This window comes from Sinohyriopsis cumingii, chromosome 3 (assembly GCF_028554795.1).
Source record: "Sinohyriopsis cumingii isolate HCF-2022 chromosome 3, ASM2855479v2, whole genome shotgun sequence".
Lineage (NCBI taxonomy): Eukaryota > Metazoa > Mollusca > Bivalvia > Unionida > Unionidae > Sinohyriopsis > Sinohyriopsis cumingii.
Window position 1 is genome coordinate 2,117,060 of NC_142963.1, and position 72,089 is coordinate 2,189,148.

Consider the following 72,089-nt stretch of genomic DNA (forward strand, 5'->3'; position numbering starts at 1 on the left):
TCTAACGTTTCTGGTCACTCCTTTCATATGTGGCGAGTAGCTATTTGGTGATTTCAACCCGAGTCTATTTTTTTTATCACCGTCCTGAAATGCGGGACCCATCTTGCACAAACCTTTTTGAGCTTCCATTGATTTTACGCTATATTACAAACAGCTGACGAGTTAATATCCGACATCTTCATCAATGGCTCCTTTCAGATCAGTCACTTCCTGCTCACCAAGTGCAGACAACTTGCTTTCCAGAACATGGGTAATTTTCCATGGGTTCGAGACCATCTTTAAAACGATGAAACTGCCTCAGAATTGTAGGATATGACAGGTAATTACATCCGTATACTTTATCCAAGTCGGCCTTGATACCACGGCGAAGAGCATACTCAGTGTACCCGGATTTTACCTTAAGATCTTTGCCCAGGTGCATAATTGTCCGGCATTTTTGTATTCATTGTCATTTACATATTTTACGTCCGTGAATTTAGTTAATTTAACTATTTTAGCAGCTACGTCTGTGTCCGAATATATTTATGAATCATTATCTGCTTTCTCAGAATCAACCACGCATCAACTAATAATGACGAACGTGTATGCTTGTTCAAGTACTCATGCCATTAAAGTTGATTTTTTTTTTGTTCATATTTGATGACAAATATCACGAAAAGTTCGTGGCATTTAGCTAAAAATTGATACTTTTATGTATGAAATCACTTTATTGTAGTAAACATATGTTTCAAACTTAAGTCAAAACCACTGTCTGACAATGCAGTATTCAGCTAGAATTTTTTTAAAACTCTTAAGTTTTTGCACTACTTGGAAATACACAGGCGGTTAATTTATTAGGCAAACACAAAGCGCGCCCTGCCATACTGTTTATTTTTCCTTGATATTTTTATTGTCCCCAGCTCCTGATGACTGTCTTATCTTGAATCATACATTTTATGTTGCAGTACTAAATTTATCATCGTCCTAGATTCGCCTTATGATCCTTTTTGTGTATCTTTGCCGTCTAATGTTGTTAACGATTGTGTTTATACTGTTATCTCGTTTCCTGGAGAGAAAAAAAGGTGTTTTTTTATTACCTTGATCAAAACGTGTAACTTATAGCCCCGACTTGTTATTTATTAGTGACATTATCCAAAATGTTTGAAGCCAGTGTCAACTACTAGAGCTTTAGAGACACAGTGCAAAACCAGTGTAAACAGATAAAGCTTTCGGGATGTAATTGTCCATATTTCAAATTTGAGGAATCACGAAAGTTGCGAACACAAAACATAATAATTAACAAAGGGAAATAAACCTTGTGAAAGTACGAAATTCAACACAAAACGAAAGCATCCCTGTATTGCCTGATACTCTTTCCATATAAAATGTCATCATCTGTAAGAAATTACCCAAATTAAAAGTAAAACACACCGAGCACACGACGGGCCATGGAATGTTGATGTTGTAGTTCCTCATCGTCTGATTCTTTCAATCAGCCCAACTACATTTTTTAACCAAGTATATCATAGATAGTACAAGAGTAACTATAACACTAAAAAATGTATGGTTTGTGCAACCACCAAGCGACATCACGCGTATGGTTTGTGCAACAGGCGTTACTACACGAAGTGACATCACGTGCATGGTTTGTGCAACATGCGTTACACCACGAAGTGACGTGACGAGTATGATTTGTACAATAGATGTCGACTCTAATGTAACTCAACAAAACGATGACACGCATGATTCCACCAAAATGATAGAACAAAAATAAACTTTATTGAAACAAAATTTTCTCAGACCACACACACACACACACACACACACACATGTGTATATAACATGCCAGTAAAAATTATTTCTGTTTCTATATATATTATAATTAAGAGCGATAAAAGAAAAAGAAAATGAGAGAGAAGACGTGGATTATTAGAACATAACAAGTCCAAGAAATATATACAAAGTAAACTTCACTTTCAAATGTCTGTACAAAACTAATATAAATAATTAAAATAAAAATCATTTAGACATATTTCAGCTACTATATACAAATCAAATATGAAATCAGCAGTTGTAGCCATCGAGAACTATATTCATTTTCTAATTTTCTCATAATTTTACCAACAATAATGCTTAAGTTCTTCATTGTTATTTCATATCTTGTATTTGTAATTAAAAGTTTATATTCAAAATATTGGGACACATGTAATATTCCCGAATCAAATTCAGTCTAGCGTCCCTAAACAATTCAGACCCACAGATGTAATGTTGTTCGTCATGGAAACCAGTATGCTGACGTTTGGTTTGGTTTTGTGGGGTTTAACGCCGTTTTGGAACACATCATAGGCTATACCTGGCGGCCAGTATATTTGGCGAAGGAAAAACCTGGGACGGCACTGGAAAGAATCACTGACGGACAGATGTGTGAATGATCTGCAAAGGTAACTGAACCTTCCGGAGTCCCTGACATTTGGTACATTTTTTTTTCAGTATGAAATTTTATCCCATCTACAAGTTTCAACCGGTAATTTATGGTTTTACGGCTTGAATTTCAAGATATTCACTAAATATTCTTTCAGCTGGACTCCTGTTTATAAATCTTTATATTGTTTTCGAATTTTCTCAACACGATAACGATATTGTTTATAATGATCTAAGCTAACGGTTTTCATATAATCCCTTATATCAATACTTTAATAATTTATGTTATTTAAACATAAATCATAGCTTTCTTCTTTTAGAATTGTCTGTATGTGCGTTTTTCATTTGTAGTAAGAACGCGGCAGTATTAACACCTGAGTATGAACATATAAGTGCAACATTCAATAAATCATGCCTGAAAATTTAGTTGTGTTCTTCTTTTAAATTGATGAGTGCGGCTCAAGAGTTATTCAATCAAGCAAATGCTTTTTGATTACTATTTAGCACAACGCCTGTACTAACCGCTCCGGTGGCCTACTGGTTAGAGCGCCGCCACGGATGCGGGAGGTCGTGTATCCGATCCCCGACAGAGTCATACCAAAGACTTACAAAAATGGTACTAACCGTTACCTCGCTTTGCGCTCAGCATTAAGAGGTTAGTGTTAGGACTGGACTGCCTGGTGTCAGAATAATGTGATTGGGTGGGACATCATGCTACATGTCTGCGGCATGGTGCCCGAGTGCTAGATATCGCAATAAACTGCTACATTGCAGACATCGTAGCGATATGACTGAAATTTTTTTAAAGCTACGTTAAAAATCCAAATCACATCACATCACGCCTGTACTATCCAGCGCCCGCTTTTTGATTACCATGCAAACACACACCTTAAAATCCCGCATATGCTTTTTGATTACTATTCAAAACACCACATGTACTATCCAGTAAGTGCTTTTGATTACAATCCAAACGCACATCCCTACTACTCAATTCGAAGAGTATGAGTGTCCCTAGACACACGCTATACTTGCATCATATAGCAGTACTTCAATGAATCTATAGGAAATGGTGACTAGTTGCACATCGTGAAGGATATCATTCTATATACATATACCCCATTACAATTAATATTGATATGCTAATCTTTTTCTTCTTTGTTCTTCCTAGATAATCATAATCCATTACAATCATTATTGATATGCTAATCTTTTTCTTTGTTGTTCTTACACGGTAATCCTAATCCACTGCAAATAAAATTACAGCAGTGGTTATGATAAACCTCAGAAATACCGGCTGTCCCATAATCTTTGGATCCAAACTGTCCTATAGAAGAATGTATCGTTGGATTTGTCAATCTGTAACATCCATTAACGAAAATACCCTTTAAATTGCAAACAACAAGTTGTCCGTGGGTTTTGTGAAGTGTGAAATGAGTAAATGCTTCCAACAACTCGCAATTCGAGCACAAGGCTTCACCCCATTCGGAGGAGAAGTGAACAAAATCTCCATTTAGATATTCCTCCACTAGAACGTTCTCGTGTTCGTGGAGATTCCTCGTGGACAGTCTTAAAAAATTTGTAATTTTCATAATGTCTGACACGTCACACATTTGTGAGATTACTGCGTCAGCAAATTTTAATTTGACGCCGGATAAATGAGCTGCAGATTTGTTGAAACGAGTTGCAAGAGTAGTTGTCTCTTTATGACAATCTATATAAGCTGTCCAGTCATTGTGTAAGTGTGATTTGGTTTTCACCACTATTTTACGTCTAGTTTCCGTATATTTGTCGTCGTTAGCATACGAAAGCCCCTCGTACACATCGTGTCTTTTTCCGCTCCACGAGGGATAGAGTTCAAAAGTACTCCAGCGTTGTGCTCCATCATGCGGCCACGGCATTCCAGACAGATAAGTTGTATTGTTTACCGACAACGAATTCCCCATCTTGCTGAAAAAAGATTAGATTTCTGTTTTTATATTATGAAAGTTTTGCCTCTGTAGAGTTCCTAGTTACACAATTGGTTCTAAAGACGGAATATTTTATAAATTGCCGAACATATTTGTGATGCTAGAAATTACAAAAATAGATTGTGCCATTAATTACTCAGCTGGTTATGTGCGTGTCCTCATCAGATTTATAATGGTACAGTACTCCACCTCATCAGATGTGCAGCTTGTTATATTTTAGACGGATTATACAGTTATAATCGTACAGTACTCCACCTCATAGATGTGCAGTTTGTTTTGATTTTAGACGGATTATACAGATTTATAATGGTATAGTACTCCACCTCATCAGATGTGCAGTTTGTTTTTATTTTAGACGAATTTTACAGTTTTATAATTGTACAGTACTTCACTGTCTACTTGGCATTTTTGGTTGTATGAATTCTGTAGAAATAGATCAGTATCTAAAATGAAGTATGTCAGCCTGCGTTATTTTTTCATCAACACGTAAATCGCCCAAACATTTACTAATGTATCGGTCGTTATTTATTTCAAGCTGTAATGGATAAATGAAAAGTGCTTCCATTTTTTGACCATCTAAATTACCTCCTATATTTCTATCAAAAATTGCATGACTAGGCACAACAATTAAAACTCTTTTGGTAGTATGAATTACCTGTGTCATTGAAACGCTAATATAATCGTGTCTCCCTCTTGCATTTTATAAATATTCTGGAGATATGAATTTACATTCTAAGTCTGATCAAAGATGGATAAGAAATATGGCCTCCAGACTGGCAACAAGCACGTGCTGCCTGGCTCGTGAAAAACACAGGAATAGACGGCCAGAAGAGCTAATATAAAAACCCATATCGGAAGCATCTGCAGAACGTATAAGCAATATGCGAACATCATAGTGATTCATTTTTATTGTTTTTTTTTTCCTTTTTGCATTCACTTTGCAAACGCTTAAAATTTTGCAACTTGTACGCGTGTATACCTGAGTCTATTAATGAATAAAATCTTATACAAATTTAAAACGACAGATTTTCCCATGATGCATTATTTTCCACATGATGATCGGATATATGCTGATCACATTGTTACTTTACGACCTGCAATGTTTAATACTAGGAAGCTGAAGAAAGACCATATCGGTAAAACAATCTGAATGTGAAGTAGTAACTAACAAATAACGTAAAATTAAGTTAGCCGCAAATCAAAATTCAAAGAAAAATTATAAGCAAACTAAATTTGAAGATAAAAGTATCACAGAAAAAGTAATATTACCTTACCAAAGAAAAGCAAATGTCTATAACACCTGCTGCGGTTGTCCGGGAGAAATGGATTATGCAGGTAAGCACACAATACTTCATGATTGCATTTACATAATAAAGACCAGATAAGGTAAATTATAAAAATAGAACAGACTGTTCTGGTTATTTCAGCTAGTGTATTTCCAGGTATACTGGTCAGCTATGATATAATTGATTTAAACCAATACTTAAATTTTCTTTTCCTCGTAGTGAGACATGGCACGTGATGTATGTGTGAAAACTATAAAACTACGATATTTGGTTTACATACTATACACTTACAGAGAAATAAATTCATGAAAACCAAAACAACTATATATTTTCATACCATTCCGTTTGTTTGTACCCCCGACCGATTTTAAAAACAGAAGCTATCGAGAATACAAAACAATGTGCAGAACTTAGTCATTTCATTCATTGATTTACAATTTCTAACCTAATTATCGCCAGGGGGTTCCAAACACTGTCAAACTTGTTGACGTTTCGGATCAAAGGGGAATTTCTTTTGCAATACGGTCACCATACTTGCTTGAGTGTGCCTGTGTTTTCAAGCAACAAATGTGATCTAGTTTACAGTCGTTGAAAATCTCAATAATTACGTAAATTTTGGATTTGATAAATTTACAAACGAGTTCCTCCCATTTATTTGTTAGATTACTTTTATAAATATTAAAACTAGACTTTGAAAATAGTGGACGCAGACGACAACAATTTATTCTAGAAACCAGAAATGGACGGCGACCAGTCAAATTGATTGTTTACATCGGGTGCTTCCAATAATTCGACAGTATTAGGGACCCCTTGGCGACAATCAGGTTAGCAATGATAAATCAATGAATAAAATGGCTAATTTTGGTGCACTTTTATATCCTTGAATCATTCGTGTTTAAAATCCTTAGGAGTGTACAAACAAACGGGAGGGTGAGCAATTACTATACAACAAAACAAGGTCACTTGATATTTTCTGCTGCAAAAAAACATAGATCTGCTAAATTTCTTGTTTGTGGTTTATAGCCTTTGAGTTTATTGTTATTTTGTGTCGCTGAGTCAGCTGAAATGTTCAGAGTATAATTTGGGTACTTCAATAAGGTAAAGAAGTTAGTGTGAGATCTGGGAAACGTTTATGCATCGACGAGAATCGCCTTGAAATGTACATGTGGACTATGGTACTGTCTACGTTTAACACGAGAACAAAGCATGAAGAAGGTTGGTTTGTCCAGTTTGTTGATTTATCTCGGTTTTTAGCTATATCATGCATAGGAAGTGGAGCTTGGTGCCTTTCCCAAAGACACATCTAGGCAGTCAACTCATGCTAGCTTGGGCGGGAATCGAACCCGCGACTGGATTACGAGATCAACCACTCATCCAAATGAGATTCCGCGGCTTCGGCATTAAGAGGAGTAAACTGCCATAGATATGTACTTTATGTCAGATGGATAAAACCTACCTTTCTTGGTGAATATTTGTCTCTCGGGAGACCCGTATAAGTTTACTATGTAGCAAACATTTGATGGCAATTTTGGGAGGAAAGTTGGTGAGGTATGTCATATTCATGTAAGACAACGAGGAAAGTTGCACTTAATGCACATTAATGTTAAAGTCACAATTGAAGGTCAATTGTCAGACAAAATTTAAATCGTTATTTTACTCGTCTATGGGAAGACCATGGGGCTATGGCTGAATCCGCCAGGCCATGCTGTAGCATTTAGTTTTTCTTAGTCATTTCTTTTCTGTGTATCTACATATATAACTCTGATCAGTGTGTAGAGAATTTGTTTGAGAAGTCTAAAATTCGTCACAAGTCAAAAATGTTGACAGCCTTCGAATCATTTCTTGAGTCCCAATGCATGCCTATACCGTGAGTAGAATGTACGAGTAATTTTCCTACAGGAACAAAAGGTTTGAAAGACCGAGGCCACTTTGACTTGAAAATGTGAAATATCTTATGGCATTGCTTCACATTCACAAATCAATCCATCATTATATTCTCAACGGCATTTTCATTGGAAGCTGCAAGAGACTTTCTGCATTTCAAGCTGAAAAGTAAAAGGTAGGCAAAAGTTTAGCACACATTTCAATTTCAATGTTTCCCCTATGTTTCTAGTTTACATTGAGTTGACCATATATATATATGGTGGGTGAATATTGCATGTTTGTGAACCTGTTTGGTTAACATTAGATATGATTTATTTGTATGTGTATAAGTGTTCCATGGCTTAATTGGTGAGAGCACTGCATACGAATGTTGAACACGATATTTTAGTTTTAAACTCCAGTAATTGTCATAAATTGAATTGATGTAAGATTTATTTTCAGGATTTTGAAATAAGGTTTTAACGCGTAGTGCTACACGTTGTTAACGTTTCAATGTTTACCGATAACTCAACGTGCATGCGTTCATTACTCAACAAGCATGCCTCAGCTACCAAGTGCAGAGTATCAATTTAAAAGTGTTCTCCATGGAACAGCAGTGTTAGGGACCAGCTTCGCACTGCTAAAAGAGACCGCAGTAGTATATAGGGACACCCTAGCGTCAATGGACTTACCATGCAAAAAACGGTCCATGCACTCTGGCGTCAAGGGGAATTTAACATGGGGAATTTTAACATGGATGGAACTGTAGAGCGTCAAGGGAATTGAACATGGAAATTGAACAGGACCGGTGCTTCAGCGTCAATGGGACTTTAACGTTAAAATATGGGGTTTGCACTTTGGCGTCAATGGGAATTGAACATGGGAATGTCACCTGCGGATCAATGGGAATTAAACATTGGTGACGTCATAGGTTTATAGGGTCAAAACCTTTTATAGGGTGAAATGTATTTGTAGGGACAAAGGGTTGATAGGGACAAACATAGACATACAGAAACAAATAAATACACATCCAAACACACAGAAAAGAGGGCAGAAATATTCTAAAGAAAGACTCACAGATAGAATAGAGACTCTAAAATGAAAAGTCTGTTGTATGGGTTCAAAACATTTATTCAAGTATATACATGGGCACCCTGGCCTGTGCTTTGGTCTAAGCACTATCCATTTAATACATAAACATTTGGACATAAAACAAAGCTATGTACGAGTTGTTTAGTTATTGACTCTAGTAAACCAATGTCTAAAATTAACGTTCACTCCTTTCTAAAATCACTTCATATGCAAAAAATTTACATTAAATGTTCGTTTATAAGAAAAAGCTAAAATAAAACAAGTAACAAACAATCAAATAAGAGAAAGTTCATATTTGTCTCTCTATCCGTCACACACGTTGTTTAAAATCTGGTCAGCTACCACTTGTGTCCCAGCATAGATGTTTCCCATCACGTACTCCCTTTCAGTCGTAAATCTGCTGTTACGTCCATCGTGCTAGGTACACTTATCGGTAAGCAGATCAAGAGCAGTCATCGTCTTCTTCCCATGGAGGTACAACATATACCATATGAATAGTCACTTTTCCATCGGTGATGTCAAATTTTTCTCTCATCGACTGCACGTCATCAATAGCCCTCAAAAGTTTGGAAGAAGTTATTTCTGCAGGTGTGCTAAATTCGAGACATACAGGCGAGTTCAAACTGTCGTGATACATAGATAGGCTCAAACGACCTCGATCTTTGACTTGGCAATGACATCTGAGTTCCTCTAACAGTGAGTCAAGTAGATCCGTAATGAAACCTGATACTTCCTCGGCTGGAACGTCAGACGCGAAGTCTTTAAATTTCACTGTGTGTAGGTGTAAGTGGTCGTTCTAAATTTTCTCGAGGTCGCTGTCTGAGTCATTTGGATGCTAAAATACTCCTTTAGGTCTATTGAATCCTTTCCCTTCTTGAACGTACTTTGCTGAGATGGTATGGTGGTGAAAGAGGTCAATGATGTTTGTTCCTTCTCTTTTTTTTCTGCGTAGAGTTATTCATCTTTCTCGTCTCTTGTCCTCGCAATGAAGTGTCGTTCTTGGAAGTTGTCCCTTTTTATATGCTGACCAATATTGATGTGACCGTACGGCAACGTAAAGTGATTGGGAAGTCTCACTCGCTTCTGGTACACGATTTGATAGACTTTTTGCAGGGATCGACTGACGACTTGGTGAGTGGGTAAACGTACAACCTTGTTCGGTTGGTGAGTGGTCACTTTAAAGTTTTCATCCTCTCCAGATTGCAAGGCTTCTTTCAATACCCCAAAGTTGACCACTCGACTAGTACGATAATTCAGAGTCAGTCCTTTCACTTTGCACTCCGTGTGCACTTCTCCTTGTTTGTCCCGGTATTGGTAGCCGTACTTTTTAGGACCGCCACTCGCGAAACTTAGAATCTTGTCGTCGGGGTGTTCGTCTGTCCAGGCTCCTAAACGGTCTCCTTCGATGTTAGGGTGTTGCTGACCAGGTCGATCGATGTAGATGCAACTGTCCGTGTCAAAGTACAGGACACGATCCCCTAACAGTTCTAAAGCTTCGTACAATTTTAAGCGAGCATGGGCTGTCACATAAGCCGCAATGATGACATTTCCAAATTCGTCGGCTTGTACAAAGTTCAGATCTTCTTCGTAACTGACTAAGATCAAATCCTCGCGAACGACGTCCACGTGTTTCATGAATTTGGTTTTGTCGTGAATCATCTGGAAGTAGCGGGAAGGTTCTGTCAAATACTCCGTCTTGGGTAAACACGACCGTTGTGCCATTTTACCCCACAAGCAATTTAATATCACTTTGGCAAACGATCGCCTGCCTTCGTTTTTCTCGATGTGGTCTAAAGAGATGCCTTCTTGTGCCCAGTATTTCTCTTTGAATGTCTTTTGGTCTTCGGGAGTGTGACACCAGGAAGGATAGCCACTGGCTTCTTGCTTTAGTTTCAAAAAGGCATCCACGTAGTCGGCGAAAATGCCTTTCTGAGTGGGGTCACCCTTGTGGTATTGTTCTGTCTTGGGAAAGTGGTAAATTTCGTACACTTCTAACAGTTGGTATCCCATGTCCAGAGCTTTAAACAATTCTACGCTTGACCCAGGTTCCCGTCAAGGCGCGTTCTTCCTGGGTGTGCTGACAAGGTTGATCTTGGTTGCACGTTTCGGCACAAGTACGGTTCAAAGGAAACATCAGTTTGCCTTGACAATGGTGAGGTAAGACGGGATGGTACAAGTCCGTGGGAGGCAAAACTTTGCACTTGAACAAGCCTTCGTATTGTCGAATGTTTTTCAGGTCGATGTGTTCCGTTAGCAATTGCGGGTGTCCTGCAGGAAAGTGACAATATTTGCACACGTAGGGATACAGCGAACACACGTCCAAGTATTTGATTTCTTCTCCTTTCTCTTCGTCGGCTTGGTACAGCAAACAGGTGGCATTGGTCCTTCCTCCGTACAAACTATCCCTCGGGTTCAGGGGGTCCACCCACTGGTAACTTTCCACGACACGTTTAAATTCGGGATCTGTTTTCAAACGGTGATCGTATTCGTGTTCCCACATTCCCACCACTTGGTATCCTTGCTGTTCTAACTTTAGGCGTCGCTGACAAGTGTCCTGGTACAAGTCTTCCATGGTTCGTTGTAAAAACTGATTTATAGTGCCACGGTCAGGGTAACAGACGGGACATCCGTGAAATAAGCAACCGTTAAACTCGTACACGATCTTGGGGTTTTCTAAGTCCCAGCCATCGACCGAATGCGTTCCGATGGTCTTTTCGCCTCCTCCGTTGCGGGCATGCTGAATCCATTTGTCTTCCTTGTCACACAAGTAATGTAACCAGCGTAGGGCTTTGACCGAGTATTGACGTTTGACATAGTTGGTCGTTTGAGGACTGATGACAGTCACGGTGTTTTCAGGCATGAACCGTTGCCGGTACACTAAGGAACACGCTTTGGCAATGGTGCAAGCTTCCTTCAAAGGATCGACCCCTCCGTGTTCCATGAACAGTTCTCGAAATTTTCCACAGCAACGCCGTAAAAGGTTCACGTTGGAACGACAATACTTGAGGATTTCTTCCTGAAAGTCGAAAGGGTCAGAGGCGTGAGCCTGGTGCCAAGCGTAGAAAGCTTCTCGTTGTTCGGTACGCATGTTGTCAGGGTCGTAATAATGAGCCTCAGGCAAATGGGATAGAACGGCGTGTTGATTGGCTTCCATATTGAAAAAGTGTGGAAAGTACCCTTTAGCCATTTCTGTCATTCCAAACGTTTTAGGCATTCGACTCAAAGGCATGGCCAAGTAACTCATCGAATCTTTAAACTGTACTTGTCCCACTTGCATGAAAATGATTTTGGCTCCGTTCAAAGTGACTTTAGGACGCTCGGTGCCATGTTCCGTATAGTATCTGAGAAGAAACTGTCCATCGTATCCGGAGAAATTGTGAGCCATCACCGTGGCATGACGATGACAATCTCCGTAACGTTCGATGTCCTCTTGGCTCCATGTCTTGTCGATGGGGTCTAAGACCCATCGGGCGAAATCGGCTAGCGTGTTCGGTCCCTGAAAGATTTTTTCCCGTCCTCCAGGAATCTTGCTGCAGTGAGGGCAATGACTGAAGATAGGTTCTTGAATGCACTTCTCGCACGCTCGATGAGCTACGCAGAAATTAGGAATGTGAATACCGGTCTCTTGCATGCATTCGAAATCGAAAAAGATGAAATTACCTTTCTTCTCCTTCTTGTGACCATCCTCTTTCTCTTGTTGGGGTTGGTATTTTTGCATGTAGCATTGGTGTTCCAAGTCCACGATTCGGTGATAAATGTGACATTTTTTCTTTCCTGAACATACGTGTGCCTTGGCACTGTTGGTACATATGCCTTGTCCACACGTAGGGCACAATCTCAGGAGTTGACAAGCACATTTCTGCTGTGAACCTTGCGTCTTCAGATGTTGTTGGTAACAGGCAGGGCTGACAAGCGTGCGCAGACAAGCAGGACAGTGCACTGGTTCTTGTCCTTCGCTCAGACAGGGTTGAGAGGCCAAACATCCTGAGCATTTCAATCCGCAATGTTTGTGTTGCTCTCGATTATTATAACCATGGTCACATTTCTCACAGTAATATTTGTATCCCAGGAATCCAGTGATGGCGGTAATGGTATCGAAATGGTCATCGTGATAATAGACATGAATGTATTTTCCGTCCTTAAAGACTTTCCCTCCAAACAACAGAGGTCCGCGCACTTCTTGAGGGTGCACTTTCAAGGTGTATCGTGGAGCTAGGGCATCTTGCAATTTTTGCATCTCAGGAATGCCACAGGGTGTGTCTTTGGACAGTCCGGCTTGTTGTAACAGGAGTTCTGCTTCATTTCGTTGTTTGGCTCGGTCGGATTGTTGAATAGTTTTCCAGGTTCTTTTCCATTCTACCGTGTCGTTCTTGTTCGCATAGGTTCGTCCCACCACGATGGCACGGGCTAGACACATCTGGTCTTGAGGGTTGTTAAATCGGACGAGACTTGTTTTGGTGTTGCGAAGGTCGTCCACCAATAAGACCTTTTTGCGTCCAGTCCCTTGAGGAGGAGAGACGTGGGTCATGGACAGTGTGGCTTTTCCATCGGTGATGTCAAACTGGTCATTGGATTGTTGCACGTGTTGAATCTTGTCCATGACTTTGGAAGGGGTCAATTCTGCAGGGCTGCTAAACTCGATCCAAACAGGGGATTTCAAACCGTCGTGTTCTATGGAAAGTCTCAAGCGATCGTATTCTTTGGGTTGACATTGTCTCTTTAGTGTGGTGAGCAAAGAATCCCACACCTCGGTGATGAACCCTTCTGCTTTCTCCAACGGTACGTCGGACTTGAAATCTTTAAACTTCACCGTGTATTTGTTAGCCGTGGTTCTAAATTTTCTAGAGAGGCGCTTTTCCGTCTCTCGAATGTGGTAATACTTTGCGGGTGATACTGGTGGACTTTGGTTTGGAGTAGGCTCTCTATGTCTGGTTCAGGTTCGCTCATGTCTTATATTTGAGCGAACACTTCATTTCGTGTGTGAGGCGATACGTCACTTCGCTGCCTCTTACGTTCTTCTTCTCTCTCACTGAAATCGTGCGATCGTTTCATCTCGATTGCTGATTCAGAAATGATTTAACCAAGTTCATTCTCTCCATATATACCCTCTCTACCTCTTGTTGTCACAATGACTTGGTATATTTCACAAGGGCAAGTGAAAGCCAAGCATATAGGAACCCAACGACAGCGCTGCGTCTTAAACACCTCATGCATCTTGACGACCCTTCGATTCAAACCCTACCACGAAAGAAAAAAGTTGCAAGAAAAATATCCAGACAGTTGGTGTCTTCAAGAGAGCTAGAGACGGTGGCACTGTGTCGCTGGGACACGTACGTACTCCAGAAAACTACGCCACTCGACAACGATGTCTCCTTCTCTCAGTCACTTCTACTTTGTCGCTGACTACGATTCTACCAACCCTGTTTTAACACACGTCTTTATTCATCTGATATTTTAAAAAAATATACTAAACTCATTTTTAAAAGAACTACCCTTTTTCGACAGCAGTGACGGCGTCTCCTCCTGCTGTTACCTCTGTTGCTGCACAAAGGTGATCTTTCCTTAAGATCAAAATATGAGACAGAGCAAGTAAGTTGTGAAGTTGAGCCGAGGTGTCCATACAACAACTGTCAAGGCCCTATGCTCCATTTCTGTTTGTGATAATAACTTCTTATACTTCACATTTTCTAAAGTGGAAATCTTTACAAACCGTACAAAAGTTATATGACTTCGGCTTCTGACAGTTGCACAAACTCTTCACTTTATAAGTGTCACGAGAAAATTGTGTATCCAATTTTTACCATTTTCCAAAACACACACACACACTTGCAACGTGACCAGAAATCTGTACTTCTTTTTTTGTGGATATCCCACAGACCCGTCCCAGCATATAAATCTGGTTAAGAACTGTAGGAATATCACCTCATTTTTTTTCAGAAATATCAAAGCTTTTATGTGTATCTTTCCTGTTCCACCCTTAATTAGTGCTTAGGTATGTTCCCTAAAGACACAAACAATTTGGAATAAAATTAAATTTTGAATTAAGGTTTCTCTCTGTTTATACATTTTTTTCAAGTTGTTGGTGCATGGCAGATTACATCCAAATACCTTCTCAGAGTGAGAGGCATTTCTACACATGTCATTGCCTTTGTTAAATTCGGTTTTGTTGGTTAATCATCGTTAATCTTTAATTCTATATTTTGACGTATTTCTTTTTTTTTTTATAGAAGATGCAAGATTATTTATTGTTGTAACGGTATTTATGTTGTTTAGTCTGTTGCTGCGAAAGAAAATATCTATGGCAAAGTGCTTAAGTTTGTTCAGTTTTTTTATTTCAAGCTCTACAAAAGGTACCGAGTTTGTCTTGCAAAGGGATTGAAATTTTAATTTACGCGGACGTGAAGGAAAACATCTTTGTTACTACAGTTTGCTGTCTTTGTGTTCGTTCTAAGGGTTGTTCCAGTAAAACATATACCCCCCGGGGGGAAGGCACTTTCAAATTCAACCAACCCACAACAGAAGCAATTTAAAAATATTATGATGCACCGTCAGATGTGTTTTAATCGAGAAACACTGCCCCCTACAGAAGTATATTTTTTAACATAATTTCTGGCTATGGGTTAGTGGGCGGTATAAGCGATTTTAATATTGGGTTGGGGACAGAAGCGATTTAAATGACAGCTGGCTGGAGGTAATCTCATATAATCTACCGCATATTTTTATTTGTATTCATTCATTATAATCAGTCTTTTGTCCTTTTGTTTGTTTGTCTGTCAGCCAAGTATGTCTCTGATACTGTGAAATCACAGATTTTCATGGCGGCTTATTATTTGTAGATGTCACTGATGAGTCCCTTAATACCTACTAATTTAACATCCATTAATACAGATTTTATAATAGATATTTCTATTCTGATACAGAAATCATGAATTTGTATCCTTACTAAACTCTGTGTTTCCTAAAGTGATCAATATGTCTTGCTATTTTTCTTTGTTCTTAGGCATGCTGCCTTTGATTAGAATAATAGTTAAATCTTGTATTGCTTTAAATATGTGGTCAGATTCTATGATTCATTGTTATTATTTTTTCCAATAAATGTTTTGGTAAACTTATATGATTTGTCAGAAAAAAACCCAATGATGCCTGTGGAAATGATATTGCATCATTTGTCTACTTTTACACTATATTTTTTCTTGTAGAACATCTTTTTCAGTTACCGATGTCTTATTTTTACGCCTTGTTGCAAGACTAATATAAAGTTATTAAAAAATATAGCAAGTCAAACATTTGTATATCATAGATTTAAAAAATTGGATGAAAGTCAAAGAATCATTTTTCCCAGAACACTCATAAAATCAATGTCATTGCAATTAACTGTATTGCCAACAGCATCATGAGCATCACTGATGGCCACTGATTCTGCACTTTCAATCCAGTTGTTATATGTTCTATCTCCCACTTCTAGTCTTTCATATGAGACTTATACCTATGGTCTGAGGGGCTTTAATGGCAGAGAGGTATAAGATACTTATCTTGTGATACAGATCTGAGGGGCTTCCATGGCAGTGGTACAAGATGCTTGTCATGTGATTACTTGCCTCCAATATGTAAATGAGAATGTTGCCAGTTACTTGTGGAAGGTCAGTGGTTCTACATAAGTAGTGTTTGGTGTCTCAAAAGGACTTGGATTTTCTTCAGCAGTAAAACTGGCTGCCATATATAGATTCTCTTCATCTAAAAATGGTGTAAAGGCCATAATGATCTACTGAAATCCCCCAGATCTCATGTCTAAATGACTTCAGCTGTTGGAGATAAACATCAAATCAACAGAGGCTCCATGTGCCCAAGTGTACTAAGGTGCTTGCTTTTACATCACTTAAACATCTGATAGAGTGAGTTTGTGTCACAGATCAACCAATTTAGGTTTGTTGGTCTTTCGGGGTTCTTCCTCCACCTAATATATTGTAAAAATAATCACCAAAAAACCCAAAATCAAACCACACTGAATCAACCAACTAATCAACTGTGGCCACAGCAGCAAAGGTACTAGTCAGTCATTATTTATAGTATTAGTTTATAACTTTTGACTAAAGTAATTTTTGCAGACCTTAGAAGAATATCGTCGAATATTGTCAATTATGCCTTTCTGACAGTTACCTAAAAGTCATCATCAGTAGGTGCAAATGGATTTTTCATGGTGAGCATACGAGATGGAAAAATCTTGTGCAATCCTGCATCACACACTGCTGAAAGGTTTACATTTAGCTCACTTAGATTTTCTCTTAACAATGTTCATTGTTCCAACTAGAACTGTTATAACTTATTCAAGCTATGTTCACCAATATCTGATGATATGCATCTGTAATAAATATTTGTAACAAAGTGTGAGAATGCATCAATGTTTTTCAACGATGAATTTGAATTGAGCAACAACCACAATCAACAAACCAAGAAATAAAATTATTCACACTCTCTCAGGCAGAAGTAGGGTATAATCATAATCTGCCAAAAGTTTTTTAATTTTTTTAATTTGCCAAATATTTTTCCAACCATACTGCTTCAGTGGACATATCACCAGAATGGACAGAAACAGACCAGAAGGTTAAAATCAATTTGATACAGCTTTTAAGTAGCTAAATTCATATTGGTTTAGTTAACTGTACACCTTTGTTGTCTTCCTTTTGATGAAAATTTATTTTGGAGCTCATAATGTTCCTCCATCACAATCAAGTTTTGGATATACCAAAGGTGAAATTGGTACAGTTGCATCCTAAACTACTATCGTGGCTACTTCAAATGTTATTTAATGTGAGACATTAATGCAAGAACTCATAGCTTCAGTGAGTTTTGGGTTAAAAAAATTAATTTCTTCTCAAACAACTCAATTTGGTGCAGATTACATTGTTTCTTTAATGATACGGTGAGAATTCTTGATGTGTAAAAATTGCACAAGAAATGAACATCAGATCAGAAAATTACTACCACTGGGAAAATACTGATAGGAATATACAGAAATAATGATATAATTATTTAAGTAGAATATGTGGTGACAATACGAGCGCTAGTTCTACAACTTTGTGCAAAATACATCTTGTACAACTATTCTGTTGTTTCTAACAGCATTGTAATATGGCAGTAATTTCTGTCCACTTTTTACTTTAGTCCCTTGCTAATTAAGTTTTAGATTTTACAACACTAAGCACATTTTACCTTTTGACAATAACACATCATTACAAATATTTAGATTGCAAGAAAACAGAAGTTACAATTTTTTTAAAAGCACTGGTACCAGTAAGACTAAAGGAGATGGTAAATAAAAAAGAATCATTATGAACAGATTAGTAGTGTGCTTTAAAAGTACGCAAATTCGTACAAATTAGGTGCACTCGCGTGTACTGGCATCATTTTCTGACCCAATGTTTTATTCACGTTAGACCGCTAGGAGAGGAAGATGCGATTTTAAATATATATTCGTTTTTTTATTATCTTCTTTCTGACAACCCCACCAGCGATTTCTCATTTTGTTAGCACAACCCACAACAGAAGTGATTTTTCTAACCAACCCTCCACTGTCAGAATTAAAATAGTTCGAAACACAACCTCCTACAGAAGTTATTTTGAAGTGCCGTCCCCGGGGGGGGGGGGGAATATATGTTTTACTGGAACAGCCCTAATCATTCTTGTCTTATATCTTTGTGTTTTTTAGATCATATTTCTTCCGATGCAAATACATGCATCAATGGACATACAGCTTGGGTTGTCATCCTTGAGGTTCACTGTACTTTAGTTTATTTACTTCATACAAACCCCAAATTCACTAGTTTGAAGGGGGGAAAAAAACCCAACAAAAACTGACACCAGGTACTGTAACATTTCTGTCTCTATTGATGTGAGTGTGATTGTCAAAATGTTTGAGGAGGATTAAAAATGTTTGTCAGTTTCAAAACGCGAACCAGTACTCTGGTCGTTTAATATTTCATGTGGCAAGAAGAAATGGTACAATACGCAACAAAGGGATTGTAAGTTTACACTCCAATATGTCTGCACTGAAATGGTAACAACGCTCTTGCGTTGGCATTATTGTGCCACACTTCCTTACAAAAAAAACAATGCATCATTCATCATAAACGATTTCATTGGCTAGACTTATTTTCTGACCGCGTTCGCTTCGAATTGACTTCAGTACCTTTTCGCACAGGGACAAGATTGGACTTTTTTTTAATTCTGCGGCTGGCCGCTACACTACTTGTCCTGAATTTACAACCAAACAATGTGTTACACATTATAAGTGACTTCATTGGCTAACCGGTATTTTCCACCGCCTTAGCTTCAAATTGGTTTCAGTTGTTATTCGCACCGCGAGATGATCAGACGCATTTTCCAGTACCTGACCACTAGTCACTTCACAAACAATAAAACTAACACACAAACGATCACGCCATGGGCGACTCATGGAAATTATGTTAGTCATGTTACGAAATACATCACGACTTGTTTGGATCTACCATTCTGTGGTCACTTTTTAATCACATGCGTCTTCAGTTCACTCTTGTGATATTTTTTAATGGTGTATTTTTTATGGATGTGATTATGTTATGTTTTATATGTTCTTTTATCTTTTCAATGATTTCACTTTATATCTATATCTTAATTTAGATGCATGGACTATGTAGTCTGAAATAAAGAATTCTTATCTTATTTTACGTAAGTGGAATGAGTGTTTCTTTGAAACTTTCATAAGGAAAATATGGCATAAAAACAAACGTACGTGTCGTGATATTTTTAAAGTAGGAAATACATTCTCTCTCTCTCTCTCTCCGTCACTGTAGTTTTGATTGAAATCTTAAGGGTATCTGTGCCTGTTTGAAGATACCTCTCCAAAATTGTGATCAATAGTCACCCTATTTCTGTGAACTGTTCCGTTTGTCATGTCATTTTTTTTTCAAACACTTACATCATTACAAATTGTAAATCAGTAAATCGTTGGATGAAATAAAATTTTGAGTTGACGAACTTGTACAAATCGGGCATCGTAGCTTTCTCTTTATTTTGGCACTGCAATATGTCACGGAAAAAATTCTAACATTAGATCTACCGTTTCTCAAGAAAAGAAACAAGCACAATACTTTTTCAAGAATGACGCGAGTGACATTGCACTGTATAACCCTGCCTATGGTTAACTCTGAAATCTAAAACCAAAACACATGTTCGGAAAAAAATGTGACAATGTTCAAGAATGACGCGAGTGGCACTGCACTGTATAACCCTGACCATGGTTAACTCTGAATTCTAAAGCCAAAACATGGGTTCAGAAAAAAATAAAATGTAACAATGTTCTCTCAGTTTAGACTGTGGATAGAACAAGGAGCGTTATGGTGCTGTATTTTTTTTCTCTGCCCTTAGTGCATCAAAAAATTGAGAGAACTACGGTGGTAAATCCAGTAGGATGACAGAACCAACACGACCAGTGCAGATATAAATTTGTTTGATACCTCATGAAGATTATTTTATACAATCTAGTAGACCCAAAAGTGAATTGTAGGAAAATTTAGAACGATGACATACACCTACACGGTTACATTAAATGGTTTACGTCAATGGTTGCTATTTCTTTGTTATTAAATATTCGTACAAACAAAATGTGTGTAAGCGAAAGCTAACACACGCACGCACACGCATACAAGTGTTACTGCCTTGGGTGACAGTAGAACGGGCAGTACATTAGTCTGGAGTGTTTTGAGAGATGGACAGATAGACTTAACATTACAGTGGAGAGAGAAAGAAAGAATGGTAAAGAAGAAAAGAAAACGTAGGACACCATTTTTAGTTCCGTTATTCTTGCGGTATTATAGGACAAAGATAATTGAGACAACCATACATTCTATGTGAAATATGTTCTTTGTCCTGAACATAGAAGGTATTGGTTCAGGTTCGCTCATGTCTTCTATTTGAGCGAACACTTCATTTCGTGTGTGAGGCGATACGTCACTTCGCTGCCTCTTACGTTCTTCTTCTCTCTCACTGAAATCGTGCGATCGTTTCATCTCGATTGCTGATTCAGAAATGATTTAACCAAGTTCATTCTCTCCATATATACCCTCTCTGCCTCTTGTTGTCACAATGACTTGGTATATTTCACAAGGGCAAGTGAAAGCCAAGCATATAGGAACCCAGCGACCTGAACCAATACCTCCTATGTCTTCTATGTCTGCGACCAGACATAGAGAGCCTACTCCAAACCAAAGTCCACCAGTATCACCCGCAAAGTATTACCACATTCGAGAGACGGAAAAGCGCCTCTCTAGAAAATTTAGAACCACGGCTAACAAATACACGGTGAAGTTTAAAGATTTCAAGTCCGACGTACCGTTGGAGAAAGCAGAAGGGTTCATCACCGAGGTGTGGGATTCTTTGCTCACCACACTAAAGAGACAATGTCAACCCAAAGAATACGATCGCTTGAGACTTTCCATAGAACACGACGGTTTGAAATCCCCTGTTTGGATCGAGTTTAGCAGCCCTGCAGAATTGACCCCTTCCAAAGTCATGGACAAGATTCAACACGTGCAACAATCCAATGACCAGTTTGACATCACCGATGGAAAAGCCACACTGTCCATGACCCACGTCTCTCCTCCTCAAGGGACTGGACGCAAAAAGGTCTTATTGGTGGACGACCTTCGCAACACCAAAACAAGTCTCGTCCGATTTAACAACCCTCATGACCAGATGTGTCTAGCCCGTGCCATCGTGGTGGGACGAACCTATGCGAACAAGAACGACACGGTAGAATGGAAAAGAACCTGGAAAACTATTCAACAATCCGACCGAGCCAAACAACGAAATGAAGCAGAACTCCTGTTACAACAAGCCGGACTGTCCAAAGACACACCCTGTGGCATTCCTGAGATGCAAAAATTGCAAGATGCCCTAGCTCCACGATACACCTTGAAAGTGCACCCTCAAGAAGTGCGCGGACCTCTGTTGTTTGGAGGGAAAGTCTTTAAGGACGGAAAATACATTCATGTCTATTATCACGATGACCATTTCGATACCATTACCGCCATCACTGGATTCCTGGGATACAAATATTACTGTGAGAAATGTGACCATGGTTATAATAATCGAGAGCAACACAAACATTGCGGATTGAAATGCTCAGGATGTTTGGCCTCTCAACCCTGTCTGAGCGAAGGACAAGAACCAGTGCACTGTCCTGCTTGTCTGCGCACGCTTGTCAGCCCTGCCTGTTACCAACAACATCTGAAGACGCAAGGTTCACAGCAGAAATGTGCTTGTCAACTCCTGAGATTGTGCCCTACGTGTGGACAAGGCATATGTACCAACAGTGCCAAGGCACACGTATGTTCAGGAAAGAAAAAATGTCACATTTATCACCGAATCGTGGACTTGGAACACCAATGCTACATGCAAAAATACCAACCCCAACAAGAGAAAGAGGATGGTCACAAGAAGGAGAAGAAAGGTAATTTCATCTTTTTCGATTTCGAATGCATGCAAGAGACCGGTATTCACATTCCTAATTTCTGCGTAGCTCATCGAGCGTGCGAGAAGTGCATTCAAGAACCTATCTTCAGTCATTGCCCTCACTGCAGCAAGATTCCTGGAGGACGGGAAAAAATCTTTCAGGGACCGAACACGCTAGCCGATTTCGCCCGATGGGTCTTAGACCCCATCGACAAGACATGGAGCCAAGAGGACATCGAACGTTACGGAGATTGTCATCGTCATGCCACGGTGATGGCTCACAATTTCTCCGGATACGATGGACAGTTTCTTCTCAGATACTATACGGAACATGGCACCGAGCGTCCTAAAGTCACTTTGAACGGAGCCAAAATCATTTTCATGCAAGTGGGACAAGTACAGTTTAAAGATTCGATGAGTTACTTGGCCATGCCTTTGAGTCGAATGCCTAAAACGTTTGGAATGACAGAAATGGCTAAAGGGTACTTTCCACACTTTTTCAATATGGAAGCCAATCAACACGCCGTTCTATCCCATTTGCCTGAGGCTCATTATTACGACCCTGACAACATGCGTACCGAACAACGAGAAGCTTTCTACGCTTGGCACCAGGCTCACGCCTCTGACCCTTTCGACTTTCAGGAAGAAATCCTCAAGTATTGTCGTTCCAACGTGAACCTTTTACGGCGTTGCTGTGGAAAATTTCGAGAACTGTTCATGGAACACGGAGGGGTCGATCCTTTGAAGGAAGCTTGCACCATTGCCAAAGCGTGTTCCTTAGTGTACCGGCAACGGTTCATGCCTGAAAACACCGTGGCTGTCATCAGTCCTCAAACGACCAACTATGTCAAACGTCAATACTCGGTCAAAGCCCTACGCTGGTTACATTACTTGTGTGACAAGGAAGACAAATGGATTCAGCATGCCCGCAACGGAGGAGGCGAAAAGACCATCGGAACGCATTCGGTCGATGGCTGGGACTTAGAAAACCCCAAGATCGTGTACGAGTTTAACGGTTGCTTATTTCACGGATGTCCCGTCTGTTACCCTGACCGTGGCACTATAAATCAGTTTTTACAACGAACCATGGAAGACTTGTACCAGGACACTTGTCAGCGACGCCTAAAGTTAGAACAGCAAGGATACCAAGTGGTGGGAATGTGGGAACACGAATACGATCACCGTTTGAAAACAGATCCCGAATTTAAACGTGTCGTGGAAAGTTACCAGTGGGTGGACCCCCTGAACCCGAGGGATAGTTTGTACGGAGGAAGGACCAATGCCACCTGTTTGCTGTACCAAGCCGACGAAGAGAAAGGAGAAGAAATCAAATACTTGGACGTGTGTTCGCTGTATCCCTACGTGTGCAAATATTGTCACTTTCCTGCAGGACACCCGCAATTGCTAACGGAACACATCGACCTGAAAAACATTCGACAATACGAAGGCTTGTTCAAGTGCAAAGTTTTGCCTCCCACGGACTTGTACCATCCCGTCTTACCTCACCATTGTCAAGACAAACTGATGTTTCCTTTGTGCCGTACTTGTGCCGAAACGTGCAACCAAGATCAACCTTGTCAGCACACCCAGGAAGAACGCGCCTTGACGGGAACCTGGGTCAAGCGTAGAATTGTTTAAAGCTCTGGACATGGGATACCAACTGTTAGAAGTGTACGAAATTTACCACTTTCCCAAGACAGAACAATACCACAAGGGTGACCCCACTCAGAAAGGCATTTTCGCCGACTACGTGGATGCCTTTTTGAAACTAAAGCAAGAAGCCAGTGGCTATCCTTCCTGGTGTCACACTCCCGAAGACCAAAAGACATTCAAAGAGAAATACTGGGCACAAGAAGGCATCTCTTTAGACCACATCGAGAAAAACGAAGGCAGGCGATCGTTTGCCAAAGTGATGTTAAATTGCTTGTGGGGTAAAATGGCACAACGGTCGTGTTTACCCAAGACGGAGTATTTGACAGAACCTTCCCGCTACTTCCAGATGATTCACGACAAAACCAAATTCATGAAACACGTGGACGTCGTTCGCGAGGATTTGATCTTAGTCAGTTACGAAGAAGATCTGAACTTTGTACAAGCCGACGAATTTGGAAATGTCATCATTGCGGCTTATGTGACAGCCCATGCTCGCTTAAAATTGTACGAAGCTTTAGAACTGTTAGGGGATCGTGTCCTGTACTTTGACACGGACAGTTGCATCTACATCGATCGACCTGGTCAGCAACACCCTAACATCGAAGGAGACCGTTTAGGAGCCTGGACAGACGAACACCCCGACGACAAGATTCTAAGTTTCGCGAGTGGCGGTCCTAAAAATTACGGCTACCAATACCGGGACAAACAAGGAGAAGTGCACACGGAGTGCAAAGTGAAAGGACTGACTCTGAATTATCGTACTAGTCGAGTGGTCAACTTTGGGGTATTGAAAGAAGCCTTGCAATCTGGAGAGGATGAAAACTTTAAAGTGACCACTCACCAACCGAACAAGATTGTACGTTTACCCACTCACCAAGTCGTCAGTCGATCCCTGCAAAAAGTCTATCAAATCGTGTACCAGAAGCGAGTGAGACTTCCCAATCTCTTTACGTTGCCGTACGGTCACATCGATATTGGTCAGCATATAGAAAGGGACAACTTCCAAGAACGACACTTCATTGCGAGGACAAGAGACGAGAAAGATGAATAACTCTACGCAGAAAAAAAAAAGAGAAGGAACAAACATCATTGACCTCTTTCACCACCATACCATCTCAGCAAAGTACGTTCAAGAAGGGAAAGGATTCAATAGACCTAAAGGAGTATTTTAGCATCCAAATGACTCAGACAGCGACCTCGAGAAAATTTAGAACGACCACTTACACCTACACACAGTGAAATTTAAAGACTTCGCGTCTGACGTTCCAGCCGAGGAAGTATCAGGTTTCATTACGGATCTACTTGACTCACTGTTAGAGGAACTCAGATGTCATTGCCAAGTCAAAGATCGAGGTCGTTTGAGCCTATCTATGTATCACGACAGCTTGAACTCGCCTGTATGTCTCGAATTTAGCACACCTGCAGAAATAACTTCTTCCAAACTTTTGAGGGCTATTGATGACGTGCAGTCGATGAGAGAAAAATTTGACATCACCGATGGAAAAGTGACTATTCATATGGTATATGTTGTACCTCCATGGGAAGAAGACGATGACTGCTCTTGATCTGCTTACCGATAAGTGTACCTAGCACGATGGACGTAACAGCAGATTTACGACTGAAAGGGAGTACGTGATGGGAAACATCTATGCTGGGACACAAGTGGTAGCTGACCAGATTTTAAACAACGTGTGTGACGGATAGAGAGACAAACATGAACTTTCTCTTATTTGATTGTTTGTTACTTGTTTTATTTTAGCTTTTTCTTATAAACGAACATTTAATGTAAATTTGTTGCATATGAAGTGATTTTAGAAAGGAGTGAACGTTAATTTTAGACATTGGTTTACTAGAGTCAATAACTAAACAACTCGTACATAGCTTTTTTTTATGTGCAAATGTTTATGTATTAAATGGATAGTGCTTAGACCAAAGCACAGGCCAAAGTGCCCATGTATATACTTGAATAAATGTTTTGAACCCATACAACAGACTTTTCATTTTAGAGTCTCTATTCTATCTGTGAGTCTTTCTTTAGAATATTTCTGCCCTCTTTTCTGTGTGTTTGGATGTGTATTTATTTGTTTCTGTATGTCTATGTTTGTCCCTATCAACCCTTTGTCCCTACAAATACATTTCACCCTATAAAAGGTTTTGACCCTATAAACCTATGACGTCACCAATGTTTAATTCCCATTGATCTGCAGGTGACATTCCCATGTTCAATTCCCATTGACGCCAAAGTACAAACCCCATATTTTAACGTTAAAGTCCCATTGACGCTGAAGCACCGGTCCTGTTCAATTTTCATGTTCAATTCCCTTGACGCTCTACAGTTCCATCCATGTTAAAATTCCCCATGTTAAATTTCTCTTGACGCCAGAGTGCATGGACCGTTTTTTGCATGGTAAGTCCATTGACGCTAGGGTGTCCCTACATACTACTGACCGCCATAAAGCTGAGAGGCTTTGACTTTCCATCAGACTCACTATACATAAGCAAATATATGGAGCCGCTAGGAAGAATGTCACAAATATAGTCCATGCAGCGAAATCAGCCCACTACAACACTAAGATCATGGAAAGTTCAAGCTGCAAAAAGCTCTTCGAGATTACTAACAAGCTAATGTCAAGGAACAAATGTACACCACTACCTTCTCTCCAGTCGACCTTCCGGACATGTTTGCAAATTCCTTCCGTGACAAAGTACAAACCATCAGAGATAGGTTTGACATCACAATTTCAATGGACTCGTCGTTACCATACAGTTGGGATACATAATTTGAGCGGCAACCACTAGCAGCATTTGAACCTGTCTCTATGGAGTTCGTACGTACAATCCTGATTAAGAGTGTACCAAAGTCATGTGAACTTGATCCAATTCCAACATCGCTGCTGCTTGAGTGCTTAGATCTAGTATTGCCTTCACTAACTGATGTTATTAATGCCTCTCTCTCTCTCTCATCCGGAGAATTCCCATCATTTTTCACAACTGCCATTGTAAAGCCTCTGCTGAAGAAACCAACACTAGACCATAACTATTTAAAGAAATACCGCCCAGTTTCTAATCTATCATTCATAGGAAAAAATCTTAGAAAAGGTTGTTCTATCCCAGCTTGTATCTCATCTGAATTCAAAAAGTCTTTTTAGCAATGTACAATCTGCATATCGCACTTGACACATTACTAAAACTACTCTTCTAAAAGTAGTTAATGACATTCTCTCTGCTTTGGATAGGGGAAAGATTACAGTCGTCACCCTCCTTGATTTGTCTGCAACATTTGACACAATAGACCATGATATATTACTTCACCGGCTCCATCATGTATTTATCATTCATGATACAGCCTTACTGTGGTTCAAGTCCTATTTGGTCAACAGGACAGAAATTGTGTATGTAAATGGAATACACTCCAGTCCAGTTAATCTATGTTGTGGTGTTCCACAGGGGTCTGTTCTTGGACCTGTTCTCTTCATTCTATACACTCACCCGCTCTCAAGTGTCATAGATCATCATTGAGTGTCTCACCAATTGTACGCTGATGACACCCAAATATACAAATCTAGCCACCCAACTGGTGGACAGTACTCTCACATTGCACCAACATGACATGAACATATGCAAGGCTGCATATCTTGAGCTGAGACGCATCAGCTCAATTCGCAAATATCTTTCAGTTGATGCCACTAAAACTCTTGTGTGTTCATTAGTATTTTCAAGACTGGACTATTGTAACTCAATTCTGTCTGGTTCATCTCAATATCTACTTCAGAAACTTCAAAAGTTCAAAACACAGCTGCTCGGATCATACTTAGAGTACCACGATCGGAGCACACCTCCCTGCTGCTCTGTACCATAACTGCCTATCCATTCGATCCAGAATCAAACACAAAATTTGTTCTCTGTGCTACGTTTCACTGTCGGACTCCAGTCCAACATACCTATCTGACCTCACTCATGTGTACACACCAGCAAGATACTTACGCTCCTCTTCTGACAATCGTATACTCATTATTCCCACTATGAAAACAAAGTCATATGGACAACGTTCTTTTGCATACCACGGCCCAGCAACGTGGAATGAATTGCCCACAGAACGTAGACACAAAGACACAGAGAGCCCATTCAAGAGTGCTCTTAAAACTCTTTTTTTTTCTACTGCAAGAACAAACTTAAAGACCTACTAATGTTTTCTACCTTAAATATTTTCAGCATGTTTTCTTATGTTTTCAAATTTCATGGTGTTTGGTTTTTGTAATCATATCATTATATATGTTTTTATGTTATAGGTGTTGTCTAATGTTGTAGAGCTTAGAGCTTCTAAAGATTAGGCGCTATACAAAGTCCTCAGTATTATTATTATTATTATTATCAAAACAATTTTGTCTCAGGGCAAAAAGAGCTTTAAAAAAATTGGACAAAGGGCACAAACCTTCAATTGTTTCGGTGCAAGGCTTGAAATATTGATATAAATTTGGAAGTGCCATTCATATATTATAAGTTACTTTACCAGTGGTTTAATTCTACCCAGAACAGTTGTGTTTTGTCCCTTTAAAATCGATACAAAATATTCAACGCTATCTTGCTATAAATAGCCTCATTACCCTGCTATACACAATGCGATATAATCAATTGTTTAATATTATTATAGAAACATAAATGGTATTAGGGTGTAATAATGAATTAGAACTAGGATGCCAATAAATGAATTGAGTTTTAAAGAATATGGTTCCTATACTGAGGTGATTATTTAAATAATATATTAGAACTGGTATGAAAAGGAAAAATAAAGAGATGTATGATTGTACTGGTGGTTTTAATTAGTTTAAACATATTTTATTGTCGCAATATGATACAATGAGGTGGCACACTAGATCTAACAATTTAATTAGTGCTCTCACTACATAACAAATCTGAACATATTTCAATGTAGCAAAAACTAAAGTTGAAAGGTAATGAGAGAGAGAGAGAGAGAGAGAGAGAGAGAGAGAAAGAGGTGAACGAGGAATGAATAGGTGGGGTAGGGACAACAATGACAACAGCCATGATTTGAAAAAAATTATTGAAATCGTCCAAAATCATTTATATATTTGCAAACATCTTATAAAATTATATATTTTTCATTAGCATCGTCCTTCTCTCAAAACAGTAAATCTAAATCAAAGAGTAGAATGATATGACACAGTCATTTTTTCATCAACTCATTTCGCAGCTGACTGTACATGGGTCATCATATGAACAAAATTGGGTTGTTTCTTGTTTTCCTTGTTATTGTGTAGTCCACTGCTACTAGCTTTCTGGTACGTAAAGATAGCATCTGGCAACAAGATTCTTAATACACGACCAGGAAATGTTGTCATGAACCACAACCTTTGATGCAACCATTTTCTTGAGTAATAGCCTTCGTAGTAACTATTCATTTGCAAACGAAACTAGGTATAAATAGAAATCCAGGTATTAGTCACAAGAAATAGAAATATATGTATTAGTCACAAAAAGTAGAATCATATGTATTAGTTACTAGAAGAAGAAATTTATCTAGTAGTCACTAGAAGTAAAAGAGGATGTCTTGGGCAGTAGAAGTAGAAATCTGTATTAGCCACTGGAAGTGACAATCTGTTTATTAGTCACTGGAAGTGTCAATCTGTATATTAGTCACTGGAAGTGGCAATCTATGTATTAGTCACTAGAAGTAGAAATCTATCTATTTGTCACGAAGGCCGATCTGCTGACTGCAACATCCTTTAATCTGTCATTAAATTAAAACTGTAAGAATTATCACACTATTGAGAGAAGTCACCTACAACGCTGTCATAATATTCTAATTTTTATTCCCATCACCTCACATATAACGCTGTCATAATATTCTACTCTTTATTCCCATCACCTCACATACAACGCTGTCATAATATTCTACTCTTTATTCCCATCACCTCACATACAACGCTGTCATAATATTCTAATCTTTATTCCCATCACCACACACACAACGCTGTCATAATATTCTAATTTTCATTCACATCACCTCTTTCGAAATGAAAACCCAGAATAAATATGTTTACATATTTTGCTGATGAATCTATGCTGTTATAAGTTTGTACATTAATTTCAAACAAGGTTTACGATCAAAAGAATTGGAGTTACGTTTCCTAAATATGTGTCGATACATCATTGATAACGTCAGCAAGATTTCCAGAAAACATAATTTAGGAATATGCAGTATGTTGGAAGTGGGCTAATCAGTAAAACAAGTTATATACCCTGATCTGTTGGGAAATTATGCGCAGATCAGAGTCTACGTTCTTTGCAGTTGTACTGGACTTATACGTAAACATAGTCGGTAATAATTCTGACAGTGGATATCAGTCGAAACAGTGATGCGACAATAGCACATAAGGCGAATCAGAACTGATTTTTACCGTCTTTTTGCCAATGTGTACACTAGTTTGAATAAGATGAGATTTGTAGTGTTAGTAATATGGCGGTCACTGACATAATCCATATAATAACGGTATTTACATCTTTGAAAAGTGAGTACAATCAAAAGACTTATTTATACATGTAGTAATAACATTCAAGCTCCCTTCAGCCTTTACTTGTCAGTAAAAGAAACAAGAAAAAGAGCAGACAGGATGGGAAATGATAAAAGACTTCTCATTTTTAAAATTTTAATTGACTTCTAGGCATGTCTTGTGTCGGTTTCCGTGGACACTGCTCAAATGCTTGCTTTGTTGGCAACTTGAAGCATATATATCACGCCTCAAAAATATGTCATGGCAGATATTGTATTACTCAAAATCAGGCACGTGCAAACAATGGCTCGGACTCCGGATCCGGCTCGCGATCTACTTTTAGCCGCCTTTTTACACCATGTGTGGCTATAACAAAATCGTTTATTCGGCTAAAGTCTTGCATGCTCACAGTACTAATTCAGTTCTTATATCTAGCCTATATAACTTAAAATTTCTGATTGATCATGATCAAACTTATATTTATCAGTAAAGATACATCATCATCCTGGATGACAGCTTCTGTGCAGAAAAAAGAATATAAACCGTGACATTTTTGGAAGCTATTTATGTTTGAAATATGTGCTTTCGATTTCTTAGCAAGGAGTCAGGCGATAATTTCAGGAATGAGTATTCCAAATTCAGGACAGTTAAATGACTGAAATACCATCAACACTACAGTGTCTCTATTTGTTTAAGTTAAACTAGGAAGCACTCAAAATAGTCTTTTTATTAAAATCTATTTTTGCTTATCAACCAGACCTGGCGAGGCAAATCCATATATACTCTATTTTATCCTGACCAATTTCCAGACTGGTTCCCATTTTTCTATACCATTAGTACCGTGAGTCCTGAACATGCCTGATGTAAAGCACTACACCATACTATATTTTCTGACGAGAGGTAGTGTGTGTGTGTGTGTGTGTGTGTGTGAGAGAGAGAGAGAGAGAATATTGTACTGGTCTGATAATCATGAGTGAGATGATGTAACTTAGTCGTGAATGAAAGCAATGATGAGTAGCGGCGACTCGGTTGGCGACGTAGTATTTAACTTGAAGTGTAACTACATAGTCAGTAAGAAAAGATATTATATAGAGAAAGAATATTATTTAAATGGTCAGATAGTACAATTCTTCCCTACTGAGAATATGTATGTATGTATGTATGTATGTATGTATGTACGCACACACGCACGCATTAATGCATGTATAGTTCATGTCAATGTTTGTCTGTAAACTTTTATTTATATATTTCAGCCATATTGAATACTGTCATTTAATTATGATTGGCTGCAATCACAGGATAAAAATGGGTTGGATTGTCAACCCTCTTTAAAGTACGTCTACGAAGTTAAAGTTAACTCTGGAAATCACGTGGCCTGTACATCTACATTAGCTTTTGGGATCCCGCAATACCTGCTGAATCTTGTCAGCGCAATCCTTTTTTTTTTAATGACTGAAGGGTGTAGTAACTGCTTCGTTCAAAAACAGTAAACCTACACATTTATGACACCAAGCGATATTTTAATTTCAGACATAAACGATATATCTCTAAGTTGACAGGGAGGACGACTTTATGGAGATTTTTGTTGTAGTATCACATGCACGTTCAACTAAATAAATGTAATAATAGGCAAAGTTATTTTGCAGGATAAAATTTATTGTTGTTGTGGGTTTAACGCCATTTATAAGAAAATAATAATAGGACATACATGGTGTCCAGTACAACAGGTGCAGATTGTGCCAGAAAACCCCCGAGAAGAATCCCCGACCCACGGGAAACTACAGAATTTAACTAACATTAAACAAATAAATACAATAAACTGGGAATATGGTAATTACTTTTAAGTTTGTGCATCCAAATATTTGTGTGTCCTCCTTCGTTCTTATATCCGTCCGTTTGTTTTATCTCTGTCATTGAAATGTCCTTTGAAACAAACCGATGAAACTGTTATCACTTTTAGCTAAGTGGCACTTAAAAAGAATATGTACGTCTTTATGTCATCATGGCAAAACACATTCTGGTTCCATTCACTGTGTTATAAAATGTGTTGATAGGTTACATCATTCAAACAAAATTCAACACGAAAGACTATTGTATTTATTTGCCTTTTTGTTGCTTTATTCGATAGGAAATAGGAGGTGAGTGTCCTGGTTTGGATGGAAATGTTTCTAAACGCGGTCGATGAGATGTAATAAAGATTCCTTATTTTCATTATTACATGCCACAGCAGTATGTAAAGAAGACTGCGAAAATACAGTTTATATATTTCTTCTCCTTTCGACATGTGCATAACAAATGATTAAAACCAACAGGTAATGTCATATCGCAATTGTCGCATAACATGTTGATTTGCGCAATTCTTAACGCTTTTCAAACCCATACCTTACATGGCCATTGCAGTATCTTTGAGTGACTCTAAGCTTTTTATGACTCCATTTGTCAATTCTGATTTTTGTTCGATATACCCATTAAAATGATATTTTTCATAGCAAAGGCTTTTCAAATTACCGCAATTAATTTTTGTCGCCTTTGAAAATGTGTTATTTAAATATATCAACGATTTCATATATATATATATATATATATATATATATATATATATATATATATATATATATATATATATATCTTAAGAAAATTGAACTTATTCATTTTTTCTGTTGTACCACCAATTTATATTCATCTTGTTATCATGAGATCAATATTCAAATGTGATAATTTTAGCATGTCAGGAAATAAGATATGTGTGTTCCTATGTTTATGGTAATGAATGCCTGTTTGATGAGTAATTATGGGTTAACTGTGAGATACGTATAGGTTTACCTCTCTAGCGTACCAGGTATTCTGAGTCGATGTTTATCACACCCGTCCTATCTGAGTGCAAGCAAAGCCAAACAAAGAGGGTCAATTCATTTTAGTTTAGACCGTATTTGTTTGAAAAAACAGTCAAGTTCAATTACATATGAACATATGAATTTGGGGATTCAGAAGAAAGCATAAGTTTATTAGCACTGTCTCCCCAGCAAGAAAGAATAATCTCGATGCAGGTCTGAATGGTTTTACAGAAAATATGCACACACTCACATAAAAAGCATAACAACTAATTAAGTTCAGTTCAAATGGTTGTAAGATCAGTAAATTAATTAAATTTCTGAGTCATCCTAATATAATTTTGGCCAGCTAGAAATATGCGTGTATTGTTTTCTGCAGTTAACATAGGGTTGCCAAATAATATTGCTTCAGTCGTAACAGCGAAAGTAAGTGTGTATTGAATTTGATCTCTAAGAATTTAATATTTGGAACAATCTATAAAAATTAGTGTTTTACATTCTCAATTTCACCGCAGGAGCAATACTTATTATTGGACACATGTTTCGTATATAAATCAATATTTAAGTTACTACAATTTGTTCTTAGCCTAGCATGCATGATTTGAGACATTCTGTGTCACCAGCATAGTAGCAACATAGAGTGTTTCTTTATCGCGATTCAAGTAGGCTTTAAAATTATGTATTGAAGGGTTGTTTCTCACTTCAAAGGGTAGGTAGTTTCATATTCGAATAGTAGAAGTAGAAATGAATTATATAACAAGGTCGTTCTGCACATTGGGGGTCAAAGATCGTTCGTGGATTGAATGAAGTAGGTCTCTTGTTTTGTAAATAACGATCGAATCAAGTCTTGAAGATATGGTACATTTTAAAAAGTTGAAGCAGTTTCTGTTTGTAACGACGAGAATTAAGGCTTTCTCAGCTAGTTTTATATTCGAATAGTAGAAGTTGAAATGAATTATATAACAAGTTCGTTCTGCACATTGGGGGTCAAAGATCGTTCAGGGATTGAATAGAGTAGGTCTCCTGTTATGTAAATAATTATCGAATCCGAATCAAGACTTGAAGATATGGTAAATTTTAAATAATTGAATATAGGATGGTGGTTCTGGTTCCGTTTTCGCGTTGTTAGCATTGATTCTGTCTTGTCTGGGTTAAATGTAACTAACCAACGTCTGGACCATTCATGTATCTTTTGAATATCACTGTTTAATCCATTATAAATCGGAATATCCTTTGAATTTAAAAAGACTTATTTGGAATACATGAAAAGTTTAAAAACCATATCAACAGGGCAGAAACAGAATCATACCTCTTACCTCTAATGGTTCAAATGACTCAATGGTTAGCTGGCTGGAGTAAACACCATGAGTGAGAATTCTGCCCAGACCAGGTCTGGTCAGTCGATATCGTGTGTTACCACGCAATACAGTTTACTCCAGTTGCTTCAGCACAATAAAGGCTTACATGTTTTGTATGCCGTTGAACCCCAATCAATCAATCAATCAACAAGCTGTTGAATTATAAACGTGGTGACAATTTAAGACCGAAAAATTGGAAAATGTAAGAAAGTGTGTATATTTGTGATTGATTTTTTTGGTAATAGGTGTCTGTACTCCACAAACACGGTTACGTTCAGAGGTTCATAAAATTTCATATTCACCTCAATAAATTCCAATACTCTAAAGCACACAATATCACCAGTCCTTGGTTTTTGAAGTTATGTATGCCGTACCCATCATTTTCAAATTCAAATTGTAGAGGTGTACGTCTGATGAATCAGATTCATTTCCAAAATACATGCCCATTATTGGTCACGATGTAGTGCACATTAAAATGAAAACTATGATATAAAACAACAACAAAAATATTCTCTTATTGCTATAGTTGGTTGGTTGAATATTGACTTCATTATTTTCTAAATATTAATTAGTAATGAGAACATGAATACAAAACTGACTTTCACTCAATGTAAATGGATAAACACGAAAATCACAAAGTACAAACGTCAGTTGCTGGTCTGAATTATATAGGTCTGGCTTTCTTGACCTGTTCATCATTTCATCTTAATTAATGATAATACTTTGTGCATGGGAAACATCAAATGATAACTGATGTTTAAATCAATCGCGAAAATGTTTCCAATTAACCAGTTTGTATTAATATAATTAACAAATACATCCGGGTAGATCAGCTTAAACACAAGTATTTGATGCCATTCGTAATTGTTCTTAACCTCCACAAAATTATATAAATATTTAGAAGTCTACATTTTATTAATCTAATAATCAGCAACAGCGAAAAATATTGGCTTGGTTTACTCTGATGCTTTAACTAATGTTAAATAGTTTTAAAATGTTATTATTCGTGTCAGACGTAACCATAACTACGTGGTGGGCAATTAACAATTTGTATGTAATAAAATTATCACAAATAATTTAATTCAACTTTACTGTAGTTTTACGACAAGTATATATATATATATATATATATATATATATATATATATATATATATATATATATATATATATATATATATAATTAATAGATTGATTAATCATAAATACCATTAGAATATTATATATATATATATATATATATATATATATATATATATATATATATATATATATATATATCGTCGGTGTTTTAACTCTGGGTCTTAAAATGTGTAATAGAAAGAAAATGAAACCTACAATTTAAGTAAAAATAAAGAAGCAATTTATTTCTCTACTAGAGCAAGTGAACATTCAAGAAACACTTAAAGTTTTTGTGAACTAAATTGTAAATAATTCTAAACGTCCTATCACAAGTCCAAAACTTTAGAATGATCTGAATGAATTCCAATAGTCCTGAATATCCTGATATAACGCAGTGATGCAATCCAGAATGTCTTTGAATGAGTTTACAAAATTCCAAGGTAGTGTGTATACATTCAAAAGTCATTGAGCACTTTAGTAATTCCAATCAATATTTTAAATAACAATTTCTCTTTAATTATATCTGACAGACTGATCTGAAACAGGAATGAATTATTTGTTAATCAAGTCCCTATTTATACACATTTTCACTTGACCTAGATGTGAATAGACATAGACTCTATTGAACTCAAACACAGAATTTCAAATTATAGGCATTAGCAATTTCCTTCAATTGTTAGATCACATATTTAAAAATGGATGCTAGAAGAAATGGACTCAAATTAATTAGACATACATGTATATATGCCACAAATAATTTAAACTCAGATTCCCTTTAATCCATTCAAGGAGTTGCTTTCCAAATCTTAGTTGTAAATGCTTTAAAAAAGGCAATATTATCTAGAGATGCTTATTAGCCGTTTTATGCTAGAAATGGGAAAACTCAATTTTATAGTGTTTTATAGGTATACAGATAAATTTAATACTTTATTTACATGCCTCATTAGATTGTTATCATCTTAAATAAATGTTCCTTATCCCTGCATCACATGTGCCCAGAATTTACCTCTAGACCAAACAAGTGACAAAAAGTTGGATGAAATTTATTGGTCAAATGTTATCGATGTTTATTGACTGCAGTGAGACCATTTTTCCTAAATCAGGGATTTATCTAAATTACTTCTGTTGGAAAATAGACTCATTCACGGGCAAGCATAAAATGACCTACACTTTTCTTTGGGTTTGGTAAAATAAAATAAGTATTGATCGTCATGGGATAAATAGATTCTTATATTTGTATTCATTTCAAATACAGTTTATGAAACTCGTCGAATAAGTTTTTTGGAAGTGAACAGTCATGTATGATCCTCTTTTTTATTATCAAATATTTAAACTGCTACGTGTTTATGCTGTTACAAAACGTAACAAGAAAAAAGTAAAGACAACAAGCTTTGTAAAATTTAACAAAAAATGTATTTCCCAAGAAAAACAAGGTATAAATTAGAAAAAGAACTTGCGGTTTTGCGAATCAAATCAAAAAATAATCAAAGAATTAAAAAATAGAAGATTTTGTAATAAAAAGTCCTAATGAAGCTAAGTTCGAATTCCGATGAAATACAAAATGAAAGGCGATGACGTATGATGTGGTTAGCGTCGTACTGATGTGTCAACAGTTCTTTATTGAATAACAGAAAAAATATTCCAGTATTTGGAGTTCTGTGTCAATTTTGATAAATGTCTTTGTCCAAAAATTCATTTAGAGCACAATTATTTACAGGGAAAACAAACTTGAATACCAAATAAATATAAGAAAACAAAAAAATTAGCCCAAAACTGGTTACAACATAAAACACTTTAACTTCTCAAGTGTTAAGGCAAGAATGACAATTCTTTCTCAAAACGTTATTAAAAATCTAACTACAACGATGGAGATCAAGAGTTCATCCTTCTGGGAAAACCAAAAGTTTGTAATAATACACACATGTTATTTGTAACGTACTCCAAGTATGGCCTCGAAGCCACTTTATGAATCTTACTCTGAGAAAGAATAACATTTTTTTAAAAAGGTTGTTTACTACAACTCTTACTGGTTCTGAATCAAGGTCAGGAACTAGGTCAGCATTAGATACAAAGTTTCTATTATTAGTTGTTTACTTTGAAAAATATTTTAAAAAATCAGTCAGAACTGAACTCTATTCCAGTAAATAAAGTTACATTACAATAGGATGTAATGGAATAACAAAAATTTAAAACTAACAAACAACAAATTAAATTAAATCAAATATGCATAACAAAACTTCTGCTTAGTAATATCGCAGCACATCTTGCCTATGAAGAAAAAGAAAATCATTTAACATATCTATGACAATTTCTTTGAATACTATTATTTTGAAGAATATAAAAGGTGGGATTTTTGGGGTTTTTCTTGACAAGAACATCATCCATTTCTATCACATAGCCTCTAATTAATGACTTGACAAAATTAGACTGATGTCATATTCTTATAATCAGAGTTATTTCATAACTGAAAAAGACTTCTCACATAGCAGTATTTCTTATGGACGATGTTGTTGTGAGTTAAACACCATTTTCAGCCCTCGATAGGCTATACAAGGCAGCAAGTATAATTGATGGAGGGGCAGAACCCAGGAGAACTCCGGTAAGAACCACCGACCCAAGGGAAGCTACTGGTAAGGTTTCTCACACTGGCTGAGTTCGAGACTTGAACACACGTGGACAGAGGTGAGATGGCAGTGGTCGGTAAAGGCGAGAACTTTAGACCATTCGGCCACACGAAGCTCTTCTATAGAAGATAATGACTTTTTGTACATAGTGAAAGATATAAATCTTTCTAATATCCATGCACCCCATTACCATTATTATTGATATGTTACTCCTTTTCTTTATTGCATTTATTAGGTAATCCTAGTGCACTTCAAATAAGATTACAGCAATGGTTACGATAAACCTCAGAAATACCGGCTGTCCCATAATCTTTGGATCCAAAACGTATTGTACAAGAATGTATCGTTGGATTTGTCAATTTGTAACATCCATTAATGAAAATACCCTTTAAATTGCAAACAATAAGTTGTCCGTGGGTTTCGTGATGTATGAAATGAGTAAATGCTTCCAACAACTCGCAATTCGAGCACATGGCTTCACCCCATTCGGAGGAGAAGTGAGCAAAGTCTCCGTTTAGATACTCCTCCACTAGAACGTTCTCGTCTTCGTGGAGATTCCTCGTAGACAGTCTTAAAAGTTTTGTAATTTTCATAATGTCTGACACGTCACACATTTGTGAGATTACTGCGTCAGCAAATTTTATTTTGACGCCGGATAAATGAGCGGCAGATTTGTTGAAACGAGTTACAAGAGTAGTTGCCTATTTATTACAATCTATATAAGCTGTCCAGTCAATGGGTAAGTGTGCTTTGGTTTTCACCACTATTTTTCGTCTAGTTTCCGTGTATTTGTCGTCGTTCGCATTCGAAAGCCCCTCGTAGGCATCGTGTTTTTTTTTCCGTTCCACGAGGGATAGAGTTCAAAAGTACTCCAGCGTTGTGCTCCATCATGCGGCCACGGCTTTCCAGAGGGATAAGTCGTATTGTTTACCGACAAGAAATTCCCCATCTTGCTGAAAAAGATTAGATTTCTGTTTTTATATTATGAAAGTTTGGCCTATGTGGAGTTAATAGTTACACAATTGGTTCTAAAGACGAAAGAGTTAATAAATTGCCGAAAAAGTTGGTGTTGCTAGAAATTACAAACATAAATTCTGCTAACAATTACTCGTCTGGTTATGTGTGTGGACTGTTGAATAATTTTAATGTTATTGTTTCATAAATATTTTTCTTATAAATTTATAATGTACCAATGTGCTCATCAAATGTGCACGTTTTTTTTTTTAAGACGGATTTTACAGATTTATAATGGTACGGTAAGTACTTCACTGTCTACTTGGCATTTTAGGTTGTATGACTCTGTAGAGATAGATCAGTATATTAAATAAATTATGTCAGCCTGTGCTATTGTTTCATCAGCACGTAATTCGCACCAACAATTACTAATATATCTCAAGCTGTAATGGATAAATGAAAACTGGATAAGAAATATCGCCTCCAGGTAACAAACAAGTGGTGACTAATGTATGAAGGACGCAGGGCCAGACGGCAAGGAGAGCTAAGATAAAAACCCATAATGCACTGCAATATGTAAACATCATAGTCATTCATTTTTTTATATTTAATTTTGCACGCGTGTATACATGAACCTATTAATTAATAAAATCTTATAAATTTTAAAACGACAGATTCTCCCCTGATGTAATATTTTCTATATGATGAACAGATATAAGCTGCCCACATAGTAACTTTACGACCTGCAAAGTTCAACACTAAAAAGCTAAAGAAAGATTATATCGGTAAAACAGTTGGAATGAAAAGAAGTAGGGGTTAAACCAATATCTCACCATTAAGTCAGCCCCAAATCAAAATTCCCTTCAGATAATCAAACAAAATGCGGTTGTCCCAGATAAATGGATTATGCAAGTAAATAAACAATGCTTTTGTTTAAAATTACCAGATAAGATAAATGCTAAAAATAGTACTGACTGTTCGGGTTATTTCACCTCGTGCATTTCCAGGTAAACTGAATAGTTATGCTATAAGTGAAGTAAACCATTACTATTATTTATTTGTTTTTCTCCGTAGTGAGACACGGCGTGTGCTGTATATGTGAAACCTACGATATTTAATTTACACACTCACAGAGAAATAAATTCGTGAAACCAAAATATTGATACATTCTCACACCATTTGTTTGTACCCGCCTACCGATTTAAGAAACAGAAGCTATCGAGGATATAAAAAATGAACAGCACTTAGTCATTTTATTCATTGATTTATAATTTCTAACCTGATTATCGTTATGGGGGTTACTAACACTGCGAACTTGTTGACGTTCGAATCAAAAGTGAATTATTTTTTGCAACACTGTCCCATATTTACTTGGGCGATCATATGTTTTTCAAGCAACTGATGTGATGCAGTTTACCGACTTTGAAAATCTCAATAATTCCGTGTATATATATATATATATATATATATATATATATATATATATATATATATATATATATATATATATATATATATATATATATATGTGTGTGTGTGTGTGTGTGTGTGTGTGTGTGAATTCCTCCTATTTATTTGTTTAAAATTGTTTTAGCAATACTTAAACTAGACATTGCAAACACTGGACGCAGACGACAGTATTTTTTATATACTGAAATTGGTTATCCTAAAAACCTGAAATGGGCTTCGACCAGTCAAATTGATTGTTCAGTTGAGACGCCAATAATTCGTCTGTGTTGTGGACCCCTTGGCGGTAATCAGGATAGCAATTTTTAAATCAATTAATAAAATGACTAAGTTCGGTGCATATTTATATCCTTGATGCTTTTCGTTTTTAAATTATGTTGGGGGTTACAAAATTGGACGGCGGCCAGTCAAATTGATTGTTTACATCGGATGCTTCCGCTTGTATTGAGACACCAATAGTTAGACAGTATTAGGGACCCCTTGGCGACAATCAGGTTAGCAACGATAAATCAATGAATAAAATGACTAAGTTCGGTGCATTTTTATATCCTTGATGCTTTTCGTTTTTAAATTATGTTGGGGGTTACAAAAATGGATATTATGCGAATATTATAAAACAAAACAACGTCATTCGATATTTCCGGCTGCAACAAAGCATAGATCTACTAAATTCCAAGTTCTTGGTTACTTGTTCATATTATTGTTATTTTGTGTCTCTGGATCAATTGATTTTTTCAGTGTATATTTAGGGTACTTGAAAAAGGTAAAGTAATTAGTATGAGATCTGGGAAACCTTCTCGCATCGACGAGAATCGCGTTGAAATGTACACATGGACTATGGTACTGTATACGTTTAACACGAGAACAAAGCATGAAGAAGGCTGGTTTGTCCGGTTTGTTGATTTTATCTCGGTTTTAGCTATAGCATGCATAGAAAATGGAGCTTTGTGCCTTTCCCAAAGACACATCTAGGCAGTCAACCCGTGCTAGCATGGGTGGGAATCGAACCCGCGACTGGATTACGAGATCGACCACTCATACAAACGAGCTGCCGCGGCTTCGGCATTAAGAGGAGTAAAGTGCCCTAGATATGTACTTTATGTCAGACGGATAAAGCTTACCTTTCTTGGTGAATATTTGTCTCTCGGGAGACCCATATAAGTTACGATGTAGCAAACATTTGATGGCAATTTTGGGAGGCAAGTTGGTGAGGTATATCATATTCATGTTAAATGCACAATTGAAGGTCATTTGTCAGACAAAATTTGAATGATACAAGATAATATCTCGAGCATTTTTGAATGTGTAAAGACATCAAACTGCTCAAAACATTTGATTCCTCAACATAGTGACATAGGAAATTTAAGAAAAAGCAAATAACAGTATTTATGTCTATCTTTATTTACTCGTCTATGGCAAGACAATGAAACCATGTCTGCTGCACCTGCCATTTTGTAGCGTTTTGTTTCAGAGCAGTAGCTTTACCTACAAATATAGCTGTCATCATTGTGTAGAGAATTTGTTTTTATTTGAAAAGTCTGAAAGTCATCACAAGTGAAAATGGAGGCAGACATTGAATCATTTCTTGAGTAACAATGCATGCCTTTATCTTCACCAAAATGCACGAGTAAGTTTCCTTTACGTAGAAAAAAGATTGAAAGTCCAATGTCACCTTGACTTGAAAATGTGAAATGGCTTCTTGCATTAATTAACACTTACAAATCATTCCTTCGTTATATTCTCTACGGCAATTTCACTGGAGGCTGCATGAAACTTTCTACGTTTTAAGCTGACAAGTGAAAGGTCAATCCCACAAGAGTCTGACACGAATCTCAATATCAACGTTTCCTTTATGTTTCTAGCTTACATTGGGTCGGCTCCACAATTAATAATATCAATACAGATTTGTAAAAACAGGATAAATTATTAAACCGAAGAGATTCAATCCGATATTAAATCTTATTATATGCTCATTTTTTCTCCGTTAACTCTCCATTGTCAGAATCGTTCAATATTTTACGATACTGAACTCGCGCGCAACTTCATATTGCACTCATAAAGGAGTTACTTTCTATTGTAAACAAACAATGGATGCAGATGCTAGCACTTTAGATTTGTAAACAAATCATGTACACTCGCGTAGTAGGCGCGTTACGTTTTGGTTGATTAAATTTGTTTCTGAATGAAGTAAAGCAGATGTTTCGTGGACTGCCACATACCAGCTGATTGGGCACATTCCGCGTTAACTTTTTTGATACAATGTTTCGGATTTAGGCTAGCTATACAGTAGATGCCAGAAATGGTCCTTACAAATAACATGCAATTGACAAGACATAAACTGTCTTCTTTAGCAGTTAATAAGAATGGCAAAAAATATACTTACAGTTCTACATCATGAATTTCCTCAAAATGTACTTTCTTAGTTCTGCAAATCCGAATTACCTGAGCCATGTCACAGATTCTCAATCTTGATTACATATTTCGAAATTTTACTGTAAGTTCGAATATATGCGCAATTACATGCTCCTTACTCCGCTCAAAATGAAATGAACATTAAATTCCATAGCGTCTTTTTGATAATTGCAATTGAAAGACTTCATAGTTTTCCCACATTATGATTTCAAACATTCAATGAAGAAACAGAAACACATTTGCAGATGTCAACACGCTTCTCCCTTGCTTCTTCAATCCGATGTATTTCATGTGGAATTGTCAAATATAAATCCAGTCCATAATCACGAAATTTCGTAGAATCGACAAAAATACCAAAATCTGTTCATTTCAGATCAAATGGAAAAGTTGTTGCAATGCGCATTCATTCACAATATGACACCAAATTTTAGTTTTAATTAGACACGCCATTTTCTTTCGAAAGTTATGTAGCGCGCGACTAAGCTCAAATTTATCTGGGCAGAGTTATGTGCGCAGTAATAATGTTTTTATTGTGTAATGATGAATCTGCGCTTGTGTTTTTAATATGGAATACGGCATACATTCAATTGCTTTGTTTCTTGTAGTGTATTTTGTTAATATAATGAAGCATTAGGTAGAATAAGAAAATGAGCATACAATAAAAACGTTACTGCATTTTGTATGGGAAAATATGAACTCGTTTTGTCGGATGGATATACTGCACTTCCAAGGTCGTGCAGTATTCCATCCGAAAAACTCGTTCATATTTTCCCATACAAATGCAGTAACCTATAATTATTAATCGATATTGTAACTCACTTTTAACACTATCAAATATATGTGACCTATATGCCACCTGATACGATACTTGTTATCATCATAATTGAGGAACTTATTACCATACCTTTCACTAACTAGAATGTACTCATTATTTCACATTATCCTGGCATTTACCTCACATCTATGGCGTATTATGGGGAATGGCTAGTATCAAAATATAGCTTCAATTATATATTTCTACTCTCATCTTCTCCAAATGCAAAAAAAGTCAAGATATGTTAGTTTGCATAGTTTATTGCTTGTAATACATTTACAAATATGCATGCAGTACAGATCTGCCAGTTTACAGGTGCAGTTTTAGCTCAACAGTAAATATTGGAACCCACCTTCTAAACACTGACAAAAATGCCTTCTGCTGAACATATAAAACTATAATGTCTTTAAAAGACTTCCAACACATACGTGAATATGAGGAACTATGTATAGAAGATATTTATATTTTTAGAGGAGATACAAGGAAATCTTTTATGAGTGAAGTGGAAATAATGTATCGTCGGCTTTGCCACTCGTGACAATACTAAAGGTTTGCACTTCATGAGTGAAATATTTCCTTATTTTTTCTAAAAAGAACCATAGATTTTCTTTTTATTAATATATTTTTAAAAGGCAAACACCTTAAATTTGCAAGGATTTGTGTCTCCATTCTTTGTCAGTGCGATCAAAGGCTGAAACGTGAATGGTCTTGATAAAAAGTTCAGAAATTGTACTACAACTTATGACACAGGCTTTTTGAAAATTTAGATTATACATTTATGCGCCATTTGTGTATTATGTTCAATTAATGACTGTTCATCCGAAGCTGGATATTTTTTTATCATTCTCGTAATCGCATTTTCTTGCGCGGATATAGACAAGCAATATTGAAAGGGGTACGGATAGCTAAATCAGAAACAAGACATAACGGTTCACCAGACTTTAAAGCTAGATATAATCAAAACAACATATTTTAATGATTGTGACTTTACTTGTAAAGATTTTAGTTTCAGTTTATTCGTGGGTTTTTGTCTGCAATTAGAGGTGAATTTTGCGTGAAAGAAAGCTTATAGTTTATTTCGTTAACAGACTCGGCACCCAGATTTCATTTGTCACCTAATTTCGGTTTGCAATACCAGATTTATCCATCATTTTCAGACATGATTATGACTGTGATGACATGAAAAATCACTAATCAAACAATTTTCTTGCCTTATGTAATCAAAATGTTTTGGTTAATATATGGACAAAATAAAGCTTTTAATTACGTCGATAAAACCCCACTTTCCTATGAAAATAAAAAAGCTTTATTTTGTCTATAACGTTAAAAGCACCCCTCTATTGGTTAGAGCGTCCGCCTCGGATGCGGGAGGTCGAGGGTTCGAATCCCGGCCGAGTCATACAAAAGACTTATCAAATGGTACTTGCAGTTGCCTCACTAGGCGGTCGGCATTAAGAGGCTAGTGTCAGGACTGGTCGGCCTGGTGTCAGGATAATGTGACTAGGTGGGACATGATGCTACATGTCTGCGGCATGATACCCCAGTGCTAGACATCACTATAAACTGTCATACTGCATACATCGTAGCCATACGACTGAAAAATTCTTAAAGCTACGTTAAAAATCCAACACACACACATACACACATAAAATTAAGAAGTTCATTAAGATAATGCTGAAAATAATCGAACCTTGTTGGACCAATTTGTTACTATTCAGAAATACGCCCTTTTGGTTCCCATTTGAACTCACTCTTTTATCTATCAGAAACGTATCATTTTTTAAGAGAAAGTACTAAATTCGTGGGAAAAATGCAACTGTCGGTTTTAGTAGAAAAGTAAGGGCCTCAGAGCCAATAAGCCGAAACAATGAAAAATTCTTATTTAATCTGGCTGAATGGATTGTCACAAACCAGCTGCTTTGCCATTTTCTGCGTTAACTGTATTGAAACAATATTTCGGATTTAGGCTAGCGACAGGTACCATACAGGTCATAACATAGCTGGGGACCAGGCACAAACATGTCTTCTTATTTCTTGATACTCTTTCTCTTTTAATTTGTAATATGCTCTAGGAGACATACATTGTACTATGTAAAATGTACAATGCACATCATTTTATGTCTCCCTCTAGGGGGAAAATGTTTTTGTCTGAATTTGATATAAAATAAAAAAAAACTCGCAAGGAATCTATGGAAATAATCTTGGAGGATAGAATGATAAGCAAATGAGCAAACGAAATTATTCTTTATATTGCTTTCAGAGGAGTGGGGAACAATGACAAGATGAATAAATAAGAGAGCGTCATGTTTTGGTGTCTTTTATCAGTTTCATTTATCCAGGGTTGATTTCTTTTGTTACTTTATAATCAATAGGATGTTACAAATAATATTATTGCGTCACGAGTCTTGCATATTTTTTCCATCTATCGATTCTAAAACAAACAATAAGTAGAGTTTTGCTCTATAATCTCGTTGGGTAAGAGCCTGGACAATGGGACAAGCGCCTGGTTCATGGGACAAGAGCTTGGTCAATGGGACAAGCGCCTGGTTCATGGGACAAGAGCTTGGTCAATGGGACAAGAGCCTGATCAGTGGACATGGATTTGGTCGGTTGTCACATTCATCTGATATTCTTTCAGAAAATCTTTGATCGCGTGAGAAATCTGAACGTTTTAGACAAAATACATTTAGAGGAAGATTTTAAGTTTCCGCCTAATAATTTAGATGCGGGACTCACTTGTTCTATAATATTTTGTCGTCTCCATATAAATAAGGAGAATACATAAAAAAGAAAGTTTCGCACGCGGTTTTCATTACAAAAGTGTATGCACGGGATGCACAAGCTAAACTTCAGAATTAAACTAACCGATAAACGGAGAATATTTTTATGATTTTTAAGTTTGTCCATCCAACTGTGTTGTCTGTCCGTCCGTTTGTTTTACCTCTCTGTCATTGAAATGCCATTTGAAACAAACCGACGAAACTTTTGATTACTTTTGGCTAAGTGACACTGAGGATGAACATGTACTTCTTTATGTTGTCTGGGTAAAAATACATTCTGGTTCCAAAATGTGTTAATATGTTACATCATTAAAATATAATTCAGCACGAACAAATATCTCTTTCATGGGGGGGGGGGATTGTGTGTTCTGGTTAGAATGGAAACCTATTTAAAGGCGGTCGATAAGATGTAAAGAAGAATGCGATAATGCCTTGCGCATTTCTTCTCCTGTCATGAATAGGTGACGTCATATCGAAATCGTCCCATAATATTTGTTGAGTTATGCAATTCTTAATGTTTTTAAAAGCAATACCTTACTTGGCAATTGAAATATCTTTGAATGACTCTCAGCTTTATGATTCATATTGGTGAAAAATAAAGTGATTTTGTACGATGTAAATATACTTACTAATCCTACCTGGTTATTTACATTGACACTCGGAGGTCTCTATTATTATTATTATTATTATTATTATTATTATTAATTATTATTTTTGTTGTTGTTGTATATAAAGCATACATGGTATATTAAACATATTGTTAAATATTTTTTAAGAAAAAAGTGACAAACTTTTGTCAATCCTGATTTTTGCTAGATATAACAATTCAATTTACATTTTATGAAGCCAAGGCTTTTCAAATTACCGAAGTTAAGTTGTCGCCTTGGAAACATGTGTTATTGAAAAATACCAACGATATCCTGATTAACTTCAGCATGTCAGGATATCATGGATTATCAAACGTTTTATGACAACTATTACATGTATTCAGATTCTGATAATAGAATGGAAAATGCATTACAAACACGTACACGTACAAGCGCACGCACATATTGACCCAGGATACGCACATTTGATGGTTAATGGTATTTGACCTTATAATTCCACCAACAGAATTCCTTCAAATGCTTTTTTTAATGGAAACCCATATAAGAGCACCATATTTTATGTTTTTCTCAATAACATGTATCTTTTTGACCATTACTTATTCCTTGAAAGATCTATTCCATGCTTTCCTTTAAGGTTAAATGACATACCATATGGAAACGGAAAAAAAGCAGAAAACATGCCGCATGGTAGATGTTTTCTTATTCTTATGCTACTTTATTCATGTTCGATGTGTACGTAAGTATGGGTTAACAATGAGATATCTAAATATTTTCTTCTCTAGCGCACCAAGTATTTTGAATAGATATTTACCACAACAGTCTTATTTGAATGCACGCAAAGACAAAGAAAGGATTAATACATTTTAAAATCGGACCTTGAACTTTAATATTCTCTGAATTGAAACAGACTTATTTGGAAATACACGAAAAGTTTAAAAACCATATCAACAGGGCAGAGAAAGAAACAAGTCTTATCGCGGATGGTTCGAATGGCTCAGTGGTTAGGTTTTTGGTGTAAACACCATGGGTGAGAATTCTGCCCAGACCAGGTCTGGTCAGTCGCCACGGTGTGTTACCACGCAATACAGTTTACTCCAGTTACCTTAGCACAATAAAGGCTTACATGTTTTGTATGCAGTTCAACCCCAATCAGTCAATCAATATACTGTTGAATTATAAACTTGGCGACAATTTAAGACCGAAAAATTGGAAAATGGAAGAAAGTGTGTATATTTGTGACTGAGTTTGTGGCATTAGGTGTCTGTACTCCACAAACACGAATACGTTCAGAGGTTTATAAAATTTGATAGTCACGACAATAAATACCTATAACTGTATAGTACTCTGATGCACAAAATATCACCATGCCTTGGTTTTTGAAGTTATGTATGTCGTACCCATCTTTTTTAAACTCAGATTGTAGAGGTGGGCGTTTGATGAATCAGATTCATTCCCAAATTACATGCATGTTATTGGTCACGATGTAGTGCATATTACAATAAAAACTATAATATAAAACAACAACAACAAAAAAGTAAATTGTTATTGGTATTGTTAGTTGGTTGAATATTGACTTCATTATTTTATTTACATACAAAATTTTAAAAAAAATAAACAAAACAAACAACAAAAAACAACAACAATCACCCCCCCCCCCCGCAAACCGCAATGATTAATGTTGATTCTATAGACAGACTCTATGTTGTTCATAATATAAAATGATTACAAAAGTGGGACATCATTCTTGAGAAGCAAGACGTGGAAACGGGTAAAAATTTTCATAAATATTACAACAATACAAATGATAACACTTAATTTATTTTTAAAAAATCAATATAAAACTTTGATATTGGTGTTTTGGGTTGAACGCCATTTTTCATCAGATGATAGGCTATACATGGCGCTAGACTGTTTGGTGGAGGATAAATCCATCGACCCGCGGTACCTACTGCAAGCTTTGTCGCATACCCAAGCTGACTGAGCCTGAGACTTGACCCACGCACAGGGAGGTTAAATGTCAGTGATCTGTAAAGGTGAGCATCTTAAATCACTCGGTTACCCGGGGCCTCACTTTTACATTGCATACTCCCAGATGATAAATTATTGTAAAGTATATAAAAACTTGACAATAGACTATGTAATTCATGGAATATGGAAGATATCTAATTATCCCAATGCTTTATACATTGTTGTTAAACGACAATAATTATATCTAATCTTCAAGCGTTGACAATAAGTTTGAAAGAAGACAGGCTGTTTCTTCAGGAAGACGAACACGTTATCAAACTAGAGTGATTTCAAAATACTTATCTCGAAGCTTCCCTGCCTAATCCTACCTACTTTCAAAATATGTACCCATATGGTAAAATCCGAGAAGCTACGAATAGTTACATATCTCAGTTCGTCTGTTCGTACTCAGGAAGTGCATTTTTACTTACAGGGAGAGGATCCCTGGCAGTAGATATGGACCCCTAGTCCCTGGCAGTAGATATGGACACTGAATTTATGTGTATATTCGCATTTTAATGCCCAGTAGGTATATCTGATGGTCACAAGGAGGGCATCTCAATAGTTTGTTTCTAATATATGATCCTGGAGGTACAACTTGACCCCTTAGGCTTGATCTAGGGGTTTCATTCCAAAGACATCTTATGCCTACTTAAGGGAGGATTGTAATAAGAAATATGTCATCCCTTTCGAGGAGTAGAATAATTCATTACAATAAATAAATAAGGGTTGAACTTGTATCCTCTATCCCGGTGCTGAATAGACGGACGTTTTAGGATATCACTAGTTCTACTTTAGGATTGTAGAATATTGTGGTCCTTAAATCATGTATTGTTAGCGACATTGTTGGTTGGTTGAATATTGTCAGGAGATGGTGGTGATGTGGTCTTCCCACTTATCATGGTTTTTGGTTGTTATTATCTAGGAAATGATCGACCATGGTGTTATTCCTATGATCGAGTAATCAAAAGAATAAATATGAAATTAAGGGATGCATTAACAGAGATCTGAACAGAGGTATAGAATAGAATAACACGAGCCTCCAATCCGTTACATAAACAAAATAAAATTGAGCATGACGTTTGAATGATTCATTTCCTCTCAGAAATAGAGTTACAAAATTATGCGAAATTCAATTAGAAGTTCTCTTCTCCTGATAGAACAAATTTCATCATATCGTCGACTGACTGATCGAACTCGGATTGCCGGCATGAAAGAATTACCTGGTGCTTCCGAACTTTTCCAAATCACTGGTGGTGATAGGTAAGTCGGCTTTTCCGTATTTCTCTCTCTCTATCACTCTCTCTTCTTCGGGTCCTCAACCTCTTGGTTGCAGCCTCTGCTGTTTCCCCACTGTGCAATACCGGTATGGAGCTATTTTCTTTCCTTCAAAAGAAAATATAGTACCCAGCCTAAATAAGTGTCAGTTTTTTTTTTTTTTTCTTCTTCTGGGATTAATCAATATTCCCACTCTTCTGATTCAGACTTTATCTCTCGAAATTCAACAGAAGTAGCTATGGTCATTTCGCCCCATATGTACACTTATAACCCTATTATTTGTCAATTTATGTCGCACATTCCACCTGAGACCATGACGTAATTAAACCTCTTTAGATAAACCATCACACCCCGCTGTGGCTATAAATTACCCCCTGTGGATATACATTACCAGCTGAGTTGTTCTAGTCGGTACACTCCCTGCTTCTCGGTTCAGGAGAATTTAAAACTTAATTATACACGAATTAATAAGCTTACTCCTTATCCTAACTTAAAGGTGACCAGAAACAAAAAATTTCCTTTTATGTATGTAATTCTCTACAAATTTTAATTGGACTGTGATGTTTATAAATTAAATATCGTAGGCGGGTAGTGATTATATTGCCCGGAAGATAAAACGATTCCGTAAATTGCCGAGTTTTTCCGAGCTTTAATAAGACGACAGATCACGTGATCCCCTGACGCAATACTAGCCAGTCCTCAAATACAAACATATACATGGCGAGCGAGAAAGACAGGAGGAGGCAAGATTTGGGTTGCTAATTCAAAAGTTAAATATGCTTCCGAGTTATACTCATTACTATATCTGTTGAATTGTGTATTAACAATGTGTTTAAGACCAGACATCAGAAAAATACAACAGTAGGAAGGTGCTCATATTTCATATTTTGGAATTTTTAAAAAAGCAATGTAATTTTAAAATAAATATACACTGTGTGCTGTGCAAAAATGTGATAAGGATTAAGCGACGGTGCCCAAAGTAAAATTTAAAAAATTACCACAATGCAATAAATTCATTTAAGAAGGATGAGGTTCAATCGTATTATATGTAAATGACATGTTCATTACCTACCCCCAACACACACACACACACACACACACACCCACACACCACCACCACCACCACCACCACCGAAGGTATGATATCTTGCAAATATACATCGAACACTGAAACGTTGAGAGATAATACTGAATTTTGGGCGAAAGAGACTAGAACGGGGACAGACTTGTGTGTGAAACAATATCCATTACTTTGGAGGTGTAAAAGACATTGAGAACGATTTTCTTAAGCATTAGTTTTTCACACACACACACCCTCCACAAATAAATCTGCAAAGCAGAAATCATAAGTAATTAATTTAAACATTAAGAAGCTTCCTTATGATTCAATCACAGTGTATTTTACATGCAGGCTACAGATAGCGTATTGACAAATCTGATAGTATTTGCATGTCAGGTATAATAGTTTATGTACTGTACTGGTCAGTGCTGAAAGAAATTTTTTAGGCCCAGGCCCAGGGCTGGTGACTTAAATAAGGTCACTAGCCCTGACTGAAATTCCACAAGCCCGAACAGTTCATACCTGTCAACTCTCAAGCCGGGAGAAAAACCTTACGATGTTGGGGGTATTTCCACACCTACCTCCCGATCTCGTACTATCTTCCGAGTTTTCGCAGAGAACTCCCAATTATTACATTATGTCTGCCAATTTTCATTTCGCATAAGAAAAAACCCCATACATAAATAGATAAAACGTATACAATCCACAGATACCGTATTCTGTTTTATCACTTGTGAATATTGTAGTGACGAAATAATAAATATCACACGAGTTTTTTTCTTCATTAAATATAATGTCAAGATTAAACATTATTCACGTAAATTTCAGATTTTTTAAAATACTATAACAGAATTGTAGTAATAAAAACATTAAAAAAATAAAATTGTCACCAATTAGCTTAAATCCCATGAATAACCACTGTGGATGTTGCCTACTTTTTTCTGCAAACAAAATCAATCTCCATTTCTACTAAAGAAACTCGGCCAGTTAACGCCTGACATTCCTCTACCGTATATGTAAAGTTTAATTACCATGATTAAATTAAAAGAAGGAATAAAAGAAAATATGCCACCCAGTATATATGCCCACAAAGAACTAATTCAGAATAAATATTTTATTCAGTGTTACACGCCTTAAGACTTAAACCTAAGTAAATAAGGTGGGAATTAAATGTGGGGAAACTGTTAAAATGAAGTCCTAGGCATCGTAAGTTATAATAAAATAGGGCATCGTTTATTTGCCAATCAATGCTGATGTTTGCATATACATATTGTAGAACATGGTTTCTTTGAAGTATGTCCGAAGGCAGTCCTTTTCACAAGATAAATGAATTGATAAGGATTAACTGTTAATTAGTCACACTGGCCTTATGCTTGTGTACTCAAGTCTAACCTTTAGCTATTACGCAGTTTAGCCACAGCTGACCAGAATAAGATACAAGGTCTTGTCCTGGGGGATAATAAGGCGTATCACAGGGAGAAATGGCGCGTCCCATGGGCGCTCGCACACTGGGGCAAGGGGTGAGGTCAATAGTAGCCTCCCTCCAATTTATGTTGTCAGCCAGTTAAATTGAAACTTTGATTTTATAACTGACCTCTTTTCTTCTAGTCGCTGCTATTTAAATATCCCAAGGGATAGTTTTATATCAGTTCCAATCATTACAGATTACCGTTTATACATACTACGTGTAACAGGCATAGACTGATTTTTTTTAAATTTGTAATTTTTGTTTAAGATTACTGAAAATTGTGTTTTCTCGAAACATGACTGTGTCAGGGGTTTAGAATCTTATTTTGAGCAAAGCTTCCATTTGATTAAAACCAGATCTCAACTTTACCTAGGACAGTGGTGATTTGATTTCGATTGTGCCGCGTTAAGGTATGTATGTCAACATCTTGAAAATACATTTACTGTTTTCATCAGCGCGATCAAAGTTTCCTCAGGCAAACAATTTTTTTCTGACAAACCCGACGGGCACCTAACTTTGAATACAGGATGGGTCCGAACTAAAAATTAGAGGGGTTATCACATTTTTAGCACTGCTGGTGTAGATAAAAGATTTGTGAATTGATTGTTGCATTTTGTGGTCACTTACTAGGCTTTCTGCCTATTTTCGTAACTCACACGTTTAACACTTTTCCCATGATTTAAAATATCCAACAGTATGTCTGGAACAGCGACAACTTTTAGTCTAGGCCTAGCTTTTGCGTATCCTAGAGCTGTCATTTTTTTCAGGATCGTTCTCGTAACATTCCTTTAGAAATGTAATGATCACAGAGTGCTGTATGGTGTTGCTTTGAAATCGACTCGCTTGTAGCAATGTATCAATACTTTCTTTATGCCTTTATCTTTGGAAAAGATTAAAAAATGACGTCCACAGGCTTTTCTTAATGTGCAATACACCCGTAAGCAACGCAAAACGGAATTGTCTTTTACTCTGGCAACTCCCAGTTGGGATGCTGGAGTCGCTACTATGACGTCACACCCGAAAGTAACCGAATAGGCGCGGAAATTTTGCATACGAGGTCACGGAAATTCAGCTCCTAGAAGATGTGACAATATTTAAATATTGGCATTACGGTCGCAGACGATACTTCAGAATCAGGTTTTCTGCTATAGTACTTTTATTATTATTCTGTATTTCCATTGGTTTCTGGTCTCCTTTAAGCTACTTTGCTAATTAACGATTCATTGACATACATTTCCAGACATAGGAAAAAGCAATCGTCAGCATTAATGATACAAATTATTTAAGACAGCTAATTTACTTTTCACAATTTGTGTCGGAAGAAATGCATGAAATCTTACACTACATGATTTCTATTACATACGAAGCAACTAAATCTGAACAAGTTATGTCAGAAATATTGTATGACATTCTTACAATTTATGAAACATAACATGCACAATTATATTAGAACTCAAGGAAATATTTAAATATGAATTTAAAATTAATAAATTCAAAAATAATTACAAACTTACATCATTGAACACATTGTATGTAATTGAGACTAACCGTGTGCTTTAATCGAGCCGTCGCTCGCTTATCCTCACAGAATCCAAACTGTCTCTTCTCTGGCTACGGGTCTTCCAAATTTCCAGTCTCCATGTCGCTTGGACGATTTGTTTAACGAGAGAAATTACTTATTACCTTTCCTCGGAGTCCCTCAGACTTTACCCCTCGGCAGGAAAACTCGGACTGACTCACATCATGAGGGGATTACTTCAAAAGCCTGAATTCAGTCTGGGAATACGCACTCTCTCGTTCAGCTTAGCCAGTAAGGATTACTATTCTAACCACCAAAACTTGTTATCACTCCCATCGAAGATAGAATAATCCTCTCTACTCCGCCTTTATTAATAACTATTCTAAAAAGATTTTATGACCCTTTTTTTAAATGGCCTCAACTTCTTAAAAATGTTCAATGGTTCATCTCAAACCCTTGACATTTATCGCTTTTGACCTTGCGTTATCCTTGAACTCTATGTAGAACTTAACTGTAAACCGCGCGAGTGTCCTACTTAAAATCAAATTCATGCTCAAAGCAACGCAGATTCCATCCCTAGCAGTCAACAATCTATGGCGAGTCTAAACCATACTTCAAATTTAATGTATACTTCTTAATCTGGCCCCGACAGAATGTACAGCAAAGTTATTCTACAGAAACTATTCCTCCCAAAATAGAACTCTTACAAATATTGACTTTTTTATTTTCTTAATAACGATTAGTAATAAGAATAATGATTGTAAACTTATTTTCCATCAGTATAAATGGAGAAACAAGAAACACACTAAGTACAAAATGCCAGTTGCTGGTATGAACTACAGGTAGCTGGCTTTTTGACCTATGCATTATTTCATCACATTTGACAGTAGTTTGTTTGTGTCTGGAAAGACACTAGAGGTAAAAATTCGTATAGGAGAAGAAATAATGAATAATCCCATAACATACCAGCAAACCAGTTCCCAATCAAATTTCGTGAGAAAATGAAAAAAGTATAGACAAACAAAATTTATATTTAGGAATTTCACATAAAAAATAATATAAACTTGCCAGCGTAAATTATATTCATGTAACATCTAGCTTGTTTTTCCTGAACAAATGGATTATGATATCTGATATGCACAGAAATGCACACAACACCATATATTTACAATTTTTTAGGCGGTGTCATAAATAGCACCTTATCTAATGCTCTTATTTACCCCCGGTTTACCAAGAAATGTAAGTAGTATTGAAACAAGAACTGCAAAGCAATAAAAGCACTGTATTGTACTTCGTAAAACGATACTGCACATGCCAAAGTATGATTAGTTTTTATATACACTTACATATATATGACTTAGTTAAACCAAAACAAAATATCTTCACACGATATTTGCAGCTGCAAGATACTATTGATCTACTATATTTGTGTTTGATTTACAGTATATGAGTTATTCGTTTATACAGTTGTTTGCATGATTTTGTTCCTGAGGCAGTTGCTGTTTTTATTTTTTCTGAATATACCAGAGCACATAAATAAGGCAAAGAAAATATCATTAGACTGAGGAAACCTCTATGCATAGATGAGAAACGAGTAGAAATGTACCTGTTGTTTGTAATACTGTCCACTTTTTAACACCAGAACATGTCATTGAAGATTTGTTTTAGCATGGTGTTGGTGGTTTTAACGGCAATTAAAACTTATTTATTGGCTATATCATGTCAAAGAAATGGAAGCTAAGTGCCTTTTCCATGGACACACAGAAGCGGCCAACTCGTGCTGACCTGAGTGGTTAATGAACCTGCAACCCTTGGATTACCAGTCCGACACTCTATCAACTGAGTTACAACGGTTCCGCTTGTAGCATTGCAAATTGAACCAGAGCGGAAAGATATAAACCAGCATTTTTGTACTCACTGTGTACCTCTACGGAACTCTTTTTACTTTTCCGTTGGAGTGTTATGAAATAAGTTGGTAATATCTATAAATTTAATCTAAGATCATGTGAAATTAAAAACCATCCATGCCATTATTCCACAATAATTTAAGGTCATAAATAAACGGCAAAAGTCAAGCCAAAGTTAAAATGATATAAACTTGATTTTTGTAGCATTTGTGAATGTGTAAACAAATTTAACTCATCAAAGCATTTAATGTTTCAACAAAATTAAATTAATTTCTAAATTCAAGGAAAGGCAAATATTTTTATCCCGATTTACTCGCTTGTGAAGAAACGTTTGGAAGCTATGACCGTTTCGGTTCGGCCATCTCATGTAGGAGAGTTTAGTTTCAACGCAAAAAATAAGTTTTGTTTCATATACCTTTTGATATGATGCTCATGAATGTACAGGGAGGTTTTTCGATTTCAAAGTCTAAAGGTCATCATGAGTCAAGATGGTGATAGCAGTCACCCAGTGATTTTCTGAGTCGAAATGTAAGTCTATACCATTCAAAAAAATTATGAGTAGGTAGTCTGTAAGTACGAGAGTTGAAGGGTCAAGGTCACTTCAACCTGAAAATGTCAAATTGGCTTCTAGCATTGCTTCACACCTACATTTCATTCTATCATTAAACTACTTAATTACTAATTAATATATAATGTGGCTGTGTTTTATATTCGTCGTACTCATTAAGACCCAATGTGCTTGTCATGTCATGTGTGTATTGTGTCTTTGCGGTACTCATTCGCATGCAGTGTACATGCCATATGATGACTGTATTTTATCTTCGCGGTACCCGTGAAGACACAATGTACATGCCATATGATGACCATATTTTATCTTCGCGGTACCCATTAAGACCCGATGTGCATGTCATGTCATATGTGTGTTGTGTCTTTGCGGTACTCATTCGCATGCAGTGTACATGCCATGTGATGATTGTTATTTTATTTTTGCGGTACTCATTAAAATCCAATATACATGCTATATGATGACTGTTATGTATCTTTGTGTACTCATTTCGACCCAAAATCCATGTCATGGGATGACTGTACTGTATCTTTGCGGTACTCATTTCGACCAAAAATACATGCCATGATATGACTGTGATGTATCCTTACAGTAAAATGGCTAGAATATCCTTTAATTATTTCTACATTGTCCTTTACTACCTGAAATCTAGACGGCGTCATGCTGAATGAACAATATGAAAACAAGGCATATTTTGTTAAACACAGCTCGTTAGCTTTGCACCGTCTTTACAAATCTTTGCATAGTACAGGTGTGCCAATTAACTGCACAGTTATTTTTGGATTACACCTTATCAATAGTTACAAACATTGTCTGTATTGAAAAGAGAGCTATACTGACTAAATGATTGATAAACTTGCATAAAGACAACATATTTCTATTGACTAAGGAAGTTTGCCTGACAATTACCGAAATCAAAGATAATAAAAAAGCACTTCTTAAATGCATTTCAAAAGCCAGTTAAGCGGAAAACTGTCAATCTACTTTGAATGGAAAACTATAATTGTATCGTACTCCTTCAGTGCAGTTTATTTGACAATACAATGAGATTAGTTAAACTATTAGTAATTTTGTTTGTTCCTGATCCGATTTGGGATTCTCCTGACCCCACAGGAACAATAACTACATAACGAATTCATCCCGCTGAAAATCCTGTTTTTGAAATTGAATCGACATGATCATTGTTACTTAGCATCAACAGTTTTGGTGCATTCTTTTTCAGTATCTGATATTATTTTAAAATAATTTGATTTAGGATCATCTTTCTGACTTTATTCGTTGACAGACACAACGGTTTTTAATAATTTTTTAATTTTCGTTATCTTTGAAGAGTTATCTGAATATATCTTCGTAAAACCCTGGCTGACATGTACAAAAAAATGCCAAAGTGCCTTTATGAATTCATAACATTCACTGTGTCGTAATTTGTATGCTTTCCACAGGTATCAGAATGTTTTGCTGATATGGAATAATATTGGTGAATCACATGACTTCATCCGACCTACATGGAAAAATGATTTTTGTATAAGGCGGATTAATGCAGAGTTCTGATTTGAGATGGGATTGATACATAGTGGTTATCCGTACAGTCATTTGATCTGGGTATTTGTTTCGCAGCCACTTTGATGGCGGAAGAACATCGAATCTCGCAAGACCGAAAGAAGGGAGCTTGATTAAATTGTCTTTCCGTAATCGAAACGAGATGCGATACCACCACAAAAATCAGTTTACTGTACTATTGGTGAATCTAGTGTTTACCATGAACAGTTATGTTTTATGTGTTTGTTGTTCTTTTACTTTGATTTGTTACGTGTTTAGACTCTAACAAACAGTAACACAGAAAGAGTGAAAACAACAAGTTTTTAAAATTTAACAAATTATTTATTTTCCTGGAAAAATTCTGTAAGCATGAAATAAGGAGAAGAACTTACAGTTTCAAGAATCAAATCCAAAAGTAATATAATAATAATCCACGAATTATTTTGCAAAAGTCCTAGTAACCAATGTTCTAATAATTTCTAGTTCGAATCCTGATGAAAAATCCAAGATGGATGACGATGACGTATGCTGTAGTCGGTACTGTGCTTATCTACAGTTCCTTGTAGAAATACAAATAATGACACCCCGGTGTTGGAAATCCAAATTAAATTTGTAAGCAATGTCTTTCCAAAATTTCTGTGAGAGCACTCCTCAAAATATTTCCAGAGAAAAAAGAATGAATCCTTTTGAAATCCAAGTGAGATGAAGCAAATGATAGCTCAAAATCCGGCTACAGCAAATTAACTTGACATCAGTGTACAAAGCTTCAAACTGAGATCTCTCTATCTAAAACAAAGGTTATATTGCATTATAAGACACAGTTTCGAAATTTCCCCAAGTTGCGAAATCAGAAGGGGGTCACGTGATCATGTTTATATCACGTACACAGAATATGCCCTTGATTAGACCAATAATTTTCTCTAAGAAATAAAAAAAGTTGATTACATCTTAAACCCAAAGCCCCATCATGACCTTGACAACAACCAATCATTTTAAAATAAAAATAGAACTTTGTTTACTAATTTTTAATCAAGGTCGGCATCCAGGCTAACACCTGGTGTTTATGAAAAGAATGATTCATGTCAACCAATTTTCTGAAAAAAATATCATCTCTAGTGAATAAATTTACATTATAATAGCATATAATAGAATTAAAAAATTTAAACTGACAAACAATTAAATTAAAATAAATATGAATTAAATCAGATATACCTAACACCTTACCCCATAAAAAAGATTTTTATGACAAAGCTTTCTTTTTACCAAAGATTAATACATGAGTTTTAAGAAAAACATAAGTACTCCTATGAATTACAAACAGTGTATATGAAATAATACATTTCTATACACGGGAAAGTTCATTTTCTATTAAATTATCTTTTCCCTTGATGTGCCTGATGTCACGATTATATTCCTGGAACAACAAATTCTACCTTAGTAGTCTTTTATTTTTATTTTTCATCTTGCCGATGAAAGTAAGGGGGTTGTGGTCACTAAATACAACAATCGATGAAGGAGCTCAACTAAGGTAAACCTCAAAATGTTGTAATGCCAAATATCAAAGCCAAGAGTAGTGAAGGGGGACGGTATAGGGTCTATGGGAATTAGCATTAAAAACACCCCTGGGCCACTATAGGGCCTATGTAAATTTAACATGGACAAAACCCCTTGGCCGATATAGGGTCTATGGGAATTAACATGGACAAAAATCTTGGGCTGGTATAGGGTCTATGTAAATTTAACATTAATCACCCTGGGCCTGTATAGGGTCTATGTAAATTTAACATGGACAAAAACCCCTGGGCCTGTATAGGGTCTATCTAAAAGTGAAACAGAGAGGGTCTCTATTTTTTTTTTTAAAATAAAAAAGAGGTAGGCAATTGAAAGTCTATCTCTTTTCGAGAGATTGGAGTGGCCCTGAAAAGGGCCTTTGGGTTTTATGTTAATACACCCTTAACATAAAGGACATCTGTGACATCTTCTTCTTCTTAAGCTTCGCCTCACTGTAGGACCATACATTAACACTCTTTTGAGGCATCCCTGCCTCTCCACATAGACTCTTCGTATCCATAGGCTGGTGTCGGTCCTATGGATAACTGTCCATTTGGATCGGACATACATCGGTATGTCCGTCCTGAACATCATCGAAGATACAAGGGTGAAAGATTCAACGTCGGTCCACATCTTGAGGTGCCAAGAACAGGTGAATGAATGCAGTGAACTGCGCTTATTTATAGGTAGAGGAAGGATTGAAACGGATTGAGTTCATTGACCAATCCAAACACGCGTTACATAATTCAGTCAGCCCGCATCCAATCCGAAGAGAGCAGTATGTGACGTCATGTGGTCTATATAGATTCGCAAGCGCATGTGCGCAGTCGCGCAGTCATTTCATGCAACAGTTATTCAACATGACGGAAACTCAGAAAACGATCAATTGGGGTGCACCAGCAGTGGAGACCACCCAAGGGAACCCGGACTTACTTTCAGAAGAGGTAAATTGGGATTTTGTGGATTTTCTTACCTCGCAAGAATTTGTTCCGGAACCTTCGTCACCTTCTTCATTACCGCACGTGGAGAATTTTAGACAGAGACAGAAAGAAGAATTGGAGAAATTTATACAACAGCAAAAGGAAGCGGAACAAGCTTATCTCCTACAGCAACAACAGCAAGAAGAAGAGGTAATAAAAAAACAACAACAAAAAGAAGCAGCAGCAGCAAAGAAGCAAGAGTGTGAAAATCAAACGGTCACGGTATTGTTAGACATTTTAGTGGAGTTAAGAAGTCTGAAACAAATGTATCAGACTTCTTAATTACGACCGAAGAGAATACGACCTTCCCGAGCTAAACACTCCAACCCTGTGACTAAGCCTACCGTGCCACCCTTAGTGATTTCAACCAAATCATCATCATCATCAACAGTACGCAGTCCAGAAGTAGGCCTTGGCCGTGGCAAAGGCTTAAGGCAGTTAAAGTTGATTGCTTAAACTCACCCCTACACCAAAAAAGGCCCTTTTCAGGGCCACCCACGTCTCTCGAAAACAGATGGACTTTCAATTGCCAACATCCATTCAAACTCAAAAAAAAAAATCAACCCATTTTACCCTATAGTATGTGTATGAGTGTGTGAGTGTACGTTCTTATTTTAAAATCAAAACTCAAAGACACTTACCTTTTTATACCTAATTTATTCTTTTTATAAATATTTACAATCCAATTCACAATTCACAATTCTCAACAGAACACTTTAAAAAGTTCATACACTTCTTCTGTCTCATTGTTTAGTCTCTCTGTTTTTTTCAATTTCTTCACCGTCACAGTCTTTTCCTCCTCTTCCTCCTCACTTTCTTCCCTTCTTCTTTTCTTCTCCTGTTTCTTTTTTTTTACCTGGCTACTTTCTTCCTCTGAAGAATCTCTCTCTTCTTCTGAAGAATCTTTCTCTTCTTCTGACTCTTCTTGTTTCTTTTTTGGGCAATCTGGAGACCAATGTCCTTTTTCTTGACAGTGATAACAGGTATCTTGACTTTTGTCTTTTCTAGCCCCTTTTTTTCTTTTTTGACGGTCTGGACACTCTGAAGACCAATGCCCTTTCTTCTGACAGATATAGCAAGTATCTTGACTTTTATCGCGCAAGGAAGGAGAGTAGTCCGTCGGCTGGTCTGAAGAAATTTTTCTAATGACCCCTCGCAAAGCTCTGATGAAATGTTCGATTTTTGTAGTCTCTTCCATCGTTGTGCTCGGTTTGAGAGTGAAATGAATAGTGAAAGGACAAGACACACACCCTTTTATATACGCTGGTCTGCTAGGACTATAAATTAGTCCATGGTGTTTAAACTTTAGTCATTTGACGTTTTGCTATCAAGATGAAACGATCCAATTCATTTGAGAAGAAAGAAGAAGAAAGTAAGAGGAAGAAACGTGATCTATCGCCTCGTACCAGGGCTGAAGTCTTGGCACAAATTCATGCCAGTGATTTTGAAGAGGACATGAGTGAACCAGAATTCAAGCCCATAGAGTCCTCCTCTAAACAAAGTTCACCACCCTTAGTCAACCCTGAGAATTACTATTCCATTCGAGAGACAGAAAAGCCCTCCTCTAGAAAATTTAGAACCACGGCTTACACGTACAGGGTGAAGTTTAAAAATTTCAAGTCCGACGTACCGTTAGAGAAAGCAGAAGGGTTCATCACAGAGATGTGGGATTCTTTGCTCACCACACTCAAGCGACGGCTTGAAATCCCCTGTTTGGATCGAGTTTAGCAGAACTGCAGAACTGACCCCTTCCAAAGTCATGGACAAAATTCAACACGTACAACAATCCAATGATCAGTTTGACATCACCGATGGAAAAGCCACACTGTTTATGACCCACGTCTCTCCTCCTCAAGGGACCGGACAACGCAAAAAGGTCTTATTGGTGAACGACTTTCGCAGCATTAAGCGTAGCCTCGTCCAAATTCACAATTCTCAAGACCAGATGTGTTTAGCCAGGGTTATCGTGGTGGGACGAACCTATGCCAACAAGAACGACACGGTAGAATGGAAAAGAGACTGGGAGAACATTCGACAATCTGACCGAGCCAAACAACGACGTGAAGCAGAACTCCTGTTAGAACAATCCGGCCTGTCCACAGACACACCCTGTGGTATTCCTGAGATGCAAACATTGCAAGATATTTTAGCTCCACGCTACACCTTGAAAGTGCACCCTCAAGAAATGCGTGGGCCTCTGTTGTTTCGAAGGAAAGACTTTAAGGATGGAAAATACATTCATGTCTATCATCACGATGACCATTTCGATATCATTACCACTATCACCGGATTCCTGGGATACAGATATTACTGTGAGAAATGTGACTATGGCTATAACAATCGAGAGCAACACAAGCATTGTGGATCGAAATGCTCAGGATGTTTGGCATCTCCACCCTGTCTGAGCGAAAGGCAAGAACCAGTGCATTGTTCAACTTGTCAGCGCACGTTTCTCAGCCCTGCCTGTTACCAACAACATTTGAAGACGCAAGGTTCACAGAAGAAATGTGCTTGTCAACTCCTGAGATTGTGCCCTACCTGTGGACAAGGCATACGTACCAATAATGCCAAGGCACACGTATGTTCAGGAAAGAAAAAATGTCACATTTGCCACCACATCGTGGACTTGGAACATCAATGCTACATGCAAAAATACCTATCCCAACCAGAGAAAGAGGATGGACACAAGAAGAAAGGCAATTTCATCTTTTTCGATTTCGAATGCATGCAAGAGACCGGTATTCACATTCCTAATTTCTGCGTGGCTCATCGAGCGTGCGAAAAGTGCATTCAAGAACCTATCTTCAGTCATTGCCCTCACTGCAGCAACATTCCTGGAGGACGTGAAAAAATCTTTCGGGGACCGAACAAGCTAGCCGATTTCGCCCGATGGGTCTTAGACCCCATCGACAAGACGTGGAGCCAAGAGGACATCGAACGTTACGGAGATTGTCATCGTCATGCCACGGTGATGGCTCATAATTTCTCCGGATACGATGGACAGTTTCTTTTGAGATACTATACGGAACAAGGCACCGAGCGTCCTAAAGTCACTTTGAAAGGAGCCAAAATCATTTTCATGCAAGTGGGACAAGTACAGTTTAAAGATTCGATGAGTTACTTGGCCATGCCTTTGAGTCGAATGCCTAAAACGTTTTGAATGACAGAAATGGCTAAAGGGTACTTTCCACACGTTTTCAATATGGAAGCCAATCAACATGCCGTTCTACCCCATTTGCCTGAGGCTCACTATTACGACCCCGACAACATGCGTACCGAACAACGAGAAGATTTCTACGCTTGGTACCAGGCTCATGCCTCCGATCCTTTCGACCTTCAGGAAGAAATGTTAAAGTATTGTCGTTCCGACGTGGACATTTTACGGCGTTGCTGTGGAAAATTTCGAGAACTGTTCATGGAACCCGGAGTGGTCGATCCTTTAAAAGAAGCTTGCACCATTGCCAAAGCGTGTTCCTTAGTGTACAGACAACGATTCATGCCTGTAAACACCGTGGCTGTCATCAGTCCTCAAACGACCAACTATGTCAAACGTCAATACTCGGTCAAAGCCCTACGCTGGTTACATTACATTTGCGACAAGGACGACAAGTGGATTCAGCATACCCGCAACGGAGGGGGTGAACAGATCATCGGAACGCATTCGGTCGATGGCTGGGACTTAGAAAACCCCACGATCTTGTACGAGTTTAACGGTTGCTTATTTCACGGATGTCCCGTCTGTTACCCTGACCGCGGCACTAAAAATCAGTTTTTACAACGAACCATGGAAGACTTGTACCAGGCCACTTGTCAGCGACACCTAAAGTTAGAACAGGAAGGATACCAAGTGGTGGAAATGTGGGAACACGAATACGATCACCGTTTGAAAACGGATCCCGAGTTTAAACGCCTCGTGGAAAGTTACCAGTTCATGGACCCCCTAAACCCGAGGGATAGTTTGCACGGAGGAAGGACCAATGCCACCTGTTTGCTGTACCAAGCAAACGAAGAGAAAGGAGAAGAAATCAAATACTTGGACGTGTGTTCGCTGTATCCCTACGTGTGCAAATATTGTCGCTTTCCTGCAGGGCACCCACAATTGTTCACCGAACACATCTACCTGAAAAATATTCGACAATACGAAGGCTTGTTCAAGTGCAAAGTTTTGCGTCCCACGAACCTATACCATCCCGTCTTACCTCACCATTGTCAAACCAAACTCATGTTTCCCTTGTGCCGTACTTGTGCAGAAACGTGCAACCAAGATCAACCTTGTCATCACACCCAGGAAGAACGGGCCTTGACTAGGACGTGGGTCAGCGTAGAATTGTTCAAAGCTTTGGACATGGGATATCAACTGTTAGAAGTGTACGAAATTTGTCACTTTCCCAAGACACAACAATACCACAAGGGTGACCCCACTCAGAAAGGCATTTTCGCCGACTACGTGGATGCCTTTTTGAAACTGAAGCAAGAAGCCAGTGGCTATCCTTCCTGGTGTCACACTCCCGAAGACCAAAAGACATTCAAAGAGAAATACTGGGCACAAAAAGGCATCACTTTAGATCACATCGAGAAAAACGAAGGCAGACGATCGTTTGCCAAAGTGATGTTAAATTGCTTGTGGGGCAAAATGGCACAACGACCGTGTTTACCCAAGACGAACTATTTGACCGAACCTTCCCGCTACTTCCAGATGATTCACGACAAAACCAAATTCATGAAACACTTGGACGTCTGTCGCGAGAATTTGATCTTGGTCAATTACGAAGAAGATCTGGACTTTGTACAAGACGACCCTTTTGGAAATGTCATCATTGCGGCTTACGTGACAGCCCATGCTCGCTTAAAATTGTACGAAGCTTTAGAACTGTTAGGGGATCGTGTCCTGTACTTTGACACGGATAGTTGCATTTACATCCATCATCCGAATCAACATCACCCTGACATCGAAGGAGAAAGTTTAGGAGTCTGGACAGACGAGCATCCCGACGACAAGATTCTAAGTTTCGTCAGTGGCGGTCCAAAATATTACGGCTACGAATACCGGGACAAACAAGGAGAAGTGCACACGACGTGCAAAGTGAAAGGATTGACTCTGAATTATCGTACCAGTCGTGTGGTCACCTTTGGGGTATTGAAAGAAGCCTTGCCATCTGGAGTGGATAAACACTTTAAAGTGACCACTCACCAACCCAACAAGATTGTACGTTTACCCACTCACCACATTGTCAGTCGATCCCTGGAAAAAGTCTATCAAATCGTGTACCAGAAGCGAGTGCGACTTCCCAATCATTTTACCTTACCGTATGGACACGTCGGTATTGGTCTGTATATAAAAAGGAACCCTAGGCAAGATCGATAGTTCATTGTGACTACCAAGACCAAGCGAACAAGATGAATACTTTCAGAGAAACACAAAACAAGTTCAGAAGGGAACAATTCAAGTTTGGTGGCTCTGAAGTGGAATGTGATTGTGAGCCTTGCGATGGGAACGATGCTGTACGCTGTGACCTTAGCGATACCGTAAAGCATCATGGGAACTTTGTTCTCACTACCCCTATCATGGAAAGTGATGCTGTGCGTGTCAAACCTGAGGGATGCGAAAGCGATGCCACTCGTCCTCTTGGACACTTTACTGGGTTTCATTTTAAAGGTGAATGTCTACCTCCACGTCTTCCTCCCTACGGATGTCATCCAGCCCTGAGCAAACTCCTGTCCATGTCACCCAATCCTCATCGAAACGAACCTGTGAAAGACGAATATTCGTTTCCTATGCGTTTGTCGGAATACTGCGACTTTGAAAATCGTTTTCAATCGTTCAAAGGAAAATGGCCTGAGTATCTGGGAGGACCGAGCCCCGAAGAATTAGCCAGAGCCGGATTTTACTAATTGGGCGAAGGAGATAAAGTCAAGTGCTTCAGTTGCGGTGTGTCACTTCACCACTGGGAACTGCAAGATTCAGCCTTCCTGGAACATGCTCGATGGTCTCCCAGTTGTCATTACTTACCCTTAGTAGAACAATATATTTAAATGGATACTTTACAAGAGAACATTTGTGCTTTGCCTGTGGAGTTGAGAGAACGCATTTACCGAGAGCTGGTCAAAATACAAGTCAAACGTAAAGAACAATTGCATCCGTTACGTCACCAATTTTTAAATCACTGGTACCTGAATGCTATACAAGGACTGATTCAGTTGAAAGTGTTCCATTGGACAGACATTGATCAACGACCCCCTGATTTTAAAAAGGATTGGTTTGCTATTGATGATTCTATCTACTACATTGTAAACTTACTGCATCGAATTCCAGAGGAAGAATTAAAGACTTACCAACAATTTTTACACAATGTGAACTTAGTGAAAGTGGAAACTTCTGAACGAATTGTAATGTGTAAATTAGTGATGAAACGATTTAAATTCGACACTGAAGTAAAACCATGTCTGTGCAAACGGTACATTTCTTGTGTCAGAAAGAGGATTTAATATGACCTATTCATGGATACTTTGCTAGAGAACATTTGTGCTTTGCCTGTGGAGTTAAGAGAACGCATTTACCGAGAACTGATCAAAATACAAGTGAAACGCAAACGCAAAGTTATTCATCCATTTTTAAATTATGCTCTGTTCCAAAGTATAAGAAGACTGATTATGAGTGGATATTACATCAGGCACAAAGGTAAACGAGGCTATTGGCCACCACCCAAGGATTCCAAAAACAGTGTATATACTTATGGATACTTTACAAGAGAACATTTTGGGCTTGCCTATGGAGTTGAGAGAACGCATTTACCGAGAGCTGGTCAAAATACAAGTCAAACGTAAAGAACAGTTGCATCCGTTACGTCACCAGATGTTTAACCACTGGTACCTGAATGGTATAAAAGAACTGATTCGTCAGAAATTGTTTCAGTGGTCAGACCTTGCTAGTGAGTTAGTGAATGAACGAAATGTTCATCATTTTGGTTACTTCGAGATTCACCTAGAGCAACGCATTGAGGAAGACAAGTTAAAGGATTACCAACATATTTGGCGTGGAATCTGCTTAGCGGAAGAGAAAACTTCTAATCGAAGTTTGAACTGTAGGTTACAGTATGCAAGATTTCATACTGGAGAACGAAGATGTCTGGGTAGAATGTACGTGTATTGCTTCCGAAACAAAGAGAGTATAAAAACAGGAATCCATGCCACGGTTTATGTCACAAGTGATTGAACAGAGTCCGTGGCAGGAACTCAATGTCCATATTCAAACCGTGGATCATTACCATCAATTATTACAAGAACTGTATCCAATCAATTTGGGACGACACATAGTGTGTGTCTTAGTGACTTGTTTTCTGGGATTTCGTTTATCAGCCGATTCCTTGTGGACTCTTTACGAACAGTATTTACCACCCCATTCAACATGAAAGTGGTGCCTTTAAATGTTCACGAGAGACTCCTTTTGCTCAAAACCTTACGTTTTCATCTGGATACTTCTCGACCTCCACGGGAAAAAAAGATTAGTCAACATTTAGCTACCCAAGACGTGTATGACGATGTGTGTGTAGCTTGTGACTTACACCCACATTGGACAGATGTCCGTGCCTGGAAAAAATGGGATTTTGAGGCTTGGACCCAAGAAGTGGCCCAGTATGCTCGAGAGTTGTGATCCTTCCTTTCAACGTCCAAAGAAAAAAGTTACTTCTCAACCTGTGTTAGTGACAATACCAGAAGAACCCGTCACCCAGGACAGGACTGTCGTGGACATGCCTGAAAGACCCTTTCGGGAGGACACTTGTGTGACCTTACCCCCTATAGAACTGGTCAGAACATTACCCAAAACATGTTGTACAGACACTCGTTTTTATTCCACGTTGATGGTTATCATGTGCCTTTTATCGTTGTACTTAAGCCTTTGGCTTTTATGTACTTTTGTCTTTCGTGTTCATGTTTAAAACATTCAATAAACGTGTTCTGAAAAAAGTATATAAACTCTTGTCTTGTCTGTTCTCGTGTCACAAGTGACATTCCCAACACTATGGCTACCTCTGCTGTCTCTGCTCCCTCTTCCTCCACTGTCAAAGTCATCGACGAACACTTAGATCGTGCCAGTTGGGAGGCATTGTATCTTCGCCATCCATTTAACATGCTCATTGCTGGACCTAGCGGTTCAGGCAAAACCGAATTCGTCAAACGCTTGATCGAACATAAACATCATTTGATCGATCGTCCACCTCAACGTATCGTGTGGTGTTACAAAGAGTGGCAATCGGCGTACAGCCTCTTGCGAGAAAGTCAAGGCGATTCCATCGTGTGTGTGGAAGGCATTCCTAAAGAAGACGACGGCATCGTCTCTGACTCCCGTCAAACCCATTTGGTCATTTTCGACGACGTTAGGAGAAGACGAAGAAGAAATTAAACTGTGGTTTACGCGCAAAGGGCATCACCGTAATGCCAGTGTCGTTTACATCACCCAAAATTTGTTTCAACAAAGTAAAGCCCATCGTACCATCAGTCTCAATGCGCATTACGTGGTCTTGTTTAAAAGCCCTCGAGATAAATCGCAAGTGCAAGTCTTAGCCAAACAGTTAGGAACGCCTTGGCTGACTCAGGCGTACGACGATGCCATTAAAACTCCACACGCTTATTTATTCGTCGATTTGAAACCTACGACCCCCGATGATTTGCGATTTCGTTTCCACTTGTTTCACCACGGTGCCAAGACGGAGGGCCTGTCCTGTACACGTCTCCGTCCTCGACTTAATTTCACTCAACAAAAAAATCTATAAAAACCTCAGACCCTTTTCGTCTGTCTCACACAGAGTCAACATGGCGTCCCTTCAATCACATCTTCCCGTCAAATTGATTCGTGCCTTGTATGGCATCAGTCGAGAAAAAAATCCACAAACACGAGCTCGTGTCTTAGAAGCTAGTCTCAAAGAAGTCTTACGATGGTTCACGGTGACGGCACGTCATTTACTACAAGGGATCATTCAGATTCCTCATCAAACCAAACGCTTTGACCCAACAACACCACCTACCTCCAGAATTGGATGGATTAAAAAGATGATGACCACTCCTTCTTCATCAGAAGAGAAAAAGAAAGTGAAGACAGAAGTGAAGACAGAAGTGAAACAAGAACCGATATCCCCTGTTCAGACATCCTCCTTCTCGACACCTATTGCCGGTAGCACACGCAAAGCATTGCAATCCAAGAAAATACCCAAAGAGAAAAAGAGTAGCATCCTCCAAGAGTGGGTGCCTTATTAACAAACAAGCACAAAAAATGGAAAAAGTGTTAGCCAGCATTTACTACGATCCCTCCCATCCTGCAGGTTACGCAGGAGTTCAAAAATTGTATCGTGCTGCCAAAACTCGACTGAAAAGTCTTTGTTTACCTCAAGTGCAACGATGGTTACAAGAACAAGCTACCTACACTTTACACAAACCCATTCGACGCAAGTTTTCCAGAAGTCGCACCCGAGTGGAAGGCATCGATCATCAATGACAAGCCGATTTAGCCGATGTCTCTCATTTGGCCAGCTGCAATCGCGGCTACAAATATTTGTTTTGTGTCATCGACGTCTTTTCCAAATTTGCTTGGGTCGTACCCATGACTTCCAAATCGAGCAGTGAGTTAGTGCGAGCCCTGCAACGAGTGTTGAAACAAATTGGTCGTCACCCTCTTCGATGGCAAACGGACAAAGGCACAGAATTTCTGAACCAAGCTTTCCAAAAAGAATTAAAGAAACGTGACATTCATTTTTTTACCACCGAGAGTCCTGAAACCAAAGCCAGCATCGTGGAACGTTTTCAACGCACTTTGAAAGAACGCATGTGGAAATATTTTACGCATCACCACACTCTGAAGTACATCGACATCTTACCGCACCTGGTGCAAGCGTACAACCAATCTTACCATCGAAGCATCGAACGTGCCCCGCAAGAAGTGACTCCCGAGAACGAAGTGTTGGTGTATGAGCGCCTGTTTGGTACGTCCCCGACGAGGGCTGCCCCCAAGAAAAGTGGAGTGTTGACCGTAGGAGATTGGGTGCGCATTGGCAAAACCAAACGCACTTTCGACAAAGGTTACTTACCTAACTGGATGACCGAATTGTTTCGTGTCACTGGACGAGTGCATGGCCGTCATCCAGCCGTCTATAAATTGGAAGACATGAACGGAGAAGTGCTCAAAGGAACGTTTTACTTACCCGAGTTACAACATGTCACCAAAAAAGTAGACGACGTGTACGACATCGAAAGCATTCTCGAACGCAGAACCCGTAAAGTGGGCAAACGACGTGTCAAAGAAGTCAAAGTACGTTGGAAAGGATATCCACCCAGTTTTGATTCTTGGATCGACGCTTCGCAAGTCATCGACTATAAAAAGAAGTGACCATCATGCCCTTTCACACAGACGCAGCTACGTCGACCGCTCCTTCACCTAGTTCTTCTCTGCAAGATTTACAAAAAGAACCTTTGTGGGTGTGGTGTTGAGAACTTGTGCCTAAAACGCAAATCGTCTTTTTCTGCCAAATCTTCGTGTGTCATCGGGGCAGCCATCGCCAATATGAGTTTGCAACAAGGAGACAAACAATTGTGGACCATTTTATTGAGCAGTTGCATCGGTTACCTGCTTCCCAATCCCTCCCTGAAATTCTCCTCGAACGGGAACCACGGGAATCTTGTGTCCAGTGCCAGTGTCAGTCACCACTCCAATAACAACAACAACCCTATTTAGGGCGGAGACACGCCTCTGACGTGCAGTAACCCTTCGGACAGCCACAGAACTCTGGAATTATGAGTCACCAAAACCAATTTTACTTAACCTTACCCAGTGACAGTTCCATGGAGGTGTTTCCCCACAACACGTTGTGCTGTTACACGGCCAAATTACCTCAGACCATCCCATTAGATCACGAAGCCCATTGGGAAGTGGCTTTAGTAGAAATCATTCACCCGGCCCAAGTCCTCAATGTCCTTCCCAATCAAAACTTTTTTGA

General features: G+C 37.8%; 1 protein-coding gene and 1 long non-coding RNA gene across 3 annotated transcripts; both read right to left on the minus strand.

Moving 5' to 3' along the window:
* Positions 1–1,741: 1,741 nt before the first annotated feature.
* On the minus strand, positions 1,742–5,777 carry LOC149802343 (alpha-protein kinase vwkA-like). Of its 2 annotated transcripts, none has more exons than XM_089951271.1 (2): positions 5,642–5,777; positions 1,742–4,347 (listed from the first exon to the last, which is right to left on the minus strand). In XM_089951271.1, the coding sequence occupies exon 2, from the start codon at positions 4,341–4,343 to the stop codon at positions 3,603–3,605; it is 741 nt and encodes a 246-aa protein (XP_089807397.1). In that variant the 5' UTR covers positions 4,344–4,347; positions 5,642–5,777; the 3' UTR covers positions 1,742–3,602. The 2 variants fall into 2 exon arrangements, with proteins under 2 accessions (XP_089807397.1, XP_089807398.1); XM_089951272.1 differs by having other exon boundaries at positions 5,637–5,714.
* A 32,877-nt stretch (positions 5,778–38,654) lies between these two features.
* LOC149802344 (uncharacterized) lies at positions 38,655–55,654 on the minus strand. The gene is made up of 3 exons (XR_016419898.1): positions 54,592–55,654; positions 50,461–50,623; positions 38,655–39,148 (listed from the first exon to the last, which is right to left on the minus strand). It is a non-coding gene; the product is annotated as an uncharacterized LOC149802344 (long non-coding RNA).
* Positions 55,655–72,089: the final 16,435 nt, after the last annotated feature.

Excerpts from the sequence above, each read along its gene's own strand:
- LOC149802343 (XM_089951271.1), bottom strand. The coding sequence starts at position 4,343 with ATGGGGAATTCGTTGTCGGTAAACAATACAACTTATCTGTCTGGAATG.